The 72089-nt window shown below is 36.7% G+C and overlaps 4 protein-coding genes and 1 non-coding gene across 7 annotated transcripts; 3 read left to right on the forward strand and 2 right to left on the reverse strand.

The window, feature by feature from the left end:
* Positions 1-14378: 14378 nt before the first annotated feature.
* LOC144449939 (acidic leucine-rich nuclear phosphoprotein 32 family member A-like) lies at positions 14379-27633 on the reverse strand. 3 transcript variants are annotated; one of them, XM_078140492.1, is made up of 7 exons: positions 27329-27633; positions 21258-21404; positions 20398-20517; positions 19143-19320; positions 17299-17609; positions 16540-16612; positions 14379-15348 (listed from the first exon to the last, which is right to left on the reverse strand). In XM_078140492.1, the coding sequence occupies exons 2-7, from the start codon at positions 21315-21317 to the stop codon at positions 15266-15268; spliced, it is 825 nt and encodes a 274-aa protein (XP_077996618.1). In that variant the 5' UTR covers positions 21318-21404; positions 27329-27633; the 3' UTR covers positions 14379-15265. The 3 variants fall into 3 exon arrangements, with proteins under 3 accessions (XP_077996618.1, XP_077996617.1, XP_077996615.1); XM_078140491.1 differs by lacking the exon at positions 27329-27633 and adding an exon at positions 26460-26606 and having other exon boundaries at positions 17299-17552; XM_078140489.1 differs by lacking the exon at positions 27329-27633 and adding an exon at positions 26460-26606.
* Positions 27634-30253: 2620 nt separating this feature from the next.
* Positions 30254-40911, forward strand: LOC144450109 (dynein light chain Tctex-type 5-like). The gene is made up of 5 exons (XM_078140677.1): positions 30254-30495; positions 31258-31359; positions 36061-36160; positions 38957-39015; positions 40743-40911. The coding sequence occupies exons 1-5, from the start codon at positions 30329-30331 to the stop codon at positions 40909-40911; spliced, it is 597 nt and encodes a 198-aa protein (XP_077996803.1). The 5' UTR covers positions 30254-30328.
* Positions 35072-35144, forward strand: Trnak-cuu (transfer RNA lysine (anticodon CUU)). Its single transcript has one exon. It is a non-coding gene; the product is annotated as a tRNA-Lys (tRNA).
* Positions 40912-49496: 8585 nt separating the features above from the next.
* Positions 49497-55451, reverse strand: LOC144450260 (uncharacterized). Its single transcript, XM_078140857.1, has 2 exons — positions 54606-55451; positions 49497-50357 (listed from the first exon to the last, which is right to left on the reverse strand). Exons 1-2 carry the CDS (start codon positions 55229-55231, stop codon positions 50084-50086), a joined length of 900 nt encoding a protein of 299 aa, XP_077996983.1. The 5' UTR covers positions 55232-55451; the 3' UTR covers positions 49497-50083.
* Positions 55452-56728: 1277 nt separating this feature from the next.
* Positions 56729-64785, forward strand: LOC144450247 (cyclin-H-like). Its single transcript, XM_078140839.1, has 10 exons — positions 56729-56869; positions 57254-57376; positions 57896-57969; positions 58977-59178; positions 59772-59879; positions 60689-60744; positions 61871-61935; positions 62480-62591; positions 63024-63099; positions 63788-64785. The coding sequence occupies exons 1-10, from the start codon at positions 56753-56755 to the stop codon at positions 63827-63829; spliced, it is 975 nt and encodes a 324-aa protein (XP_077996965.1). The 5' UTR covers positions 56729-56752; the 3' UTR covers positions 63830-64785.
* The last annotated feature ends 7304 nt before the right edge of the window (positions 64786-72089 follow it).

Here is a 72089-nt window from a genome sequence, read left to right on the forward strand (position 1 = left end):
ATAGGGGAACACCAAATTTTGGTGTGTCACTAGACATTGCGTGCATCAGTGCCACGTAAAATTGGCTTAGAGGGCACACTCACCACATAGTAAGAGATAGGGGAACACCAAATTTTGGTGCGTCACTAGAAATTGCGTGCGTCAGTGCCACGTAAAATTGGCTTAGAGGACGCACTGATGTGTGTAGTCCATGGAAAGAACATTAGCAGATATAGAGATGAAGTACATATAGACATACTTCCATGGAATGTTTTTCCCATGGGTTTCACACTCGTACGAGAAGATTTGCAATTTGTGCATCATGCTGCCTACCATTTTTGTCACCCCTATTTTCCTATAGTGGTGCAGTCCATCAGTCAGAAAACAATAGGAATGTGCAAAAGTTTTCAGGGTTAAGGTAAAAATCCATAGAAATAACAAATTTAGATACTTCGGTTCAAAAATTGTGTTTAAAAAGATAAAAAATTGCAAAAAATACGATAAAATTTGTCAATTTTTGGTGAGGAAACAGGTTGTAGGTCAGGCATAGATGCCAGACGCAGAACAAAAATATTAAAGAAGGAAAGTAAAAATAATCTATAAAAAAAAATCTTCGTAGTTTTCATGTGTGCATTAAAATTTACGATGTTAGGATTGCAGAAGAATTCTAAACAGAGAAAAAAGATAATTTCTTTCTAGTTTTTGTATCATTCACAAAGATTTACAATTTGAGAGTTGCAGAAAAACTCACAAAAGAACAAATTTCATTCATAGTAGTTTAATACATGTTTAAATGTTCGACAGATTGATAGGAAATAAGGTTTAATTCAAGTGAGCTAGTGTTTAATATTAGCAAATAGTATCGACTAAAAGTACTGTAGTTTTGATCACAAAAAGGAAGTCTTGAATATGCAAATGATCGCATCGCCAACATTTCTGAGGATTCAACATAATATGATCGACGTTTTCAAGTAGCTTAGAAAGTGAACGTTGGTTTCAACTGAAAGTGCATCTGTATATTGTCGGCATACTCTTACTAGGAACATGAAATAAACAAAAGTCATGTTTATTCGGAAAAATTTTACCTGTCGTCTGCAAACTGATATTTGTTCAAAAACCGCCATGAGTATGTTTGATATTATAATCAACGCTGTTGTCATACGCTAGAAAGTAGATTTTATGATCAACACTGTTGTCGTATGCTAGAAAGTAGATTGTATGATCAACGCTGTTGTCGTATGCTAGAAAGTAGATTTTATGATCAACACTGTTGTCGTACGCTAGAAAGTAGATTTTATGATTAAACAGAGTAGAACATTGTGCGATAGTTTTAGTATTCATTGTGATAGCAATAAATGTGCTGCTATAATTCTCTTCGGTATCAAACATTTTTCCCTCCAAATTTACAGAACAAAAATTGTAAACTTTTGACTAATTTTCAATGAATTTTCTTTTCTTTTTGAACTGGTGTATTGAAGAATTTCTTTTAAAATGAAATGGTCTCAAAATAGAGATTAAATTTACATTGCTTTTCTTCAAGTATTTATTGCTAAAAAATTTATTTAAAAAAAAAAATTGAATTTAAACTCTTTTTTGGCTAACATACAGAAGACTGTGCTCACAAATATAATGACACTAAGAGGAAAGACTCCAAACTGTTAAAATGAAGAAAATATTATTTTATTTTATTTTCCCGCCAAAAATGACAAAGCAAAAATTGTATAGGTCATCAGCAAATTTTGAATAAATTTGACATTTGATACTTTAGAAATCATGAACTGTTGGACAATTGATGTCAAAATAACAACGATGAAGACAAAACTTTGTAAGTACATGTATTTTGCTAGCCAACAGTTGCGTTTTCCCACCTAAAGTAACCAACTACAATCTGCAGTACATTTTCCTGCCAAAAGTAACTGACTACAATTTGTAGTTTGTACCAACATTTTGGTAATTTGCATCACTATTTTGGATCAGACTTATAGCAAGTGGTCATACAAATTTCTTCGTATCAAAATTTAACCAAAATGAGAAGAAAATTCATAGATATTTGCATATAAACAATCTTCACATTCACAAAAAATTTACTGGACATATGAATATTTACAAAGAAATTGCATTGACGATCAGAAGAATGTTTGATACTGACGGATAAATACTAGTATAAAAAAATTTAGATGTATTAACACTACTATCAACAATCTAACAGAATTTACATTATTTTACAAAGAAGTGTATTATTTCGTTAAAAAAAGCAAACTTTAACATTTTTATTGATAATATAATAGTAGTAGTGCAAAACTTTTTTAGAGTTAGTTTTCTCTCATATTTAGCCTTTTGAGAGCAACTTCATGTGAAATAAAAATATTTGCCCGATTAAAAAGCAATGAGATAATTAATTAGTAAGTTTGAAGTTTTTATCGCAAAAATGTGAAATTTAAAAATTATTTTATTAGAAGTGAATTTGCAAACAAACAACTCTAAGGTTGACCTTAGGTCATAGTTCATAGTTCAAGTAGGTAAGCATGTAGTGTGTATAACTCTTTTCTTGTCATTTGACTTTCCAAATCTACTTTCTATTTAATTTTGATGAAACCTTTCAGATTCATGCAAAATTGATTTTTGTTGAAAAAAGGCAGAAAAAATGAAATGTTTCATTGTCACTTTGTTACAGTCTGTGTACATATATAACAGTCACTCTAAATTACTAGAATTAATTCAACTTCTAAACAGTAATAAATAGCTAATCCTTCATTGCAAACAGGGTTCATACACTCCTGGAATTTCAAGAAACTCAATTGAAGTCTTGGGAAAATTAGATCGATTTCTAGAAACGACTGGAGACATGATGGACTGAACAACTGACATAACAGTCATAAAGTGTCAATTATTTTAGAAATGTATTAAGAAGCAAGTATGCTGGCAAATGAAATGTATTTCACTGGTCAACCCTCTGGAAAATGACCAAATTTGATTCGAGTATTCCTAGAAAAGTGATGAAAAATTTTAAAGTGTATGAACCCAGTACAAAATATGAGAGATGTCATCAAAAAATTATTTGTCGGACAGGATGAAATATTTGGAAAAGTGTGGACAAAATGCTAAGTTGTATCAAATGTAATGTAAATATGTATCAAGTAGTAATTATTAGAAATGTATATTGGCGCCATCTTTACTTTATTTCCTTCCTAGATAACAAACATAGAATGTATTTGTGTTGTTTTATCAAAAAGCAGACGGTAAGGGTAAGACAGCTAAATAGCCAAGTCTATTCTAACACATTTTAATTTCTTGACCTCTGTATTGGAAGGATAATTTGATTAACATTGTAGAGAGAAATACAGTCAGAGCTTGAAATTAACTGTTTTTTTCTTTGGTAGTCCTAGTGGGCTACCAATTTCTGAAATTGGTAGTCCAAGGATGGTGACCTGTAGTCCTATATTCCTGAACTGAAAACAGAGTTCCTCTTTTGGAAAAAAAAGTCTGTAAATCTTCCATCCTTTAAATCATTGCATCAGTGGTAGCATGAGTGGGCAAATTATGGTAGCCCCATGACAAGAATTGGTAGTCTGTGGGTAGAGGACTACTGTTAATTTCAAGCCCTGGACAGTAAATCACGACAGTAAGCACACCCTTACTTTAGATCAAATTTATTCAGAATGAACTCTTTAGTGTAAACTGTTATATATATGCTTTTTTACTTGCCATGTGTATTTTTTCTACTTTATAGTCACCTTTCATTCAATGTGGAGACTGTCAGATATGTCATGTCCTTTTGCCCTCACCAGTGGCTGCCACATGAGGGCGCCCCAACACAATGTCTTGCAGATTATTCAAGTATAGGCCGAGTTACGTCATGTCATTTGACTCTCATTGGCGAGAGGGTTTGGTCGATGTGTGGGGGCGCCCCAACACTATGTATTCTACAGACTGTTCACAATATAGACTAACCTATGTCACACCATCTTTATCGGTGAGAGGGGTTTGCTGTTGCATGAAGGTACGCCGACATGACATATCTGAACATACATTTTACAGCGTAGATGGTAAGATACGTGTTGTTTCGCTCTCATTGGTGATGCATGAGGGCGCCCTAACATGACATGTCAACAGACTATTCAAAAATGTATGTAAAAAGTCAATTTATGTTGGAATGCCTGAAAATGTTGGAATCACAAATTTGATGATACTTTGCCAAGAACAATTTTACAATCTCCCTCTTTTGTAAGGAAGGGGAAATATTAAGGTCACTGAACAATTTTTTTAGTCCTAACTAAAACTTTTCAAAAACTATGTACACTAAGGTACTTTTTAGAATTTTAGAATTAGATGAACACATTATGGCATTGACCCTCGTCTGTGATTATTTGTGTTACATGAATGTTAATGAGCCTCACTTTGGTGTAACATGAATATTAATGAGCCTCACTTTGGTGTAACATGAATATTAATGAGCTTCAGTATGGTAATATTCACTGATCAGATGAGGCTGAATTTGAACATTTATTAAAAATTCACTTTGTTTTAATCATCAAAATTAAGGGAAAAAAGTTTGTTAAGAAGAAAAACTAGATATAGACTAAAAAATAATCCTAAATTGTGATGCATGAAGATAGTTAAGATAATCATGAACCTCAGTTTCATTAACCAATCAAATTTGTTCAGTTATAAACTATGAATATTCATGAACTTACACAACCAATCAAATTCACTCTGCTATGAATATTAATGAGCCTCTTTTTCATGCAGCTAATCAAATTGCAAGTTACCACACTATCCATATTTTTGAGTTTGGTTGTTTCACAGAAATTGTTGAACCATTAGAGGCAAGTGTTCGTTTAATAAATGAATTTCTTTTATGTTGTACACATTTTTATAGCTAATACTCATACTTTTACAAAAATGCAACCACTTTTAGCCAACCTCTGACATATAAAATGAATTTTTGACTTTCTTGTATATCATTTTAGGAGTTTAGAATTAGATAGATGAAAGTAGATATTTTTCAAAGAAATGATGTGACCAGTTTTTATTCTGAAGAATTTTTGGCAAGTCTTTCATGTGTACATACAAAAAGTGCTATGATTGCGTAGATTTTGTTTTAGGATACTATGACATCATACGAATATTGATAAGCCTGCTGTCATAACAGTCCAAATATTTCTCGGAAGCAAATCCCATATTCATGTTATACGTGTTATACGTCTGCTATATGTCTGCTATTATGTTACATGAATACTAATGAGCCTCACTTTGGTGTTAAATGAATATTAATGAGCCTCACTTTGGTGTCACATGAATATTAATGAGCCTCACTGTGGTGTTATGTATATTAATGAGCTTCAGTATGGTAAGTTACATGAATATTAATGAGCAAACATGAATATTAAGTGTCTAGTACAGGATAATAGATTGTCATCACATGCATATTAATGAGCCTCACTTTGGTGTTATGAATACTAATGAGCCCCACTTTGGTGTTCTGTGAATATTTTTTAGCCTGTGTTAATGTCGTGAATATTAACGACATTGTGTGATGTCATGATATGCAAATGAGCCTCCATCTCAATCATCCAATCAGTTGCTTGTAACATTTAAACTATGATTTGCATAGACAATGATACATCATATTGTATGTAGAGTGTGTCTGAAGAACTTTTTAATCTTTCAATTTTGTTTTTATATTTCAAGGTCATACCCCCTTTTTATATGCTATGGAATAGTCCACCTATAGGAAATCATGGGGACTCTTCCAAAGGGTTAAGATAGCAGGTAGTCCAGCCATGTAAGGAAGTGTTCACGTAATTTAGTTGTATTTTATATTTTATGTAAGTTGTATGCCCATTCAGGTAGCCACCCTACCAACCCCCATGTATTAGTGGAATAAACTTAGCTGTCATCTTAAAGTGGCCATATGGATGAGGATTGAGTATTTATTTTGGATTTTTAATTTATAAAATAATTTTATCATGGCTTCCTATTTGAAAAATCAACATGAAACAACATACGCCAAGTCCTTGTTTGTAACTCAATAAATTGCAAAAAGCTGAAGAATGTGTAAAATGGTTTTTATTGTACGTACGATAATAAACATTTTACACATTTATTAATCTTCTGCAATTTATTGAGTTACAAACAAGGACTTGGCATATGTTGTTTCAAGTTGATTTTTCAAGTAGGAATTCACGATAAAATTGTTCTATAAATTAAAAATCCAAAATAAATACCCAATCCTCATCCATATGACCACTTTAATTAAAACATCTAATAAAAAGTAAATAATTAGAATGTAAGAGGACATGAGAGTGAAAGATTTCAAGAACCAAAGTTTTAGAATTCTGTTTTGTATTTAAGACAAAATCGATAAAAAAAAAAACATTCAGAAAAGACATAACAAACTATCTCATTTTTGTCAGTAGTTTTTATTCAGGAATCTGTCTTCTTTAGTTTTTCGTTGTTTTTTTAGACATTATGTATTATTAATTAATTTATGCACTTGGAAGTGATAACATATTGGAATATACTGAACTAGAAACAAAACAATGGATAAGCAAAAAAATTGTAAGAATTAGCCTTTTCTCTGCCAGAATCAAGTTTTCAGTGTCTAACAACAAAATGTAAGGGTTTTTTTTATCACAATTATTTTCACTAAACAGAGTTTCTTTGTTACAAATGGTTTACTTTAGTCTGTAAGGTATGCCCTACTATCATAATAGGAGAGATGGGGACTGTGAGGGCAGTATGCCATGATAGGGCGCCCTCACACATCAGTCAACCCCTACTATCATAATAGGAGAGATGAGGACTGTGAGGGCAGTATGTCATGACATATCTTACAGCTTGTGTTCACTGTTACACAATTTTTTATAGCAATATTTGCTGTAGCAAAGTGTTATGAGATTGTTCAATAGGGAACTTGCAAACCTGCCATGTTGAATGGTGCATCATGGGAAATGTGATAATAAATAATAATGAATTGGTATTGTAAACAATTGTTACATTGTTTGCAACCACGAATGATCAATTCATAGTCACCCTGACCATTGTGGGAGGTTTATGTTATTAGTAGCTCCAGATTGGGTATTATACTAACCACAGATAATCCCATAGTCCTCTGCATCTGAGCATGCTCAGTCTGGATTGCAAGTTCCCTATTGCTGCAGTGTTTTGTTAAATGTAACAACTTAGATGTGACAACTTACCTATAATATTGTTCCTCGGTGCAGTAGATGTCAGTTTCCACATCCACTATTTCTTGCGAGACTTCACATATTTTCACGATTTTATTATCTTTTTCTTGAATATGTAAAAAATAAGTTTAGTATCGGCATAAACAATTTGTTTATACGGTACTTGCAAACCCACCATCCTGAATATCCTGAATGATGCATCATGGGAAATGTGATAATATGAAACAATCACTATTATAAACATTGTTACATTGTAACCACAAATTATGTAGTCATGGTTACCCTTGATCATTGTAGGTTTCTATTGATAACTCCAGATTAGGCACTGTGATGACTAGAAAATCCCATAGTCCTTTGCATCTGATGCAGACTGGATTGCAAGTTCCGAAACATTACCCTTTTTTGCCAAGTGAGAGGCACAATTAAATGTATATTAGGTAAATACTTCAGAGAGCACCAGAACAAAAGATATGGTAATTTCTACCTGTGAGGGCGCTAGAACAAAGCTATGCTAATTATTGGTAGCCTACCAATTTGTACCTGTGAGGGCGCTAGATCGAGGTCATTATTCTAAGCTCAACATAGTACAGGTGCTAGAACAAAATGTTATTGTAATTCCAGAACTTGTCTTTGGTACCCAATTTTCTTCATCTAATATTCTACTCCATGCACTTCAAATGAAATGTTTGTAGTAACATGCGATTCTGGATAATGAATTGAAGAGTTTATATTTTACTGTGTCTCTTTATACACCATGCTGTTTTTGTCAGTACTTTTGTTGTCATGGCAATATTTAGTCCAAAGATGTTGTAGATTATATGGTTAAGCTAACAATAATGTTTAAGTATAAATTTTATAAAGAAATATGTTACCATGGAAACACATTAATTCAAAGAAATTGTATTATTTTAGTACTACTTACCTACAGAGGGTGCCATGTGTGTTTATGTGTTGTGAACAGTTTCAGATTTGCGATTAAAACATTTCATTTCACAGACATTGAATGGTGTGTTTGATTTTGATTGATAGTTGCAGTGAGATAGTGTCTTCCCTCAAACCAAAACAACTGTACAAGAGACTGGTAGCCTGGTCACGCCACCGCTATACGACCATTTTGCATTGAACAATTTCCCACCTTGATATCAAAAGTAATGTCCCTACCAAAAACCATGGCAATCAGCCTTGCAGTTCTTGACTCTAAATTAACACAGACAGACATTTGATCACACCTACAGCACAACTCAACATCAATTCGGTTGTGCTAAAAACAACGCATGAGATTTTCTAGAAATAGTTTTATTTTTTTTAAATAAAGGGTTTCAATAAACTCTGTACCATCAAAAAATGATTTTCAAAAATTGTAATCACACTTTGTAATTTTTTGTTGTACAACTACACTTCACTGAATTAAAAATGACACTTTGCATTCACCCTAGTTATTTTACTGTGGGGAGTGAGGGGGTACACGTGTCCAGTTCTGTAGGGGTGTGTGGCCAATACTGAAAACCCCAGACCCCACTTTAGACCTGTCTTGACAAGAAATGTAGAGGGGAGTAATAATCCCCCCCCCCCCATGGTGATGTTGCAGTTGCCATATGGTTTGGTAGAGGCCTGCTGCCATAAAATCCCCTTTAATACCCCCCATTTTATGATAAAAAACTATAAGCTATTACGTTGTTACCTTGGTAACGGGTGATTGGCGTCACAGGGCCAAGGGTCATGACCTATCGAGGAGTGTTTCGTCTTTTATCTTAAATTATCCCTAATCTCCTCAAAAGTCAGTGTTTTCTGTTATAAATCTTCTAAAATATCATTTGCCTCGACCATGGACACGTTTTTATTACTGCAAGCATAAGAAAGTTGATATTTTTAACGAGAAATCATCCACGCTAGTTCAGGTTGCCGTTGATCATGATAACGTGTATAAATCAGGTATTAAGAATATATACGCCATTTTTGCCTATTCCAGCACGGTTCGTCTCGTGGCGTGGTCGTCAAGTGAGATCTCTACGGAACTACGAGTCCCGGGTTCGAGTCCCGGCGCGGCGAGGTAGGGTTTCACGGAAAAGTAAGAGTAGGTAGATAGGTTAGGTTAGGTTAGGTTAGGTTAGATTAGGGTACGTAGATAGACAGGCAGGGACAAACATAGACAGGGAGAGAATAGACAGGCAGGGACACAGAAAGAGGGAGGAGTGAGTCAGGTAGGGAGACAGGGAAAGAGGAGGAGAGAGCAAGGCAGCAAATAAAAATAAAAATATATTTTCTCATTATTTTTTTACCCATTTAATTTGCGTAATTTTTTTTAATGAGGAGGGGGTTAAAAATAACCTATCCCCCCCCCCCAATCTCCTAGCACCCCCCAAAATTGATTTTGGGACATTTTAGGTCGCAAAAAAATTTTTTTTACCCCAAAATCTCCTAGCACCCCCCAAAATTGATTTTGGGACATTTTAGGGCGTACCAATTTTTATTTTACCCCAAAATCTACTAGAGCCCCCAAAATTGATTTTGGGACATTTTAGGGCGTACCAATTTTTATTTTACCCCAAAATCTACTAGAGCCCCCCAAAATTGATTTTGGGACATTTTAGGTCGTAAAAATTTTTATTTTACCCCAAAATCTCCTAGCACCCCCAAAATTGATTTTGGGACATTTTAGGGCGTACCAATTTTTTTTTTACCCCAAAATCTACTAGAGCCCCCCAAAATTGATTTTGGGACATTTTAGGTCGTACCAATTTTTTTTTACCCCAAAATCTACTAGAGCCCCGTTCCGGTTACCCGACCCCACCTAGTTTTTCACTACCGATCGTAGACTTTTCTTCTTCTTATTTTTTTATACACATTTTCGAGAAATAAATAATAAAATCGCGAAAATTGTGTAAATCTCGCAAGAGATAGAGGCTGTGTAAACTGAAATCAACTTAACAAGACAATAAGCTTATAAACTGTTCTTCCAATCTGTCATGGCTGATTTGAAGAAACCAATAACACAGAGACCAACATGGAAAACAACGGAAAACATAACTACCTGAACTAGACACTCACACACAAATATATCAAAAAATCTACCTACCCCACCTATTCTAGAATTGAGCGTAATCGGAACCACACAATTTTTTATCGTTCGTCGTATCGCTGCGCCGTGACGGCGTGAGTGCACTACCTACGAAAACTGCACAAACAGTGATACGACAAACGAAGAGGTGATATGATAGTACATGTTGTTATGAATTTGTAATTTTGTACGATCGTAAATAGTGTCATTTGGGTATGGATATTTTCGCGAAAATTTCCTTGTTTTGAAAATTTCTAAAGTTTTGCGATATCTAAATTCAGCGCCAACCATTTTGTTTATGTTCGGAATCGACGTGTTTTTCTGATGACGTTTAACGTGAATATCATGACGTTTAACGTCCAATATCAGAAGCGATATTTTGTGTTAAACGTCATCAAAAACGAATGATCTCGGCAATGGTATATGATAACGGTGAATAACAAACATCTATTTATATCTTAGACCACTAGAAAACTGTTTAATGGTCTGAGATTTAATATAAAGTAACTGACGATCTTTCACATCTTGAAAACAAAAATACAATTCTGACAAAATCACTATCCATGATATCAACAAGATATAAAACTGAACATTTATGAAATGACGATAGACCAGTATCAAAACAAAATCGATGAAATAGTCAATTCTGGTGAATAGCGCCATCTAGTGGTGTCTGTAAATGTTGCACTTGGGGCATAAAGACACAAACTGACTTTACTTTTTCAATTTGATGGTATGATTTATATAGTTTACTCACATGACCTAATATATGCAAATCCTAACATTACCATTCACACCACTAGATGGCGCTGTTCACACAAAAATATCTTGTGCACTTCATTGTATATAGGTTTCTATTGATACTCCAGATTAGGTTCTGTGATGACTACAGACAATCCCATAGTCCTTTTGCATCTGAGCATGCTCAGTCTGGATTACAAGTTCCATATTAAGATCCAACAGATAACGGGCAAGTAGTCCGTTATTTCAACTGTAGCAGATTGTTCAGTGTAGGATACATTGTCATTCCACTCTCATTGATTGATGTGTGAGGGCGTCATTTCATGGTGTACCTTTACACAGACTGTAACTGTGTAATTCAGGATGTGTGAGGGCGCCCTTTCATGGTGTACCTTACACTGACTGTAACTGTGTAATTCAGGATGTGTGAGGGCGCCCTTTCATGGTGTACCTTACTCCGACTGTAACTGTGTAACGCTGGATGTGTGAGGGCGCCCTTTCATAGTGTACCTTTACACAGACTGTAACTGTGTAATTCAGGATGTGTGAGGGCGCCCTTTCATGGTGTACCTTACACCGACTGTAACTGTGTAATTCAGGATGTGTGAGGGCGCCCTTTCATGGTGTACCTTACACCGACTGTAACTGTGTAATTCAGAATGTGTGAGGGCGCCCTTTCATGGTGTACCTTACTCCGACTGTAACTGTGTAACGCTGGATGTGTGAGGGCGCTCTTTCATGGTGTACCTTACACCGACTGTAACTGTAATTCAGGATGTGTGAGGGCGCCCTTTCATGGTGTACCTTACTCCGACTGTAACTGTGTAACGCTGGATGTGTGAGGGCGCCCTTTCATGGTGTACCTTACACCGACTGTAACTGTGTAAAGCTGGATGTGTGAGGGCGCCCTTTCATGGTGTACCTTACACCGACTGTAACTGTAATTCAGGATGTGTGAGGGCGCCCTTTCATGGTGTACCTTACACAGACTGTAACTGTGTAAAGCTGGATGTGTGAGGGCGCTCTTTCATGGTGTACCTTACAGACTGTGTAATGCAGGATGTGAGGGCGCTCTTCATGGTGTACCTTAGACTGACTGCAATGCAGGATGTGCAAGGGCACCCTTTCATGGCGTACCTTACATACTGATTGTAATGCAGGATGTGTGAGGGCGCCCTTTCATGACATGGTGTACCTTAGACTGATTGTAATGCAGGATGTGTGAGGGCGCCCTTTCATGGCATGGTGTACCTTAGACTGATTGTAATGCAGGATGTGTGAGGGCGCCCTTTCATGGCATGGTGTACCTTAGACTGATTGTAATGAAGGATATGTGAGGGCGCCCTTTCATGGCATGGTGTACCTTAGACTGATTGTAATGAAGGATGTGTGAGGGCACCCTTTCATGACATGCCTTACAGACTGCCTCTGGTGTAGCTATTCAACAACACTTTTATTTCTTCTTTTTTTTGGGGGGGGGGGGGAAGGAGCGGTAGTTTATCAGTAACTAAAATCGAGATACAGCACTTGTCATGTCAATTGTACAGTATTTCAGTTATTCCAATCTTGTTTATTTTATACACCAAAACTTTCCAGAGCATCATTTCCCTATTTTTGCCAAGTGACGGGCACATATATTTTATAAGCATAGGTAATAATTTGGGGAGGGCACCAGAACAAGAGTTATTTGATAGCCTTTGGCCATTTCTACCTGTGAGGGCTCCAGAACAAAGCTATGCTAATTGGTGGATTGCCAATTTCTACCTGTGAGGGCGCACTAGATCAAGGTCAGTTTTCTAAGTCCTACCTCATGAAGGCACAAGAACAAACGTTTGTTCCAATTCCATTTTACTGCATCTCTTACACAATGCTGTTTTTGTCACTACTTTTGTTGTCATGGCAATATTTAGTCCAAAGATGTCTTAGCCTATAGTCAAGCGAACAATAATGTTCAAGTATAATTTTTGTTAAGAAATGTTACCATGGAAACACATTAATTCCAAGAAACTCTTATTATTTTAGTACTATTTACCTACAGAGGGTGCCATGTGTGTGTATGTGTTGTGAGCAGTTACAGATTTGCATTCATTTCACAGACTTTGAATGATGTTTGATTTTGATTGATAGTTGCAGTGAGCCTTCCCTCAAACCAAAACATCCCTGCTTAAGAGACTGGTAGCCCAGTCAATTTCAGAAATTAGCCCAAGGATGGTGACCAAGATACCCATATTCCTGAACTAAAAACAGTACTCCTCTATTCGAAATACATGCATGTGTTATTGAAATAATTTCTGTAAATCTTCCATCCTTGAAACCATGCATAATCAGTGGTAGCCTGAGGGGGCTACCCGCAGTAAATTATGGTAACCCCATGACAAGAATTGGTAGTCTGTGGACATGGACTATGGTAACCCCATGACAAGAATTGGTAGTCTGTGGACTTGGGACTATGGTAGCCCCATGACAAGAATTGGTAGTCTATGGACATGGGACTATGGTAGCCCCATGACAAGAATTGGTAGTCTGTGGACATGGGACTATGGTAGCCCCATGACAAGAATTGGTAGTCTGTGGGTATGGGACTATGGTAGCCCCATGACAAGAATTGGTAGTCTGTGGGTATGGGACTATGGTAGCCCCATGACAAGAATTGGTAGTCTGTGGGCATGGGACTATGGTAGCCCCATGACAAGAATTGGTAGTCTGTGGGCATGGGACTATGGTAGCCCCATGACAAGAATTGGTAGTCTGTGGGCACGGGACTATGGTAGTCCAATGACAAGAATTGGTAGTCTTTGGACATGGGACTATGGTAGCCCCATGACAAGAATTGGTAGTCTGTGGGCACGGGACTATGGTAGTCCAATGACAAGAATTGGTAGTCTTTGGACACAGGACTATGGTAGCCCCATGACAAAAATTGGTAGTCTGTGGGCACGGGACTATGGTAGTCCAATGACAAGAATTGGTAGTCTGTGGAGATGGGACTATGGTAGTCCCATGACAAGAATTGGTAGTCTGTGGAGATGGGACTATGGTAGTCCAATGACAAGAATTGGTAGTCTGTGGGCATGGGACTATGGTAGCCCCATGACAAGAATTGGTAGTCTGTGGGTATGGGACTATGGTAGCCCCATGACAAGAATTGGTAGTCTGTGGACACGGGACTATGGTAGCCCCATGACAAGAATTGGTAGTCTTTGGACACAGGACTATTGTTAATTTCAAGCACTGAAAATGTTATGTGACCATTTTGCATTGAACAATTTCCCACCTAGGCACCAAAAGTAATGTCCCCACCATAAACCAAGGGAATCAGCACTGTAGTTTTTGATCTAAGTTGTTAATACAGACAGACATTTTATCACACCTAAAAAAAAAAACGCATGAGATTTTCTAGAAATAGGTTTATTTTTTTTTGACTAAAGGGTTCCAATAAACTCTGAACCATCAAAAAATGGTTTGAAAATCGGACATAATTCCATATGAACTTGCAAAACCCCAAGTAATTTCACTTAATACATATGTAACAACCTAACTTGGGTTTCAGTGAAGCAGACTGCCATATATGGTACTGTAACTTCCTTTTATGGCTAATAGAATTTATCAGGTAACAATATATGGAAACAATATTAGCATAATATCATATATGGACAACACATTAGCATAATTCCACATTTACCATATATGGATACAATATTAGCATAATTCCCATATATCTACTGTATATGGATACAACATTAGCATAATTTCCATATATGGATACAATATTAGCATAATTTCCATATATAGAGCAAAATCTTTTTTTGACAATTCAGAGAAATATGTACTGGCTGCACTCAAATTGAGGAATTTTCTAAAAACAGAAAAAAATTGAGAAAATGTTGATATCGTGACAAGCAGGCTCATTTTTTTTGTTTTCTTGAAAAAATTCAACAGTTATTCTCCTGTATGGGAAAAACTCAGAGCATCAAACTATACTATACTGTACTGTTCCAACTTACAAAAAGTCCTTTCCGTGTATCTTCGTATGATATAGAAGCATATTTGTATTGCGTCCAATAAAACAACTCATTGTCCCCCTCCCACAAATCGTAGCTACGAAAATACAGCTCAACAATTTTTTTTTTTTACATGATAGTGAACAAAATCCCTATTATCCTATATGTATTCATTCTAGTAGAGTAATAATCTCCAGGTAAAATCAGTCACTATTGTACAAATAGGAAAAAAATTTTCACATTTCGTCAAAAAAAAGTTCAAAAAAACAAAATCTGCAAAATTTGTACTGGTTATTCTAATCATCTTCATCACTACCCCCCTCGTCATCTGGATCTCGTTTCCTTTTCTGTCCTCTGGGTGTGTCCTCATCGTCTTCGTCTGTAATAATTTACAGTAAGACTCAGAATTAGAGAGATTACTTTTAGCAGTATTACATTCAATAGGGAACTTGCAATCCAGACTGAGCATGCTCAGACGCAAAGATGGGATTATCTGTGGTTATTGTATTACCTAATCTGGAGTTACCGATAAAATAAACCTCCCACAATGGTCAGGGTGACTATGAATTGATCATTTGTGGTTACAAACAATGTAACAATATTGTTCATAATACTAATGGATTAGTATTTATTATCACATTTCCCATGATGCAACATTCAACATGGCAGGTTTGCAAGTTCCCCATAAATATCAATCTTGCCTCTAACATATTTGTGAATTGAAACTCTCAGGGTAGCTTATAGGCTGATTCAAGTGTCTCTTCAGAGAGAAAGAGCCAGCTGAAATATATTCACCAGTGTTGCAGCCAGCTTTTTGAATGAGTTGGACAGTGTCCCAAGACTTTCCTTTTTCTGGGTCATCATAAACTTTTTTGGGACATTATCGAAAAAAGTGCCAATGGCGTTGCAGCACAACTGTACAGTCTTTAAAAATATTTACTCACATGCTGATCCATGCTAGATATTTGCTGTATGATTATGCAGTTGCCCATCCAACCCTGTTGTTATCTATGCAATATATACGATCTTTGGCTGTTGCTATAGGCGTGGTCATGTTGCTAAGCATATTTGCATACAATTTTAGTGTGGGTCATCTATGACCCGTCACTTCCAAAATTGTGGGTAAGATCCAAAAAATGTGTCAAATGACCCCAAAACCCCTCTGGCTGCAACACTGATTCACTGTCTTCAAACTTTATTGTCTAGCTGCGTGGATGGAATTAACTACAGTACAGTATTTACATTTACGCATACACATCCTACATACAGACTTGTGGTTTACCCATGTGTGCTCCAAATGACATTTCACATCATCACAACATTATTCCCACAGTTGTTACAAGTCTGTTCTTTTAGTTGTCCGAGCATATATTTAGTTTTTGGCATCAGGCCAAGTCTATTTACCATAGTAGTGTGGCAATCTATTTTTAGATATATTTAGTTCTTGGCATCAGGCCAAGTCTATTTACCATAGTAGTGTGGCAATCTATTTTTAGATATATTTAGTTTTTGGCATCAGGCCAAGTCTATTTACCATAGTAGTGTGGCAATTTAATTTTAGATATCTTACCTGAATCTTCTTCAACTTCTTCGTCTGAAACTTCACCATCTGGATTAAAGTCATCTTCTTCTTCCTGGTCCTCCTATAAATATACAAAGTACAAATAAAAGAAATCTAAATTAAAGTTTTCAAAGACCAACTTTTATACTCAATACATACATTTGTATAACTTTACACTAAATAGGTGACAAATTTACAAAACTAAAAGGCCATTCAAGACTGCAAACAGGAAATTGAGAATACAGTACAATCAACCTATTGCTACACAACCACCTGTACATTACAGTAACCCCCCCAAATCAAGAATTGGTAGTCTGTGGACATAAGACTACAGAGGGCGCCCTACTGTACCCATAAAACACACACAAAGGTTCACTCAGTCAACACTCTTGCTCACTGTATCCACAAAGCTGTGAAGTACTTCCATATATGGGTTATTTTTACCAGATTTATTATTCACTTTGGTGATGTTTTATTTTTAGTATAATTTTATTGCTGCTATATGACCAAATATGGTGTCCAAGGTACACACATGCCCAAATATGGTACCAAATGTTCTGTATAGGCCCAAATATGGTGACACAAGGTAATGTATATTCTCAAATATGGTAACATAAGGTAGCGTATATGCCCAAATATGGTAACACAAAATACAGTTTATGCCCAAATACGGTAACCCAAGGTCCCTTGAATGCCCAAATATGGTAACAAAGTTAGTGTATATTCCCATATATGGAAGTGCAGCACAATTATATCACTCTCACTAACCGGAAGTTCTTTTGTCAGGTATGCCAAACCCACATCAGAACCACTTTCATCATCGTCACTTCCTTCGTCATCATCATCGTCGTCGTCATCATCGTCACTCTCGTCATCGCTAACGCCCTCTTCATTCACTTCTACATCATCGTCATCATCGTCGTCATCTGAATCATCATCTGAATCTCCCTCGTCAACAACGACATCACTGCCGCCGTCTTCGTCATCATCTTCGTCATCGTTACCCGAGCCACTGTCTTCACCTGTAAAACATCCATAGACAGGTAAGCCATCCTGATACCTCAAGTCAGCCAACGAACCTTAAAATGATACAAAATAATGGCCATTTTCAGCCTGCGTCTACGGAAACAGACACAGCACACTACGAGATATTGTTAGCAAAGTCTCACACAAGCTTAGGTCAAAGAATAGCTCGCCATTACAGCCTGTGTCTCCGCAACAGACACAGCATACTACGAGATACTGTTAGCAAAGTTTCACACAAGTTAAGTTTTCAGCCTGTAGCTATGGAAACAGACACAGCACTCTATGAGATATTGTTAGCAAAGTCTCACACAAGCTTAGGTCAAAGAATAGCTCGCCATTGTCAGCCTGCGTCAACAGAAACAGACACAGCACACTACAAGATATTGTTAGCAAGGTCACACTCAGTTCAAAGTTCAAAGTGCAAACTGTAGCTGTAATGTTCATTAACCTATTAGTAAGGGCAGGTCATGCAACACACAAGCTAAACTTCAAAGATCGCAAAAATGAACTGATGGTGCACACAGCAATATACTACCATGTGTTCATTCCAAATCACACACAAGCCAAGTCCAACAATATGAATAGGGAACTTGCAAACCCACCATGTTGAATGTTGCATCATGGGAAATATAATAAATACTAATCAAATAGTATTGTAAACAATAATGTTATTGTCTGTAACCACAAATAATCAATTCATAGGCACCCTGACCATTGTGGGAGGTTTATTTTATCAGTAGCTTCAGATTAGGTATTATGGTAGGTAATCACAGAAAATCCCATAGTCCTTTGCGTCTGAGCATGCTCAGTCTGGATTGCAAGTTCCCTACTCAATGTACACTGCAGGGTTTACTACAGATATCATTAGAGGGTCAGTTCATAGCGCACAGAAAGCACGCGTTCATTGCAATAATAAGAGAAGGCATAGTGAAGTCATTATAGAAATGTGTCATCAGAAGGCAGTTCACAGCAAACACAAACTAAAGTTGGTTGACATCAACTGATACATTCAAGTCCAGCTTACTGTCTATGAATTACCAAATCAGTCCAGGATGTACATCACAAGTTTTTGTAAATGGACTGATGCAGTAAAGTCGCAGTCAAGATGCAGTAAAGTCAGTGAAGTCACAGTAAAGTTATAGTGATGATGTAGTAAAGATGCACAGTAAAGTCGCAGTAAAGTCAGTGAAGTCGCAGTAGTCAGTGAAGTCGCAGTAAAGTCAGTCAAGTCACAATGAGTCAGTGAAGATGCATTTAAGTCGCAGTGAAGACAAAGTAAAGTCAGTCAAGTCGCAGTAAAGTTGCAATGAAGTCACAGTGAAGACGCTGTAGTCACAATGAAGTCAGTGAAGACGCAGTAAAGTCGCAGTGAAATCAAAGTAAAGTCGTAGTAAAGTCAGTGTAGAGGCAGTAAATTCATTGCCTATACAATAGATCAATCAGATTAAAATCTGATGTGGTGAGTGGCTAGATGTCTTTATTGAACAAATACAAACAAATAACAAACAAACAAACAAAACAGAAAGGCACAAAGAAACAAGAAACCGAGAAGTCAGCGTCAAAACTTTAACACCCGCAATACCTACCCTCATCATCATCTTCGTCTCCACTGGATTCTGATTCAACTGCTTCTCTGTCATTTCTGTCGTACCCGTCCAAATATTTTAGATTTGGTACCAGATTAAACACAAAATCTCTGTAATTATCTGCATTGGTCACTTCACAATTGAATAGGTCAAGACTCTTCAAATTCGAGAATTTTGACTGAAAAGAAAAAATAAATACAATATGAATATATACTTGACTAGATAAAATATCTACATTTGGTTTAGAGAGAGTGTGTGTCATGTAATGTGTGTGAGAGAGAGAGAGAGAGAGAGAGAGAGAGAGAGAGAGAGAGAGAGAGAGAGAGAGAGAGAGAGAGAGAGAGAGAGAGAGAGAGAGGGAGAGAGAGAGAGAGAGAGAGGGGGAGAGAAAAAAAATCGAGAGGGGGGGGGAGAGAAGAGAAGAGAGACAGAGGGGGAGAGGAGAAGAGAAGAGAGAGGAAAATAGAGAAACAGAAATGTGAGAAACAGTTAAAGAGAGCAATAGAGAAAGATTGAGACATTGTAAGAGAAATGCAGACATATATATTTACAGAAAGATCTAGACCAAGCAAAAAGATAAACAAGTCAGAATACCAGACTGACAGAACAAGGGAAAGAAAGCATTATTACTAAAGGATGATTGCACAATGTTGCACAAGCTCAACAGATGAACATTTAGGGCAAAACCTCTCCTCTTGAATGAACGTTCACAAGTGTGACATCAACCGTTCATATATGATGTAAACTATGATGAAAACTATAGCAGTCACACGCCTAACAGGTAAAAACTTGATTGTAAATGCATGAAAGTACTACCAGAAACCCAGCACCCTTCATGTGTCTCACATTAGAAGTCAATTTTCATCAACATCTCAATTGTACATACAAAAGCTGAAGGGGTGAAAGTTTTCCATCGAAATTTGGGAAGAAGTATGAAAGAATTGCAATAAATGAGGAACGAAAAGTGACACGTCTAGGAATTGAACCCAAGTCTCCTAAACACTAGTCAGAGTGCTCTAACCAGCTGAGCTAACATGTCAACTGGTAGACAATGTGATTTATCCTAATGTGTACCTTCTTTCCTCAAGGCAGTACAGAAAGAAGGTACACATCAGGATAAACTCATGTTATCTACCAGTTGGCATGTTAGCTCAGTTGGTTAGCGCACTCTGACTAGTGTTTAGGGGATGTGGGTTCAATTCCTACACCGTACACGTGTCACTTTTCTTTCCTTCCAGTATGTTTGACGACTTACCAGTGGTTCAAGTGTGTCCAAATCTTTTATTTTGTTACCACTCAAATTAAGATGTGTAAGTTTTGGACTACCTAAAAGTGGACTTAGACCGGTTGATATTCTATTGTCACTCAACTCAAGCTGTAAGACAAAAAATAACAAAAAACATTACAATCTGTGCACAAATATGCCTAGTCTGGATGTCAATGTAGTCTTTAACTAAAACTTCGCATATGTAAGGGGAGGGGGATGGGGCTTCGAACATTGACAAAATTCAACCCGTAATCAAAACATGCTAAACAATCAGGCGCTATATACCATCCATATGTAAACACCAGACTAGTTCTGTGCTAACACTAGACTGGTACTAACACCTCACCAGTATGTGTTAGCAGCTGGAAGGGTTAATGTCTGTACCAGTCCTATGTTAACACCAGACTAGCTCAGTTCTGACACTAACAGGACAGTCTCAGCAGCAGGTTTTCTATGCGTTAGTGTTTATATGTGTTAGCAACTGGAAGAGTTAATGTCTACACCAGTCCTATGTTAACACCAGACTAGCTCAGTGCTAGCACTAGGCTGGCACTAACACCTCACCAGTATGTGTTAGCAACTGGAAGGGTTAATACCTGTACCAGTCCTATGTTAACACCAGACTAGTTCTGGGCTGACACTAGGCTGGCACTAACACCTCACCAGTATGTGTTAGCAACTGGAAGGGTTCACGCCTGCACCAGTTCTATGTTAACACCAGACTAGCACAGTGCTAACACTAACAGGACAGCGTTAGCATCATGTTTTCTATGTAGTGGGGAGAACACACTGACTATGAAAGGAAAAAGTTAATTTCAATCGCTGACTTGACAGTGAATAAAACTTACCTTCCTAAGACTTGGTAATTTTGGAAAACCTTTTAAACTTGTAAGACCAACATTTATCATACTCAGTGATTCTAAATTAATAAATTCATCGGTCAATCCTTCAATTGTGCCCGTACTCCTACAATTATCAAGATTTAGGTCCAGTACCTAGAATTATAAAAAAAAGAAATATGTTATGAAAAACCTGCTAATTCACTACACTGACAATTGTCATGATATAGGTCTGGTACCTGTAATGATCAAAAAAGATAAAATTATCATCGTTTTTATAAAGGGTGGTAAGTGGGTAAAATATACCTGAGTTCCACTGTCATTTTACCAGGGTTCCCTGTCAGTGTTTTTATGGGTGAAACACTGGCATTTTAAACCCTTTCTCCCTCTCTATTACAAACTTACCACCCTTAACAAAAACACTAGTTATGACAAACAATCTACTACAGATTCAAATCTACAAGGCCTGAAAGGTTCAATCATCAACTTGTCCAAGACTGGCGACACATTTTTTTTTGTCACTGTCCTCTCGTAAAACTCACTGATCCATGAAAAATATACATTATTATATTCCTTTCTGTAATTCTATAATTTATTGTCAGTATGTGTTTGACAAGTGGTTTGAGCAGTGACTGGGTTTTTATTTTTGTTTGCCCTTACTAAACTAGCCATCTCCAGGCTACCACATTTTCCAGGCAATGATTCTCTCCTGATTTATCAATTTGTATATTTAGTAACCATGGTTACCCCAGATTGCTTTCACAAGCAGACTCTTGCAATTGCAGTTCTGTGTTTTGCAGTTCAGGTTTCAGAACATTGAATTTGAGAAAACATGAAGGGACTTGGCATCCTTGTTCAGAGAGAGAAAATCACGCCAGAACAAACTTCGCTTACTGACCTTGTGCTATCATCCCTTTCATGTCACAACAATTGATAATGAAACCACAAAATCCATTACAATGTGATATTATCAACTCCATACATTTCAATCTAGTCACACAGAATTACTTAGTTGATACAAATTATTGATATTTCATCTCTTCTCAGATAAGTTTTGAAACACTATGGTAATAAATATACATACTTTTTTTCAATTTCCTGCTACTAGGCCATACTGCTAATATTTCAGTTTCCCCACAACATGACTTCACTCCCCAAATACACATCTGCCATATCAGGGATAAAAATTAACTCTTTCTTTGGCAAACCTAGTGGACTACAACTTTCAGAAAGTGGTAGTCCAAGGATGGTGACATGTAGTCCCATATTCCTGAACTGAAACAGATTTCCTCTATTGGAAATATGTGTATTATTAAAATACTTTCATGTCCATAAATTTTCCATCTTCATCGCATGATCAGTGGTAGCCAGAGTGGGCTACCAGCTGCAAATTATGGTAGCCACATGACAAGAATTGGTAGTCTGTAGACATGAGACTGTTAATTTTGAGCCCTGCATATAAACCAAGATGTACAACCTGCCTAACTGTGCTCATTCATTAATATTCATGATATGCTAATTACCCTATTTGCCTAACTCTACACTACACCCACTGAGAACGGAAACCATACATTCTACATGTAGCCTACAGCCAAATCAAAAACCACCTTATGTTCAGAGGCAGACAACAAAATGACAACACTTGAAATGTCTCCAGGTCTAAAATGACACGCCACAACTAGAGAAATATGTTCACTGTATGTGTCCGAGTCCATCACAATAAACTGAGCTGATAAAAGTGCACTTGTCAACAAAACTCAATCGACTCCACTTCTTACATAAAATCAGAAAAAAAGCAATAATTTTTCTAGCACTATAAATCTCAATTCTCTTTTCAGATCATATTAAAAATCTTATGTATTATTAAGTCAGTTATACAAATCAATGAGGTCTTAATGTTTATTTGACAAGTGAAAACAGAATGTTGTAAAAAAATAGTTATTTTTGAATTTTGAAAATTATATATATTTTTGATCAATCATGGTGACATACAAATTACTATCACTACACCATGACAACAAATTTTGAGTAACTGCATACAACTGAAATATTACTATTATATTAGATATTATTTGGCATTATAATAATAAACAAATAATTGTGAATTCAAATTGGACATTTGCTTTGAGCATTCTATTGCATCATTTCAAATATTTCATCCGACAATCACATTTCTACAATAACTATACGAGATTTACCAAGATCAGTGCCAAATCATTACATAGTATAAATAAGATACAAGCTAGGGAGTCTAATGCTACTCCCATCCCTATCTAAACTCTAACCGTGACTCCCTAGCTTGAGTACAAATATATATAATTGTGCCATCCAGTGTGCCCTCTAATGATAGCCAAATTTTGTTGCTGTGAGTCAAAATGATAAAAAATTGCATTTCTTGTGAGTCACCACATAGTAAGAGATAGAGGAACACCAATTTTTGGTGCGTCACTAGAAATTGTGTGTTCAAGGCACATCAAATTAACTCGGAGGTGCCGGCACATTGGTGCCATCAGTCCACTGCTCTAGAGTCCTCCAAACTATGCTTAAACGGGCATGTTTCCATCCCAGGTCTTTCTACCAGAGGGTATTTGTAAGGTAAAAAACTACAAATTGAGGAAAACAAGATCAAGTCTTTCTACCAGAGGGGATATTTGTAATGTTTAAAAGGGAAAACCTACAAATTGGGGAAACAGGATCAACTCTTTCTACGGGGGTGGGGTATTTGTAATGTTTGTAAACAATAAACTACAAGTTGGGGAAATACATGATAATTACACATACAAAAACACTTGACTTGATAACCTGTAGATACGAGGCTCCATTGATACAAATTAGTAAGGCCTAATAAAAATATGTGTGTGGTTCCGATTACACTCAATTTTAAAATAGGTGGGGTAGGTAGATTTTTAATTTAATTTAATTATATATTTTTTACATATGTGAGTGTCTAGTTCAGGTAGTTATGTTTTCCATTGTTTTCCATATGGTCTCTGTGTTATTGGTTTCTTCCCATCAGACGTACAGCAATTACAGATTAGAAGAACAGTTTTATATTGTCTTTTTAAGTTGATGTCAGTTTCAACATCCACTACATCTGGCGAGGCGTCACAATTTTGTTTGAATATGTAAAGAAAGTTTAGGGTCGGCAGTGAAAAAATAGGCGGGGGTTGGGTAACCGGAACCAAACAACTTTTTTTAAGCCAAAGCTGGCGACTTGGAAATGAACACTTAAAACTTTAATGACAATTTCAAAAGAAGTGTAGAACTAGCTAAAAAAAAACGTTCCTTTTTCCCAAATAAAATTTCAAAACAAACAACATCTTTCAAAACAATGAGAATGCATGAGATTTAGAACCGTTGCTGGTTATCCTGTACTGTTACCACGGCAACTGTACCTCCCAGAGTTCAAACAGTACTTTCATACACACATAATGACATTGTTTACAATATTGTTCACACTTCTGGGTCACTTTCTACACTTGGATAATCTATAAAGACATTTGTCAAGATGCAAATTCTGCATCTCTCTTCATCATTTGAGGTGATTGATTTGACCTTTGACACCACAAAAATATAGATTTTCATAAAGTATGTCATAAAAACACTTCCTCATTAATAACATAAATAATAAATAAATATGTGCATACATGCAAAAAATAGTGACGCCTTTGTTTATGTAAATAGTTGACTGAAGCCCCTAACCTTATTATTAACATTGCTCACTTGCCAGCTAACAGATTCTGACAATGAGAGTAACTTGTCAAACATGAAGGGCAGACAACATCAACAAATATTTACATATACCATATATGCAGTAAGTGAGGACTTCCAATAACATTTTTTCATCAACAAGAATAGATAGAAATGATATATAAACGTGGAAACACACCTTGCAGTAATTTTACTTCTTTATTTCATCACTTTTTCGTTCGTTCTTTCCCATCATTTTGAAAGGTCGGAATGTATAGAGCGCCCTCCCACGGTTTTAATTTGCAACGTGTTATTTGAAAAACATCAGAAAATTCGACTTCTACAAGCATTCAGGCGATTAGAAGACTAAATACGCCAGTTATGAATAACTAAGATACGATCTGGTTATTTCTTACACAGGCGCGGTATCCTGTTGTGCTCCGACGAGCCGATTTTCAGCCCCGATGCCGTAAACGTGGGGCCACATTGCCAGCTAAGCTATTGTATGGCATAAGAGAAACCAAGATGGCGGAAACCGCTTGCAAAGGCAGACGTCAAAGGCCTTCGAGAAAAATACAACTCCCTAAACAACATAAACAGTTCCATGACTGGGATTATTTTCTATCCACAAGATCTGGTGAGAAAATAATTTTGGCAAGGTATCGTTACGCTCAAAGTAGGGAGAAAAGAGATATACGTCATCCAGTCTACATATATACAGAATATACCCTGGGATAGCACAGAAGTTAACTATTACGTTAGCGATATACGCTCACTCACAGATTTTAGGCAAAACACATTAAATTCATGCAAAACATGCGAGAAAGGGCGTCAATACACCTGTCAGACGAAAAAATGAAATAATAAACTTCAGTTCGTGGCCAAATCGTTCCGGAAAGCCACGAACGGAGAATTCAAAAATTCAGCGGGACTCGTAATACAACTTCCATATTTTCGAACGGGAAACATGTGATCCATATCCCAACGCCGTACATCAATTTCACAATTCTAATACATTTTTGGAAAATATCGTGAAATAAATATGAGGTCAAGAATCACATACTATGTGTTTTTAAAAACGTTTTTCCAATTTTTGAATGACCACACACACTATTTGAAGGGCGTATGTGGTGCGAACTTTCAAAATACAACGTAACGTCACTCCGGCCGCCGAGCGCTCGACGGCTGCGACGCTTTGTGGAAATGAATACACACACATTAGACACCGTTAAATGAGACGGGCATACAATCAAAATATTATCATGGAGGCCTCAACATAACGATCTCAAAGACATAAAAACCATCAAAGCACGTGAAATATTAACGTGGAAGGTAATCGTGCAAAGAAAAATAAGTTATAGATAATTTGAGGGTCTCGAATATAACTTAGTGTTTTTGTACTGTTGCACCTTGAGCACATGGATGTTGTATGTACTCGTTCCTCCGTCTTAAAAAATACGACAAAATTCACAAGCAAGAGAAAAATAAACAATCAAAGCACACGTTGGCAATCTACCGCACCTGTTGGGGAGCCTTGCTCCGTTTCTCAAGTTCAACTCGTTTTTCCATTGCCTCTAAATCCTCCTCAGAATGGGAAGTGCGATGTGGAAGCTGCTCGTTGCAAAATTCCTTGCTGAGAACAGAGTCGAGGGGAAATAATACAAAGTTAGGCCGTCGACGCGCCAAGGCATTACTCCTTAGAGGGGTGGTCGTATTCACCAATTCTACACACCCCTTGTAACTTATGGTGACTGAAATCCACAACACCACGTGACCCGATGTAACAAACAGGTTATTACAGATTCAACCAATCACATAACAGACCAAATTACGGTTCAATAACACAGCCGAAGTAACACAAATTTGAGACATTTTAGCAAAGCTTATATCGATTTTTTTTTCAGAGACCCATTTCATCCAACGTCACAACTACTTTAGACAGCAAAGAATGCAAAATTATTTACATTACACAATATAATGCAATAATATTATATTTTAAAGTGTAAATACTCCAACCACCAGAAGTGTAACCTGCGTTAACACAGCAAATGAAAATGTTCCACGATTTTATAAAACAATGCAACCAACAAAATTTACAATCCCGAATTTTTATAGTACCGCGTTTAGCACTTTCAGTTATTATATACAAAAATATTTGTGAAGAATCTAACTGCCTTCATCTTAATGTACGAGCATCCGGGTACCTACATCTGTCGTTACTAGATCGTTGCAGGAGTGACAACTTAATTTGCATTAAGCCAACAATGAGATACCGATCACGTGACTTCCCGCCATTTTGGCTCTGACGAAATGAAATAAAATTCAAAGAAAATTCACAATTTTTGCCCGTGACACTAAAAATCGAGAATTAGAAAATTAAGAGTGTTTACCTCAGGTATTCTCTTTGCGTATCACATCATTTTCGTTTCGATTGGAGCCGCCGTCACGACGCCCGCCGAGTTCTTTTCTTTCCTGCTCACAACCGCACGGAATTTCCGATCGCAAATTTTCCTTGCGCGTTGCTTTTATTTTTAAATTTCTCATTTTGAGACCAAAATACCGTATTCCCGAAAGGTGCAGTTGAAATGGCGTCGGATCCGTTAAAAACAGTCCACTACTTGGGTGTGTCACTATCGACTCAACAACACCCCAACAATGAACAACATGGAAGCCGCGATATTCACACACTACATTGCTGCTCGAGTACATGTGCAATAATTTCAATTTGACCATACCCCCCTCTAACGAGAATTGAAGAGTTCGGAAAGTGTAGAGATTCATATGCAAAATGTACCGAAGAGCTGGTAGACCAAAAACTATCTAAATTTTGACTTCAAACTAACTTTCAAATACGCGAAAATAATTTGAAAATAATGTTTGCAATAAAGTAGATCGCAACATAGAAAGTTCGAGTAAATATTTGCAGAGAACAGCAAACGTACTTCGGTTATTTTACAGTCAAATTTGAGGGAAGTTGAACAAGTAAGACGAGATCTGCGATCAAGGTCTATTCATATAATTAACTGACATCTAGTGTGCCGCAAGGGGGCGTTATCTCCTCCGAGTAAAAGTCAGAAAGTATAATATTTATAACACACATGAAGTTGATTTTTTTCTCGCGATCCGACAACTTTGTACTTTCAACGTGTATAACTTGATAGTAATAATTTGCATAAATAATAACCGTGCAGAGCGTGAGCGAACAATATACACACTATTATTCAAATATACTCAATGACATTCTAAGTTGACGAATATGTTTATTATTTGTTTTCATTTGTTTGTCCATGTTTAGAATGCGCTTTTCTTGAAAATTCTCATAAATATTTCATTTTGAATTACAATTTTATTCAACTCCATTAGGCATTATATCCGGTTTCTTCTATATTTACTAGTGATTTTCTAGTATTTACACTTAAAATCCTTAATAGCAATGCGTGGTTTTATGGTTGTAAGTGAAGACAAAAACTTTAAGTCTGAGTTTCACAATGTTTTGCTTATCTGTTTATACATAGGCCTAATGAAAAAGTTGTGTGGTTCCGATTTCGCTCAATTTTAGAATAGGTGGGTTAGGGAGATTTTTTATTTTATTTTATAACATTTTTTCTGTGACTGCCTAGTTCAAATTTTCCATTGTTTTCCAAATGGTCTCTGTATTGTTTATTTCTTCCCATTAGATGTAATCCATAACACTTACAGATGGGAAGAACAGTTTTTTTTTTTTTTTTTTTTTTTTAAAGTTGATATCAGTTCCCGCATCCGCTATTTCTCGTGAGACTTCATAATTTTTGCGACTTTATTAATTTTTTTTCTCGAATACGTAAAAAAGGGCCAGGGTCGGCAGTGAAAAGCTGAGGTGGGGTCGGATAACCGGGACCTTAGCGTGATTAACTTTGTCTTTGTTTCTTACACAGTTGATGATGTGATTTGCATTTGTTATTTATTCGACGTTTGATAAACATGCAGATTTACTTATACTTTATATTCGTGTATTTGATGACAAAGTGACGACTGCTATTACAGACTGTCCTTTATTTTGATTATTTTGGTTTATTTTATTTTTATCTAATTTTATTTTATTTTATTTTGGGTATATGGCTGTCTGGCTGGATGTTTCATTGATTGATCGACAGATCAATATATAGATAGATATATTAGATGGATATATATATATATATATATATATATATATATATATATATATATAGATCAATAGATGGACAGATAGATAAATAGATAGATAGATAGATAGATAGATAGATTGATTGATTGATGAATAGATGTATATACTAGATAGATATACGGATAGATGGATAGATAGATAGATAGATAGATAGATAGATAGATAGATAGATTGCTTGATTGATGAATAGATGTATATACTAGATAGATATACGGATATATAGATAGATAGATAGATAGATTGCTTGATTGATGAATAGATGTATATACTAGATAGATAGATATACGGATAGATGGATAGATAGATAGATAGATAGATAGATAGATAGATAGATCAATAGATGTAGATACTAGATAGATAGATAGATAGATAGATAGATAGATAGATAGATAGATAGATAGATAGATAGATAGATAGATAGATAGATAGATAGATAGATAGATAGATAGATAGATAGATAGATAGATAGAGGCAGGCAGGCAGGCAGGCAGGCAGACAGACAGACAGACAGACAGACAGACAGACAGACAGACAGACAGACAGACAGACAGACAGACAGACAGACAGACAGACAGACAGACAAGGCTCATAATTAGAGAGTATAAAAAGTATACAATATTTCATCGATCTACTGTGTAAGCAATGACGGTCGGTTCCCTTACGAAGCAAAATTACATGTTTACCTAAAAATGACAATTTTTATGCCAATAACACGATTTGCCAAAATAGAAACCACAACTTGTGACAAATCAAAATTAGTTTGTCCAATTCATTTAAAACAAATCAAAATTGAATCAAGACAAACTTAAACAAGGTAAACAAACCGAACCAGGGCAAAAAAAAAGCACCTTTACTAGGTTTTCTACTTGAATAAAGAAAGTTGACAAATTATTTCCGTCCTACGTATATGTACAATACCAAATCGTTTGATACGCGCGTTTTTATTTTCCCCGAATTAATATTATTGAGTTACAAACACAGACTTTGTCGATGCTGTGTCACGGTCATAATACACGTGACTATATCTTAAGCAACAAAGTTTCAATAAGAACGCGGGAAGCGTGGTCCTCGCGCGAGCGTCGTCGGCAACCATGGTAACCATGGCTCGACCGATCGAACGCGCAGACGAATGTTGAGATTTGTGATCGGTCATTTCTCTTTTGGCTTTTTATCGTTGTAATTTCGATTTCTACTATTTCCAACAACAATGGACAGAGTTGCTAAGCTAGCTGTAGGGGGAGCAAGTAGGCAGGGAAGTTTTACAGATGGCGAGAGAAGAGGCAGCTTTTTTAGTCTTGCGAATCGTCGTCCCTCTGTCGATCCAGGACACATCGATTCTGTCGTCAAAATTGCTGCTTCCAAGATCACAAGCAGGTAGGATTTTTTCACTGAAAACTATTCAGAGTTCACATAATTGAAACATTTTCTGAGTGTTTCATTCCGTTGGACCGGGTGGAAGTGCACTTTGTTTTAGATTTGGCCGGACGGTACTCGCGAGGTGAAGCAACCTGACACCCCGGGCCGCCCGGCCCGGGTCCTGAGCTAGCTGACAGTGACAACAACGAACCGGTTACGGGTTGTTCGAAGTAAGACTGGCGCGGCTTGTGGGTGCTGGGTGTACACTGCAAAGACTCGAACCAAAAACCAAATTCAATGAAATTCACATTCTCAAACGTAGCAACGAAATACTTTGTTATCGGGTCATTTGAGTTGCCATGGCAATTGATACAAAATGGGGGAACGAGCATTGATATCACACACAATATCGGGGACTTCTGAATCTGACTTCTGCAACACACAAACTTGTACCCGGCCGTTACTTGACGATGATCATTACGTGAGATATCAAAATTAAGCAAAATGTATTTTTACAAAACACACACACACACACACACACACACACACACACACACACACAAACAAAAAACAAACAAACAAACAAACAAACAAACAAAAACATGGCAGTAAATTTAAGAACTATTCTCTTGTGTTTTTATTTGCTGTATATACTTGTCCGTGTCTGTTTAATAGCAGGTTATTCCTGGACAGTGAACACTTTTCGGGTGTTATTAATATGGCAAATTGATCATCACTGACATTCGTGGGATATCTTATTGTTTTTATTTTGTTGATTAGTTTTCTCCAAGGATCCGAGTCACTTGAAGACGATCTCTTGAAGCAGAAGAAAGTTTACTACGAGAACACATACAAAATGTTACCAGATATGAAATTCAACAGGTAGGTCAAAGGTCAGACATACATTATTTACAATGACTGAAGTCAACTAGGTCTAGCAAGTATAACCATTATGACGTACGTTTGTTTGTTTGTTTATTTATTTATTTTCAAAAACTTTGGAAGTTGATAATTTTCAATTTAGTTAACAGTACTAAATTTGTCGCCACTTGGTTAGAGTGACCTTCCTGTCGATGCAGGAATATTAATTTATTACGATTCTTTATTAGACTGGCAATATTTACATATTCATGTACACGGGAGAGTACCATTATTGAGACTCATATACGAAAGATTTTAGCTAAACCTTTGAGTAACAGTAAACTATGATCCATACCCCCCCCACACACACACACACACACACACGTACACACATTTCCCTAGGCCTGTCATTTCTGTCAAATAGCCATCCTGTATTTCCCCCCCCCCCCCTCTCTCTCTCTCTCTCTCTCTCTCTCTCTCTCTCTCTCTCTCTCTCTCTCTCTCTCTCTCTCTCTCTCTCTCTCTCTCAAATTCTTTCAATTGGAAGATTTTTTATTTCATTTGTATTATATATAATAATGAAATGTAACTTTTACTGAAAGAAGAGGTAGCCATTCTCTATATTATACAACTCTGACAGTGTAAAGAAAATGAGGTAAACTTGAAATGTTGGAAAACGTCTCAGAAAAGATTCACTTTTGTCAGCAAATACAAATGTCCACAAAGAACAAAATATTTTCTGTTGTTTCCTGGGGGGTTTCGATTTTAATTTTAAAAAAAGAACAGACTTAGTTGGATACTACATGTAGTACTTTTGGCGGGAAAGGTGATGGACGACATTTGGCCTTTCCTGAGACGGCACGCGTTCACATTTTTGTACCCGGATATTTTTTGTTGATAAAGTTCCACGAGTTTCGCTTATCTTTTACGGATAGTTGAAATGTGAAAAAGTCACTCAAAACCGTTTTCACTTGGGATTACTGAGAAAGCTTAAAGGCGGGCTTATTTTACCGTGTAGCGAGTCGTGACAGACGAAATACCCTCTAGCTGTCCATGTACATGACCGACCAGTGTTTCGTGAAAAGTACACTTTAATCTCTGATTTGCAATTGGATGACGTCACGTATTTTGACTTTTGCCTTCAAGTGACTTCGCCCACTTTTTGTTTCCACGAATTTGTCAAATTTTTCATGAACTACGTCGTTACACCATTCTTAATAGCTTGTTCTGCTGTTACTGTCATCTGATCTGATCTGATCTGATCAGATCTAATTTTTGTATTATTACGCGTATACTGAGTAAGTCGTCCTGCTTGCATGCGGAGTAAGTAGTTCCTTCTCTGTTGAGCGAAACGCGTGCACCGTCTGCAAGCAGGACTATGCGCATTCAAGTTTTACATCTTATTACTGGGTGTAAATGCAAAAATTAAACTGTACGATAATAGTTTTGTGACTTTTTTTATCAATGAAATGAAAATAAACACAATCTGTTGTTTTATCATAGTTTTCATTCTGTAATTAAAAATTAAAAATCCATAACTTCTACACCAATTTTCTCTATGTTTATGTTACTAAAATACCAGGTAACAGACGCGTGTCTATCTTTGGGTTTGGTCATTTAACATATCGTTAACTATGTTGATATCTAGATCGCAGAACTTAATTGAGGATTGAAACGCATTCACAAATAAAATACAACTCATTTTTCGATTTGGATACGCAAATTGATTTTAACACCGACATCAACAAATTAAAACCAAAAGTATATTAGTGAATGTTGAAGTCTAAATATGACTGCATGCAATAATTGTAACTTCGATTTTATTTCGTACTAAATGAGACTGTCACCAGTCCCTTGGGAGATATCACTTTTAGTCTTAAATGTTTTGCATTTGTCCTTCATTTTTAATCTATAAAGGAAAATGTCCAACTTAAAAAAAATAATACAAAAAGATTCCCAGGTACGAGTAGTTTCCCCGGTAAAGTATAAAAAAAAGTGCTAAACAGGACTATACACGCGAATTCTTCCCACTGTACTGTTTAGCACTCACTCAGGCTATCGTATCACACAAAAGAACTGGCAGCTGTCTTTTTTTCTTACGATGTAAAAATATATTTTTCAAATAAAGAATGGAAAAAAAACCCGGCAACTTGAGCAAGTCTAGCGATATTGAATTTGTATACATATTTAAAATAATTTTGACCTTTGACTTTTCTTTCGTTTTTTTATCTGTGGAAGATTGTGGAAAAATAAAAGTTTGTAAGTCTCGTGTGAATTGGAACGTAAATAACCACACCAGACACATTTATTACACGTTTCCGAAGTAGTATTTTCATTACAAACTTGAAGAATAGACTATATATTTTCGCATGCAAATTAGGATCTTGGTTGAAAGCGGCAAATTACTTTAGTTCTCTACTCGGTCTTTGGCTGGCGATGTCCTGAATGTCAATCGACCAGTGTTGTTGTCATCATTGATTGTCTGTTGCGGCTATGTTCTACAATTTATAGTACTAAATTCTAATAGAAACGTACGGTATAAACTTGTTAGCAAATTTACACGGTACCGAGTGAAAAAAAAAAAAAAAATTTAAGACTTACATATCTTGATGTATATTTCGATGACTACAGGGATATTTATACTACAATAAATATCAGAAATGTTTGGATGTTTTTTGGAGAAATTTTAATGAGATAGAAAATATGTAATTGAGTAACATATACCACTGCATAGGGGACGATGTTTTATAAATTTACGCGAAATATTTCGTACAAAGACACGCCATCATCCAATGTATTTTTTGACTTACAAGTGACTAGGTTGAACAACAGTTTTCCTTGTCGATGTCTGTGGTTGACCTAAAATACTCTGACATAGAATACGATTAAAATCTGATGTGGTGAAAGCGGCTAGATGTCTTTATTTACTTCTATATGTCCATTATTTTGTGTCGTTTGTTTTGTTCCGAGTGATCGCTGCCTTTCCACGATCACTCGGAACAAAAGAAACGTCACAAAACGATGGAAATAGAGGTAAATAAAGGCATCTATCCGCTTTCACTACATCAGATTTTAATCAGATTGAGAATACGTAAACGCGTACCCGCGCGATTACATAACCGAGGTTGACTTTTTTGCAGACGTTGTAACAACAATCAACACATCAAGCTTAGATCAGACGATCGCGATCGTGGCAGCTGTCCCTAGAAAAGAAGGTCGCTCTCTCGCTACAAGTCAATGTTCTTCTCCCGGCCCCTCCACTGTACGGTCTATATGATAGCACGTTACTGCAACACCCACTCCGTCCGTCCCATGTTCTCATTTGTTCATCGCTGTGCGATATGGTTAAAATGCCAGGCATAAGCGCCAAGCCCGACAAGAAACTTAAAATAGACCAGACGATGTCACAGTATATTACAGTATCTAAACATAATCCGTTCCCTCTGAATGCAAACAAAAGACGGTGTATTTTCTGTTGTTGACATTTAGCTTTCAATAAATTCTTCACAACACACGTAACAAGTACTTACTAATTGTTCTGGCATTTACGCGCGAAAAATGAACTTCGTACTATCGGGTCGAAGTTCAAGCATTGTTCGACGACAGTCAATATGATTTGCATACAAAAAGAGCCTTTACTAGCCAACCAAAACCTAAGAATTTGGCGGGAAACTTCAATTTTATTGTTCACAAGCTAGCTACAATTTTGGATTGGATTTCGAGACAAGAAGAAGCCCGGCTAGCTCAGTCGGTAGAGCATGAGACTCTTAATCTCAGGGTCGTGGGTTCGAGCCCCACGTTGGGCGCTTCCCTTTTCCAGTTTTACTCAACTAAACTCATGAATTTCGGCAAAATTTTGGAGAAGCTATAAATCTAAACTCACTATTCTACACGTGACGACCCTTTCAATGTTCCAACACATACGTTTCTAACATACACGTCTGCCAATTAGTTATAAATTTTAAAAAAAATCCCTAATTGGGTAGATAGTTTATAAAACATATTATTTTTTGTAAATATAAATATAAATGTGGCAATTGTTATTGAAAATGAAATCAGGTGATTTATCAAGGAATGGTTAATTTCTAGAAGTCTGCAAATTACTTGAGAGTAACACGCAAAATGATTTTATTGTAACTGTTGACATATTCAGAAATGTGTTATAATTACATAAAGGCCTAAAAAAAATTGTTTGGTTCTGGTTACCCAACTCCACCTGGTTTTTCACTGCTGACCCTAAACATTTGTTTTACGTATTCGGGAAAACAATAATAAAATCGCAAAAAGTGTGAAGTCCTATGAGTGAAACCTACATGAGATGGTTAGAAACAAGGTTTAGCAAAAAACTAAATGATTTAAATCATTTTTGTTCTCTCTCTTTTCTCTGTCTGTCTGTCTGTGTCCCCCTCCCTCCCTCCCTCCCCCCTCTCTTTCTGTCTCTCTCTCTTTCTCTCTCTCTCTCTCTCTCTCTCTCTCTCTCTCTCTCTCTCTCTCTCTCTCTCTCTCTCTCTCTCTCTCTCTCTCTCTCTCTCTCTCTCTCTCTCTCTCTCTCTCTCTCTCTCTCTCTCTCTCTCTCTCTCTCTCCCCCCCCCCCATCCTGGGAAAATTATAATTCTACTGAAATAAAATCTTCCCAATATTCAGTAAGTATGACATACTATTACATATATTTAAAAGGTATTACATGATACATGCATATAATAACTGCTATTTGTTTTCCAGGAAAAAAGTTGAGACGGTAGCTAACAGTGTGTTTGAAAAACACCATGCAATAAAGGGAAATCCAATAAATGAACCATACGAACCAGGCAAGGCTGCTAAGGTGCATATAAGTATGGAGTTCAGTGGGTTGTGAGCACACACACTGCTGGCATTGTAGAGGTGTAACCTCAAATACAGCTAAAATGATGTAGGCTTGGTGATTCACTCATGCTAACATGACATTTATTACACACATTCAGACAACTTCTGATGCAAAAGACATAATTATGTAGGTGCTGTCAAGTTGAAATATGTTGATTATTAGTTAGAAAATAAACATTTGCAGCTATTAAAATCACCAAGTCCATGTGTAATGGTTTCATTAGAAGCCTGTTTTTACTGCACTGTGAAAGAACAGCAATGCTTATCACTGTTCGATGTGATTGGGCAAAGGATTCTGCTGTGTTTATTGTGTCTCTGTTATTGTTAGTCTAGAGGTGAAATATGTCTAGCTCTGTGTCAAAAACGTGATGTCCTACAAGTGAAACACCAAGCTTACATCATTTTAGCTATAAATAACTATGACTGACAAACAGATAAAAGAATAAATAAATAAATAAATGACTGAAAATAACAACAAATAATATACTATAAAAATTACCATTTCAAATTATCTAAAAGGCATCAGTTGCCAAGGCAACACTTCAAAACAGTGTTCTGTTCTCAAATTCTACACTTTGAATGCTTCAAAGCACTATGCTGCTCTAAGGTCAGAAAATAGATTCCGTTATTTTTATTTATTTACTATTCATTCATTCATTCATTCATTCATTCATTCATTCATTCATTCTCAATTGTATTATTCATTTGAGGATGTGCCATTACAATACCACGCATTGCTGTCAATGTATCATTCATTCTGGTATATCAATTTTATGATGATAGAGTGACAGTCAAAACTAAACAACTTTTTCCATTATGATGAAGACGAATCTGTGCAGGTGAATAGTTATAAATAAATTCAAACGTTGTACTGCACTAAAAATACTTGGATAAATCCCAGCTTTCAACCTCAGTCCTCAGGTCTTCTTCAGGGATGTAAAGTCATGCGTTGTTTACACATGCTTGACTTCAGAATATTGTCCCAGACAGGTGGTAATATGTATCGGCCAGTGTCTCTCAGTGTTTAGTGATGGTTCTAAATATTCTGATATTTTTCCATACTTCATTATTTTGAGTAAACATGTTTATACATGTACTAAATACGACATACCAACAACCATCAGTATTTGGGTGGCCTTGGGGACGATCGCACAATGTCACACAAGTTATATCGATCTTGGGGTGGGGTGAGGGGGGGGGGGGGGGGGTCTGGAGTCAATGTTATTTCTGAACTTCATTTTCACACTTCTAACCAGATTTTGAAAACTTTCCCACCTTCAATGATAACAAGTTCTGTATTTACTACTGAGATGTTGATAAGTTGATTAAAATTTACTCCTAATGTAAGATACAGTGCTGGGTTTCCTGTAGTATTTTAAGTGTCTACCATCATAAATTTTACATTGCATCAATCATAGTAGTGTGACCACTACAACTTTTATCAAGGTTTACCCTGTATATCATATACTTGTGAACCTTCATTTAGGGGGGGAGGAGGGTTTGTACTAAACGAATGAAGTTCGTTTATTGCGCTTGTCCGAGATTGTGCGATTGTGCCTTACTTTGTTTCCGTAACCCAACTGACCCAATATGTCTTCAATCCATCAAAGTAATTATAAGAAATTGACACCCTCTATGGCAGGATTAGGAAATGTTTCATTTCACTGATCGTAACATGTACAATGTCTAATTATTGGTATTCTAACAATTTTCAGTGAATGTATTGTTGGGTGTCTGATCAAAATATTATACACTAGTTCAATGTGCAGTCGATTGATAGTCAAATTGTGTTGTTGTGAGTTCAAATGAGGGATTTTTTGTGAGTCGCAACATAAAAAGTGATAGGGGAACACCACATTTTTATGTTTTTGTGCGTTTTGGTGCGTCACTAGAAATTGTGTGCATCAGTGGCATGTCAAATCATAGACCCTCCACCAAATTGGTGGAGGGTCTATGGTCAAATTGGCTTAGAGGGCACACTCACCACATAGTAAAAGATAGGGGAACACCAAATTTTGGTGTGTCAACATAGTAAGAGATAGGAGAACACCAAATTTTGGTGCGTCACTAGAAATTGTGTGCGTCAGTGGCACATTAAATAACAAAATAACCTGAATTCTGACATTAACTCTGTCCTTTATTGCAAATAACAATAGTTTTAGATTGTCTATTTTAGTTAGTTGATAGTTTCCTTTCCACAGTAGTAAATCTCCTATTTTAGTTATGATAGTTTCCTTTCCACAGTAGTAAATCTCCTATTTTAGTTATGATAGTTTCCTTTCCACAGTAGTAAATCTCCTATTTTAGTTATGATAGTTTCCTTTCCACAGTAGTAAATCTCCTATTTTAGTTATGATAGTTTCCTTTCCACAGTAGTAAATCTCCTATTTTAGTTATGATAGTTTCCTTTCCACAGTAGTAAATCTCCTATTTTAGTTATGATAGTTTCCTTTCCACAGTAGTAAATCTCCTATTTTAGTTTGTGGATAGTTTCCTTTCCACAGTAGTAAATCTCTCTCATTTTAGTTATGATAGTTTGCTTTCCACAGTAGTAAATCTCCTATTTTAGTTATGATAGTTTCCTTTCCACAGTAGTAAATCTCCTATTTTAGTTATGATAGTTTCCTTTCCACAGTAGTAAATCTCCTATTTTAGTTTGTGGATAGTTTCCTTTCCACAGTAGTAAATCTCTCATTTTAGTTTGTTGATAGTTTGCTTTCCACAGTAGTAAATCAATGATCTATTTTTCCTACAGCTATGTATTGCAATAAGTAATGAAATCAAAGCCAAGGTAAAGGAACTTGAGTTTGACAGGTGAGTTAGGGGGTTTGTAAATTTCCCCAACACATATTTTTTTCATAACTTCATAATTACTTTTGGCATTACTCTGGAATAACACTATGGGAAATTATGTGTGCAAGCTTGTGTGTGTGTGTGTGTGTGTGTGTGTGTGAATGCATGCATGTGTATGTGTGAATGCGTGCGTGTGTCCTTTGTGTGTGAATGCATGTGTGTGTGTGTGTGTGTCCTTTGTGTGTGAATGCATGTGTGTGTGAATGCATGTGTGTGTGTGTGTGTTTGTGCTCTTTGTGTGTGAATGCATGCATGCATACATGTGTGTGTGTGTGTGTGTGCGCTTTGTGTGTGAATTCATGTGTATGTGAATGCATGTGTGTGTGTGTGTGTGAATGAATGAATGTGTGCAGGTGAATGTTTCATGTATGAATCTGTAATAATTTATCTTAAAAGTTATAATCATTCATAGACATCAAATTAAATATTCCATTTTTCTAATCAATCAACAAAATCAATCAATTGATGTCACTGATTATTGATAACAATGCCTCTGGATAGAGTGATGTCAATGATGAAGGCAAATGTATACAAACACATCAGTTCTGCAATACTGCCCTCTATGGTAATTTTTGGCAAGGCTGTCCTCAGTACAAGTGATGATCAAACAGATACCATTAGAGCACAGCTGATTTGACTAATCAATTCATAAGTTTTTCAAATTTCACAACAAATTAAATTTTAAATGATAAAATTTCAACAATTAACAGTCCTTTGCTTAACAACATATGAAAATATCACCAGAACCAAATACACACACTTTGCTGAACAGACAGTGGTAGACTGGTAAACAATCATTATCTTGGCCATGACTGTCATGTGACTGAGGATAACAGTCAAACTAGCCTAGAATCCCATTATGTGGCGATATTGGGTTTTGATGTTTATATAATTTCATTCAATTGTTATTTGGCATTATTTCATTGTTTTGTTACGGTGGTAAGTAGGCCAATCTGATTAAAATCCGAAGTAGATGTCGGCTAATCGTGTGTTGCTATCTTACCTTCATTATTTAGCTTGAATTGACCTTCGTAGTACATGTATATGTTTTAGCCTGATCAGGTCAATTCAAGCTAAATAACGAAGGTAAGATAACAACGCACGATTAGCCGACATCTACATCGGATTGTAATCAGATTGGTAAGTAGGCAAAATCTACCCGAGTTCCCCAGTCATTTTACCAGGGTTCTCTGCCAGTGTTTTTGTTAAGGGTGGTAAGTAGGTAAAATCTACCTGAGTTCCCCAGTCATTTTACCAGGGTTCCCCTTCTTTCCCTTAACTTTGTTACTGGATTTAGTTCCGTAACCATAGCAAACCCCCCCCCCCCAATTTTACATAATTTCTTTGTTGTTTTACATAATTTCTTTGTTGTTTTACATAACTTCTTTGTTATTTTACATAATTTCTTTCTTATTTTACATAATTTCTTTGTTATCTTACATAATTTCTTTGTTATTTTACATAATTTCTGTTATTTTACATAACTTCTTTGTTATTTTACATAACTTCTTTGTTATTTTACATAACTTCTTTGTTATTTTACATAATTTCTTTGTTATTTTACATAACTTAATTGTTATTTTACATAATTTATTTATTTTACATAATTTATTTCTTATTTACATAATTTATTTGTTAATTTACATAATTTCTTTGTTATTTTACATAATTTCTTTGATATTATTCAGGTACAAAATAGTAGTGGAGGTGACCTGTATACCATTTCAAGACCAAGCCTTACGTATGGCAAGTCGGTGTCTATGGGATGACAAATGGGACGATTTCATCAACATCACTTATGACAAGAATCCTACGTTTAGAATGATAGCACTCGTATTTGGCAGTTATTTTGAATAAAGTAGAATTTACACACAGTTAAAGGTTCTTGATCAAAGTTTATTAACAGAAGGTTAAGGTGTCTAGCCACTGGTTTAGTATTTTCATTGGTTGATTTGAACCATAAGTGGAGACAAGATCAACCAACAAATATACTTTGTTATTTTGGCACCTATTAAACCACATTATTTTGATTGTTGTCAGTTTTTAATTTTACTTGTTATCACTGAGCTAGTCTGGTGTTAACATAGGACTGGTGTAGACATTAACCTTTTCAGTTGCGAACACATTCCTGGTGAGGTGTTAGTGCCAGCCTGGTGTTAGCACTGAGCTAGTCTGGTATTAACATAGGACTGGTGTAGACATTAACCCTCCCAGTTGCTAACACATACTGGTGAGGTGTTAGTGCCAGCCTAGTGTTAACACTGAGCTAGTCTGGTGTTAACATAGGACTGGTGTCAACATTAACCCTTCCAGTTGCTAACACATACTGGTGAGGTGTTAGTGCCAGCCTAGTGTTAGCACTGAGCTAGTCTGGTGTTAACATAGGACTGGTGTCAACATTAACCCTTCCAGTTGCTAACACATACTGGTGAGGTGTTAGTGCCAGCCTAGTGTTAGCACTGAGCTAGTCTGGTGTTAACATAGGACTGGTGTCAACATTAACCCTTCCAGTTGCTAACACATACTGGTGAGGTGTTAGTGCCAGCCTAGTGTTAGCACTGAGCTAGTCTGGTGTTAACATAGGACTGGTGTCAACATTAACCCTTCCAGTTGCTAACACATACTGGTGAGGTGTTAGTGCCAGCCTAGTGTTAGCACTGAGCTAGTCTGGTGTTAACATAGGACTGGTGTCAACATTAACCCTTCCAGTTGCTAACACATACTGGTGAGGTGTTAGTGCCAGCCTAGTGTTAGCACTGAGCTAGTCTGGTGTTAACATAGGACTGGTGTCAACATTAACCCTTCCAGTTGCTAACACATACTGGTGAGGTGTCAGTGCCAGCCTAGTGTTAGCACTGAGCTAGTCTGGTGTTAACATAGGACTGGTGTCGACATTAACCCTTCCAGTTGCTAACACATACTGGTGAGGTGTTAGTGCCAGACTAGTATTAGCACTGAGCTAGTCAGGTGTTAACATAGGACTGGTGTAGACATTAACCCTTCCAGTTGCTAACACATACTGGTGAGGTATTAGTACCAGCCTAGTGCTAGCACTGAGCTAGTCTGGTGTTAACATGGCGTTGGTGTAGGCAGTAACCCTTCCAGTTGCGAACACATACTGTACTGGTGAGGTGTTACTACGAGCATATAGTGTTAGCACTGGTGCTTGTGCAGGCATTGACTGTTCCAGTTGCTAACACATACTGGTGAGGTGTTAGTGTCAGCCTAGTGTTAGCACTGAGCTAGTCTGGTGTTAACATAGGACTGGTGTCAACATTAACTCTTGCAGTTGCTAACACATACTGGTGAGATGTTAGTGCCAGCCTAGTGTTAGCACTGAGCTAGTCTGGTGTTAACATAGGACTGGTGTCAACATTAACTCTTGCAGTTGCTAACACATACTGGTGAGATGTTAGTGCCAGCCTAGTGTTAGCACTGAGCTAGTCTGGTGTTAACATAGGACTGGTGTCAACATTAACTCTTGCAGTTGCTAACACATACTGGTGAGATGTTAGTGCCAGCCTAGTGTTAGCACTGAGCTAGTCTGGTGTTAACATAGGACTGGTGTCAACATTAACTCTTGCAGTTGCTAACACATACTGGTGAGATGTTAGTGCCAGCCTAGTGTTAGCACTGAGCTAGTCTGGTGTTAACATAGGACTGGTGTCAACATTAACTCTTGCAGTTGCTAACACATACTGGTGAGATGTTAGTGCCAGCCTAGTGTTAGCACTGAGCTAGTCTGGTGTTAACATAGGGCTGGTGTAGACATTAACCCTACCAGTTGCTAACACATACTGGTGAGGTGTTAGTGCCAGCCTAGTGCTAGCACTGAGCTAGTCTGGTGTTAACATAGGACTGGTATAGACATTAACCCTACCAGTTGCTAACACATACTGGTGAGGTGTTAGTGTCAGCCTAGTGTTAGCACTGAGCTAGTCTGGTGTTAACATAGGACTGGTGTAGACATTAACCCTACCAGTTGCTAACACATACTGGTGAGGTGTTAGTGCCAGCCTAGTGCTAGCACTGAGCTAGTCTGGTGTTAACATAGGACTGGTATAGACATTAACCCTACCAGTTGCTAACACATACTGGTGAGGTGTTAGTGCCAGCCTAGTGTTAATATAGAGCTGGGGAAGGCATAAACCTTTACAGTTTCTAACACCAGCTTGTGAAGAGCAATTCAAACCCACATTTGGTGCATTTTCAGACTGCGAGATATGCCATGTTGTTCTGCCCTGACAGATGTGGGAGGAGTTGACCGAAGCATGAGGGTGCCCTGTCATGGTGTATCTTGCAGACTAATTCATTTTTGAACTACATGTATTTCAAAATCAATATTCATTTTTTCATCCTCACAACCACAGCCTCTTTTACAGCACCGTCATAGACACACCACCAAAGGTTATTTCGCAGTGTTGTAGAAGAAATAAGAGCTCTGGTTTGCTAGAATGTATTTCATACATGCCTTTAAGTAACAGACAAACATATTAACAGTTTAAAAAAGTTTTATTTCAATATTACGAAATATAAAGAAAAGTCAAGCTAGGCAAAATTTCTAGAGATAAATCGATTATTTCAAATGTAAGGTACAAAACACCAAAGAAAGTAAGTATTTGTTGAACAAAAACGTTTGATAAATTCTAAATAATATTTCATGCATCATCTTGTACATAAATTTAAAACAGTCAAACACAGCACAGTCCTGATCTGAGGTTTATTCAGCATTAAATTTGTTTTTCATCCACGGATTGTAATTTTTGTTCTATACCAGTACAATGATGCAAAATTTATTCAAATTGTTGAGAGCACAAGAGAACTAAACTGAGAAAGTGTTCATTTTGATGACAAGGGTAAATTTACACAAACAGTTATCTCCAATGCACTTGCATACACTTATTGCCTTGCCTTATTTGGGCACTAGTAGACATCTATCGCCTTGCCTTATTTGGGCACTAGTAGACATCTATTACCTTGCCTTATTTGGGCACTAGTAGACATCTATTGCCTTGCCTTATTTGGGCACTAGTAGACATCTATTACCCATAATGCTGTTATGTAGCAACCATTTTCCCGAGGCTGAGAGCTGTGGGGAATAGTTGCTACAGAACAGCATTATGGGTAATATGTCTACTAGTGCCCGAATATGACAAGGCAATAAGTTATATAACACATCACAATCTCTTGCAAATATTCTTACTGATATGTGAGGGCGCCCTGTCACGGCATACTTTACCGATGTGTGACAGAGCCCTGTCACGGCATACTTTACCAATGTGTGACAGAGCCCTGTCACGGCATACTTTACCGATGTGTGACAGCGCCCCATCATGGCATACTTTACAGACTAGCTATACCTCAGATCTCATAGTTACTAGCACAGGTTTCAGTAAGTGGCATAACATCATAATTTTGAGTAAGAAACAAAAATAATACTGCAGAATCACGTTCAGATCTGGACTGTGCATTTTTAATACTGGCAAACACCCGTTTTTTAACAGTAAGCTACAAAATATGGCAGTCAACATAAATGGCACAAAATCATACAAAAATCACTTCTTGACAAAGTTTACAAAGTTAAAGTGTTCTCCATAATGACATACACATGATGTGTAATTACCCAAATCTACATTATCCACTCAAGTTCATTGCTACATTGAAAACTATTTTAGGTTGAGAGGGGAGGAAAGTTTATAACAAAGTGAATCAGAATATGTTCTTTATAACAATAAACATATGATGGGTAATTAATTACCCCAATCTACATTATGAACTCAAGGTTGGTACTTCACTGTAAATTATTTGCGACTGAATATCGGTTCAGAGGAAAGTTTACAACAAAGTGAAAGTGTTCTTCATACCAGCTCAATGTGATCTGCAATTACCCAAATATACGTTATACGTTCATAAAACTTATTTTAGGTTCCGGGGAGGGGAGTTTACAACAAAGTAAGTGTTCATTCTATGATGTGTAATCACCCAAATCTACAGTATAAACTGAAGTTCATGGCTACAGTGAAAGCTATTTTAGGTTGAGGGGGAGGGGGGGGGGAGATTTACAACAAAGTGAAAGTGTTCTTCACAACAATCACCCAGATCTACATCATCAAGTCAAGATTACTTTAGTCTGAAAAGTCTACGTTTTAAAAGAAGAATAATTCTCATCAAAGAATCCATTCCGAATAATACACAACATACATCATTTTTTTACTCACCAAAATTTCAATCTTACCCAAAATATTAATAAATTTTAGTTTGATACAGCAATAGTTAAATTTTAAGTCTAGCGACTCATGGTGACAAGACCCCCTATGTCACTCATATTTCACTTAGCTGAATGAAGAAAATATTGGGATATAATATCTAAAAACTCTTGCCACATAACTACAAAGAATAATAATCAAAATCTGAATATTAGAAATATAAAATTTCTGAGTAATATTTGACAAAATATACAGACTTATATCTTAGGAAGTAATAGAGTATGAAAGAAGATTTTAGGTTCAAATTTTTTCAAAATTCAAAATAATAATAAATGTGACTTTCTTAAAGAAAAAAAGTAGTTCTTTATGCATTTTATGAATCCAAGCCTCTGGGTATATACAACAATTTATTAAGTTTAAGGTTAGGCCAAAAAAAAGAAGGAAAAAAAAGAACTGTTTGTGATCAGAACATTTTGTCTAAAGTGGAGTAATGACGTAATTTTTTTTTTTAATTCTCAACAAATCTGTCACTCAATCTACTATTTATAACAGTTACTGTTCTTTTTATTTAGTTCTTTACAGCAAGTGTGTATATCGGGCAGATGTCATTTGCTTGTTCATGATTGGCTTTGCAGGTGTCTTCACTGAAGTAGGGAGGGTTATTTTAGGATTTTCTCCTGGATCTGCAGACTGCATGGTAACAAATGAGGTGAACCTTCATACCCCTCCCCCCGCAAGCCTTTTTAAAACCCTTAACCCCTAACTTACAATTCTGTTTTGTTTTGTTTTTTGGTATTTGATGGTTTTTTTTATTGACACATCTGCATAAGTATCATATTACACTTGCTTTCAGGTGTAAACAATTTTACTCCTTAGTATTTCAGTACAAATGTGGCTAGATTCTTCTAGTTTTGCACCATGAATGGGCCTTTTTTGACAATTTTATTTTTTGTAGTGCGTGCCACGAGGTTAGTGTAAACAACACGACAGTAAAGGAATAACAATATTTTTGTTTATCTCTTATCAAGTTACAAATTTCAATTAATGATAATTTTATGTTATTTTTCAATTTTTCAAGTAAGGTATGCACTGTTCTCCTGATAGAGCTGAACACAACGTATCTTAATATAGTGGTTTAGATAGAGTTGAACAACAGAAAGTATCTTGACAGCTAAAAACTATCACTAACAACCCCTACAATAGAATAGAATGATCCTTATAAGTAGTCACTGACAACCCCTACAATAGAATAGAATGATCCTTCATAGCTAAAGTCACTGACAGCCCCTGCATATAGAATGGAATGATCTTTCATAGCTAGTCACTGCAACCCCTACAATAGAATGGAATGATCCTTCATAGCTAAACAGTAACTGACAACCCCAACAACAGAATAGAATGATCCTTTATAGATAACCACTGTCGACAACCACTATAATAGAATGGAATGATCCTTCATAGCTAAAGTCACTGACAACCCCTATAATAGAATGGAATGATCCTTCATAACTAACCACTCTGCTTTTAAATCCATGTAGATACATATCTGCTAATTTTTATTTCAAAATTCCCATTTTTCCTTACTCCATCATATACATGACTGTAGCAAGCTGTACTGGGATATCAAAGCAAGCAGTTTTTAGAAGCATACGACTAAATTAAATGAAATTACCTAACTAGCTGAACCTAACAATAACATTGTGGTTTTTTTCAACAATTGCAGCATAGCTAAGAATCAATCATAGGTGTAATCATGGATCCTCCCCTTGGTGGCTACACTTAACCATCACTTGTAAATTGACTGAACTCAAACCTGGTATCAAGATATAACTTATAAATTAACTGATGATGTCATTTATATAATTAGTATACCGCCCTCTAGTGTCTACTACTGTAGCACACTTTACCATCACATGAAATTGACTGAACTCAAACCTGGTATCAAGATATAACTCATAAATGATCTGATGATGTCATTTATATAATTAGTATACCGCCCTCTCGTGTCTACTTACTGATGTAAACTTAACCATCACTTGCAATTGATGACTGAACTCAAACCTGATATAAGGATATAACTTATAAATGATCTGATGATGTCATTTATATAATTAGTATACCGCCCTCTAGTGTCTACTACTGTAGCACACTTTACCATCACTTGCAATTAACTGAACTCAAACCTAGTATAACTTATAAATGATCTGATGATGTCATTTATCATACATATCAATAAATGTACATGAACTCCCTACCATGCATGCAATCAATCATTCTAACAATGCTGGAAAACACATTGTGATGTCATGCAATAAATCATTCTAACAATGCCGGAAAACACATTGTGATGTCATGCATCGACATTATACAAGAATAGTAAATCAATGGGTTTTTTTATCAGTTTTTCAAGGAAGCAAAAATCTTATAAACTCAGTTTGTGCCACTTTTAATTTTTTTCAGTGAGAGAAACTGTCATATTTTACTAGATTTTCCCTCTCTTTGGAAACCTTAGCAAAAATAGTGATTATTAGTTCTTGTATGACAACCAAGGGTTGTTATTAGCTATGAGTTATGTTTCACCTGTTGACAGACTTTGTGAAACTGTCTGTTTGCTGGTTTTACCACTAACACGTCATCACTTGTACACTACTGAGCAATAACCAGGTTGCATACACAAAATGCTACAAGAAAACAATATCCAGTCATTACAGGAATAGAGAAGAGAACTCCGCCTCACTCTCTTGTTCAAAGTTGCTGAGGGTCAAATACCGGCCATACAACCCGATACATATCTCACACCACAAAGACAAAAGCGTGCCATCAAACCAACGAAATTCGGAGATTATTTACATAACAACCCCGTGGAAAAATACGCTACAAACAACACTCGCTGCTACCAGATACCCCATTGCAAAACAGACATGTACAGGAACTCATTCTTTCCAAGAACTATCACTGACTGGAACAAACTAGATAACGACCTGGTAACATCAAGATCGGTGGATGCCTTTAAAGCATCCATCCAGCGGAAGTAAGGGACTGTTTGCCCTCCTCTTCCGTTGATCATATGCCAGAAATTGGTTCTTCAACGTAATTGAACTGATACTGATAAAGTCAGCAAATACTAATAAACAATTTGAAAAAAAAATAGCAAAATTAGTTCTTGTATCAAAACCAGGGACTGTCAAACTGTCTGTTGGCTTAACTGCTACAGTGCTAGTGCATGTTATCACCACTACACCACCTAATGGTAAAGCTAGCACACGTTGTCGCCACTACACCACCTAATGGTAAAGCTAGCACACGTTGTCGCCATGGTGCCACCGAGTGGTAAAGCTAGCGCATGTTATCGCCATGATGCCACTAAATGGTAAAGCTAGCGATCATTATCGCCACGATGCCACCGAGTGGTAAAGCTAGCACATGTTGTTGCCACGATGCCACCGAGTGGCAAAGCTAGTGTACATTATCACGACAATGCCACCGAGTGGCAAAGCTAGCGATCATTATCGCCACGATGCCACTGAGTGGTAAAGCTAGCGTACGTTAACGCCACGGTGTCACCGAGTGGTAAAGCTAGCTCACGTTATCGTCACGCTACCACCGAGTGGTAAAGCTAGCGTACATTATCGCCACAATGCCACCGAGTAGTGGCAAAGCCAGCACACGTTGTTGCCACGATGCCACCGAGTGGCAAAGCTAGTGTACATTATCATGACAATGCCACCGAGTGGCAAAGCTAGCGATCATTATCGCCATGCTGCCACCGAGTGGCAAAGCCAGCACACGGACAGTCTGACAAAGCATGTTGACCTGAACTGGCGAAACATTACTTGTACGAAATGAGAACCCTTGGTAGTGATACAAGAACTAATTATTGCCATATTTCACCGACCTGATAAATGTAGGAACTTAGAAAATATACCAAATGTACAGATCACAATGTAAACTTTACAAAAATCTCCCTTTTTGTCCTTTACAAAAACATGCCTTTACTGCATCAGTTCTGCAATACTGCCATCTATGGTTATTTTTGGTAAGGATGCCATCAGTGCTTCTACAGAGTTCATACACTTAAAGTCACAAAATTCCATGACTTTCCAGAGTTATTCATCAGTTTTCCATGAGTATTCACATCACTCTTGGTCACATTTTCCAGGTGTGTTCACAATGAAGTCTATTTCACACACCTATATATTAATATATTTTCAACCAATCAAATAAACACTTGACGACATTAATGCTGATCATTCAGATGATCGTTTTTTCAAAAGTTTCCAGTCATCACCTACACTTTTCAAAGACTCTCTCAGAGCTTCTAGGAATCCTTTCAAATTCAAGGACTTTTTCAGGCGTTCCAGAAACATACGACCTAAATCCATGTACTATTTTGTGTCTACTATTGTCAAATTTTATATGTAAGATATAATATATGACAAATATCAAGCCTGAATACTAACATATACCGTATTTCACTGTGTTAGCGCCCTCACTCACCCTGGTTTCAACCATTGCAATGGAGGGGTGTTTGAGCAAACACACACCCTTCACTTTGTGAAAAAGGTCACAACAGAAGCGCCCAGGACGCTAACACGGTTAAGTACAGTGTGTATCTGCTTTAATTCAGTTTCACGTACAAGTACACATGATTTTATCGTCAAAACAACCTCTGACACGAACTTACACATTTCTAAATTTATTATTACAATATTTCGTTAAATGAAATTATTTTCAAATTCTGTGCATTTTTTCTAATTTTACATTCTTCTCCATAAAATACGCATGATTTCCAAATTCCTGAATACTTCTACGTATTTCTGTCACTATCGTCGACGACTGCGGTATGGGGAGCGTGAACGAGACCGAGAACGTGAACGACTATAGGAGCGACTGTATCGTCTCCTGTCTCGCTTGGAATCGTAACGATCATAACGATCATACCGATCCCTGTCGCGATAACTGCTGCTACTTCCATAACGATTCCGACCGCCACCATAGTTACCACCACCTCCATAGTTACCACCGCCTCCATAGTTGTCCCTTCGGTTAAAGTCATCATTTCGTCGACCTCCGCCATAGAATGATCGGCCAGCGTCTCTGAAATGACAAATAAAGGAAGTTCTTAAAACCCGAAGTTCAAAGTTCAAAACAACGACTTCAAAATGACATCATAGTCATAAACACAGACTGTGATCATCTGCTGATGACTTAGTCTTCAATGGGGCCGCCAGTAACATGTTTCCCAATCTACTCTGTTTAACTCGCTATCTGTCGTTCTTGACTCACTACATGCTTGTAATGCCATCAACGACAACAACAAAATCTACCTCAGTTCCCCAGTTATTTTACCAGGGTTCTTTACCAGTGTTTTCATTAGGGTGGTAAGCTGGCAAAATCTACCTGAGTTCCCCAGTCATTTTACCATGGTTCCTTACCAGTGTTTTTGTTAAGGGTGGTAAGTTGGTAAAATCTAACTCAGTTGCCATGTCATTTCCCTCCTCTGTTACCATGGTTCCAAGACCTTAACAAAAACACTGTTGATGTCCATATACAGACTAGAGAAGTTACAGAACTTTTGGAAGACAGTGATAAGTTTGGAAGACAAATTGAATAAATATCTTATATAAAACATTTTACAACAGACAACTGTAAATATACAATTCTCTTTTCCAATGAAAACCACCTTCAAGTATACACAATTTAACCTTCCAAATTGCTATTTGAGAAAAAAGAAGCATAACCCAGAAACCTAGATATCATTGATTTTACATCTCCAAACATCCTGATTAGCTAAGGACATCTCGTCATATGGTTTGCTAGTTTGAACCCTTGAGAGGTCAAAATCTTTGCCACATCGCAGTAACATAGTCAAACCCCGAGATACAAAATCCCCCTCTAACCCCACCCTTGCATGGACACATGTTTGAATCAAGAATATATCCTCCCCACATGGATACTAGTATAATAAGTTTGACCCAATTCCCCAAACACACCTCTCATGGCTATAACTTTGACCCATCATCCCAAAACACCCTTCTTAGTTTGACCCACCAATACCAAAATATCCATCCCTTCCATGGACATTACTTTACTCAAAAGACCAAAAACTCATTGTCCTATGGCACAAGAATATCCAAAGTATACATATAGGTATCTGTCGCTTACAAATACTGGAGATACTAAGTAACCTCCCTTTCTCTCCCTTATCCCAAAAACACCAACAAATACTGTTCTCCAGACCAAAGAATTTTGACCCCCTCACACAGACCTGTTGTACGCCAAAATAGGAGATGTGTACTGATCCCCATCCCTTTCTCCCTGCCAAGAATCTTTGCTCCTCCTCAGGACATGTATATATATCTGTTGCCTCAAAAATGGGAAATACTTACTCCTCCCCCTTCCCTCCTCTACTCATCCCAGCAACCCAAAAATCGTTGCTCCTCACATGAACATGGAATATGGATCTGGTGCTTACAGAAATGGGAAATACAGCCCCCCCCCCATCTACTCATCCAAGCAACCCAAAGAATCGTTGCTCCTTACATGAACAAGGTATATGTACCTGTGGCTTACAAAAATGGGGAATACTTACTGCTCCCCTCCCCCATCCCAACAACCCCACAAATCTTTGCTCCTCAGAAGGACATGGTACACACATGGTATATGCATCTGTGGCTTGCAAAAATGTGAAATACTTACTGATCTGCGACTTGGTAAGATAACAGATACGGTACAATAGGATATCTTTATATAGCTTTTAAATATATTTCACTTTATAAATCACATGATAAAAACCATTCCGTGGGCTGGCTTCATGATGATATAGATAAATATGGTTTCTCAATATATATAATAAACGTCCTTGAGTCCACCCGCTTGTTAGATAAACTTGGTTGTGACAGCGACATATATATAATATAACTATAATTTGATATATTTTTGACGGCCGGCGATGCTCGATTTATATCACTGGGGAAAAGACTGGATAAACAGTTCAAAGTCAAGTCAAAGTCAAGTTCAACATCAAGTTCAACTTGGGTAACCAACATACATGTACAGTTATTGAAATATCAATATCAATCTCAACACATGAGGAATCAAATGTCATACAATATCAAGAGATAACATTTCGCTTAGGAAATCAAAAATACAATTGTCAAATATGTAAACATCACTTCAATCAGGGAACAAAACCCAGGGTTCTCCCCAGCTTGAAAGGAACACTGGACGGTCGTTAATATTTGCATTATTAATAATCATCAAGGGTGCGAATCCAAATTGTCACACTATTTCATATATCAAGAACAAAGATTTATCTAATGGCCTCCGACTTGTATTTCCTGGAGAGCTAAGCTGTAAACTAGACTGTAAGATACATTGTGCCACTCCGACTTACTCTCACACCGATGTGTGAGGGCGCCGTTTCACTTCATACCTTACAGACTACATGTAGATGTACTGGGAATAATAGGGAACTTGCAATCCAGACTGAGCATGATCAGATGCAAAGGACTATGGAATTATCTGTGGTTATTGTAATACCTAATCTTAGAGCTACCGATAAAATAAACCTCCCATAATGGTCAGAGTAACTATGAATTGATTATCTGTGGTTACAAACAATGTAACATTATTGTTTATAATGCTAATTGATCAGCATTTATTATCACATTTCCCACGATGCAACATTCAACATGACGGGTTTGCAAGTTCCCTATTGGGGGTTGTCAAATTTATTCAGTCTCATCGAATATATATATTTTTGAGTGACAGCTGATACCATGATACCGACCAGTGCTGCTCAGTATGGGGAGAACCCTGAAGGACTCAGGGATAAAATAACAAGTACATCATAACTTGGAAGACAAGGATTTCTTGGGAACACAAAAATTTATAAATATCAAAGGAATAAAAGAAAAATAATATAACAAACATACCAAGCCCCAACTTCAATGAAATTGCGAAATTTATTTTCATTGTACAAAATAACACTAAATTGAGTTTTAAAAATTTAGCTAATTATGCTGCACATATAATTCCAAAATATATTGTAGTATTTCCCATTTTGTTCAATTTTACTTTCATCTGGCAGAATTAGAATGATAGCAAACTGAATGCAGACATACACTCAATGACCATAGTAATGTATTATTTATAACTGTATTCCCAAAAGACCTAAGAAAACACATTGTTTGGTTCCGGTTATCTGACCCCACCTAGTTTTTCATGCCGACCCTAATTTATTTTACGTATTTGAGAAAAAAATAGCAAAATCATGAAAATTGTGAAGTCTCGCAAGAAATAGTGAAAGCGGAAACTGACATCAACTTAAAAAAACAATATGAAACAGTTCTTCTAATCTGTAATGGCTGTACATCTGATGAGAAGAAACTAATAACACAGAGACCATTTGGAAAACAGCAGAAAACATAACTACCTAAACTACATTGCAAACACTCACATATGAAAAAACTAAAATTTTCCGACCCAACCTATTCTAAAATTGAGTGTAATCGGAACCACACAATTTTTATGTTAGGCCTAAGTAATTTTAAAAAAATGAAATTCTATTCAGAGGTGTTCTTTTGTATATATTGTTCACATGACTAGAGCTACGAGAGTGAAAATATTAATCACCGTTAAAAAGTACTATATCAATTATAAATGTCATTAGTGTATATATGTTCACACAAATATGACCCCATTTCAGTTTTTATGAGAACAATTTTCTTTCGACATTTATCATTTTAATTTAATTTTGATGTTTATATCGGTTGTATGAATTTTTTTGTGTGAAAAATGTTCTTTTAACATTTTATCATTATCATTTTGATGATTATATTATACTGGACTATACTGTATACAGTGACACTGCTGGAGGATGGGGCATTGATGGAAGGGATATTTCTTACATTGCGTTTCCACTTGCCAGATATGTGATTCCACTATAGTTATTCTCTACCTAGAACAAGTCTAGTGGAGTCACAGATCTAGCTAGTAGAGACTACTACCGACACAGAAAATAAAATAACAAGAATAAATAGGCAAGTAAACAAATAAAGACATTTTTATTTAAAAAATTGTTCACATGCAGAGTTCACTTATAACATACCATGGAAATACAACCCATACTTAAAAAAATGAAAACATGCAAATTTAGCTACATTATCATGTTTCAAAGAAAATTAAGTTAATCACCATTTAATAATTGTTATTAATATTTTCCTCATGTCATGCATGGTTTATTACTTTAAAAATATTTTTAAAGAATATTTCTTAAAATTTGAATATACTTAGTTGAAGATACCAAAGAAGGAACTTTGTAAAAAATCAAAATGTACTCACCTCAGAGGTGCTCTGTTGAACGGCGTATAGAATAATCGTCGAGGTTTTTCGTAGTTGGCAATAAAAGGCGGCAGATCTGGTTCTCTGTTGACATAATCCATAAACTCGCCATCTTCTCTGGTAAACCTATCGACGAACATTTCCTCGTATATCTTCATATACTTGTCTCTCTCTGCTTTCATCGCTTCTGATAACTCATCTTCCGAATCGCTACTGCTAGAACTTGAAGCACGGCGTTTTCTATCAGAACTTCGGCGTCTGCGCTTATCTGGGGTCCTGCTTCGTGATCTGCTGCGGCTTCGCTCGCTATGTCGTCGCTTCTTGTCGTTGTCGGTACGTCTCTCAGGCGTCCTGCTCCGGGATTTGCTGCGTTTCTTGTCGATGTAAGTGTCGCGTCTCTTTTCTGGAGTCCCACTACGAGATCTGCTCCGACTTCGCTCGATGTGTCGACGTTTTTTATGATCGCTGCTACTACTACGACGCTTATCCGGTGTTCTACTTCGGCTACGGGACCTGCTCCGACTTCGCTCGCTGTGTCGTCGTTTTCTTTCGCTATCACGGCGTTTTTCGGGTGTCGGGCTGAGGCTTCGTGAACGAGCACGCCGTCTCTCTGGGGTGGCGGACATTTTGTTTGGGTGGGAAACGTGCTATATTCGTACGATCGAAACTATGAAATGTATGCAAAAGGCATCAATTCATAAAGAATGTACTCATGAAGATCCAACGAGTGTAATATTGCGCACCTTCAAGCACGATAGTGTCAAATATGCACGAAACTTGTGGTTAGATGGTGAAATTTTCACTTAGCATTCACTTCAGCATAAATACATCACGCGTAGTGTGCCACCATGTTTACCCACAATGCAACAGAGAGGTCGAACTCGCACATGCGTACATCAGTCAGCTGGTTGTCCCTCAGGTAAGTGTGACCACCTCCGATCAATCTGTCACGATTTTTGCTGTTCCATCTGTCATAATGACTATAGTTACCATGGAAACAGTGTCTCTGTTCTAGTATTACGACTGAAAAACACCTGTCCTTGAAAAAAGGCATTTTAACTGGTACAGTCTCAGTGCACATTGAACTCAAAAAATGATCATACACACACAGCCATTGTAAACCCATTTTTGCAAGCCGTCACCCAGCCGGCTGTCAGAGATAATAGTCATCGAATCATATGATTTTTTATCAATTTATGACGTATTAATTCCCGGCTTCCATCTTTCATCGTATATGAACGTAGTTGAATTTAATATAGTCTGTGGAAAGGAAATGCCGTTCTACAACATCCTGAATTAAATTAGTTTTGGATTGTTGACCACTTGAAGTTTTGACAAATTTTTGAAATTCCAAAGTTATTTAATATGTAAATAAATAATATTATAATTGTGTTTATCATATAAGGTATCAAATCTGTTACATATTGTAACATATGGGATACCGAATGGATTATATTTAACTCATTACATATGAAAATATAAGTTTGATATTATTTTTTATTATTTTAGTGTTTTATTTCATTATTATTTTCCTGTTAAATTATTTAATATAACATTCATATGTAAATTAAGGCAAGCTATAACAAATGTTTTTCATTTACATTGTACAAAGTCCAGAATAGCCAGGTTCCAAATTATCTCAATGTTTTTACAAAACGTAGAATTTAGATTATACGTAAAATAACAAAGATTTTACACACTTATCAGTCTTTCACAATTTATTGAGTTACAAACAAGGACTTGGCATATGTTGTTTCACATAGATTTTTCAATTAGGAAGCCAGAATAAATTGTTTTATGAATTAAAAATCCAAAATAAATACTCAATCCTCATCCATATGGTCACTTTAACATTAGTTTTTTTACTTCATTATCATTTTCTTGTTAGACTAAAACAAAGTTTATATGTGAAATTTTAAAAATGTAAATTACAGCAAAATATAAGCAATGTTTTTTCATACTTACCAACAGGTGATTCAATACTTCAGGGTGTGCGAGATTATGAGTTGTCAGTACATCAGACAAAATATTGATCAAATACATTCCAGTTGCAGCTAGTACAACTTTAAGGTTGAAAATTTGATGATAATAAAATCATTTCTTTATTATATTTATCTAGATATCAACTAGATTAACTTCTGATCAGAATGTTCCATAGTAGCAGTCAGAAGAATTACTGGACATTTCACGGTGAAGAAGAACTGAACCGCCTTAAACATGAAAATATACACAGATATATCGGGAAACACGGACGGCTAATAAAGGTAACAATATTAAAGGTGAACTTCACTCCAGGAAATTAACTCATTTTCATAAACTATGGATTCTGGAGAGTCATTTCATGATGTTACTTCACCAACAATTACTTGTGATTTCAGAGAAACATCGTTGATGTTGTGCATTTATAGGGTATCTTTGCAGTGGGATAGTGCATCATGGGAATCAGCAGAAATAATGTATTCATGGTTGCATATTCAGTATTGATGAGAGATGTTTTACACTCAAGGGAATAAGCACTTAGGAGTCATGAATATCCATGAATATTCAATAGTCAGTCAATATGATAACTTAAAGACTTGAGGTCATGTGCTGGTCAATATTGTTGACCTCAGAATGTAATAACATTTCTTATTGACCTCTCACTACAGGAAGAAGATATTCCAAAGGTATTCCTAACATTTGAAGAAGAGAAACTTATATGCAGACATTACGAACATTTATTGCGTAATTTCTGTAGGAAATTTGAACCCCCAATGCCACCCACAACATTAGTAAGTATCTAATTCAAACCCCCTATGCCACCCACATTAGTATCTAATTTGAACCCCCTATGCCATCCACAACATTAGTAAGTATCTAATTTAAACCCCCTATGCCACCCACAACATTAGTACTTAATTTGAACCCCCTATGCCACCCACAACATTAGTACTTAATTTGAACCCCCTATGCCACCCACAACATTAGTAAGTACTTAATTTGAACCCCCTATGCCATCCACATTAGTAAGTACTTAATTGTAAATTTCATCTATACTGAATCATACTTACACATTTAGTGCCAATTCTGTAGTAAATTTGAATCCCTGTACCTTCTGCAACATTCTTAGTATGCAATACATACCATGGGTCCGTGATAAGTCACGACTCTTGGGGTGTAGCAACACAACCCTGTCGCATATCAAATAGTCTGGATGCCAACATGGTTTCTAATTAAACCACATCTAGTATAGGAACAAGATTACTTATCAAGGGACACAATTGAAAACTTGTCTTTTTGTTTACTTTCAGGCGACATCATGTACATACTTGAAAAGATTTTACATTCATAACACAGTGATGGACTACCATCCAAAATGGATTATGTAAGTCACCCTCACATTTCACCCTTCCACCCCTTTGAAGGGGAATGCCACTCCAGGAACTAAAAGCACTTTCATAAACTATGGATTCTGGAGAGTCATTTCATGATTTTACATCACCTACAATTACTTTATATTTCAGAGAAACATCAAGTTGATCTTGTGTGCTTTGTTATGGGCTATTGCATCATGGGAAATAATGTATTCAAGTTGCATACTCTGGGCTATAATATGCACTGGTGCTTCCAGTGTTATGTGCTGCACTTTTACTCACTGCACATGTGAACATGACTCAGAAAACATTGCCAGTGATCTTGCAAAGACTCGCATTTCTTGGTGTTCTGTCATTATTTTTTTTTTCTATTTCCATAACAAACCCCATGCCATGTGAGTTCCAGTGTGGGTACTCAGGGATATTTACACCTGTGCTTGCAATGTTTTCTGCTGCACTATCACCAGTGTGCCTTCTAATGATAGCCAAATTTTGTTGTTGTGAGTCAAAATGAGAAAAACTGCGATTTCTTGTGAGTCACCACATAGTAAGAGATAGGGGGAACACCAAATTTTGGTGTGTCACTAGAAATTGTGTGCATCAGTGGCACGTCAAATTGGCTTAGAGGGCACACTCACCACATAGTAAGAGATAGGGGGAACACCAAATTTTGGTGTGTCACTAGAAATTGTGTGCGTCAGTGGCACGTCAAATTGGCTTAGAGGGTACACTCACCACATAATAAGAGATAGGGGAACACCAAATTTTGGTGTGTCACTAGAAATTGTGTGCGTCAGTGGCACGTCAAATTGGCTTAGAGGGCACACTGACTGTTATTCACTGCTTTTGTGAAAGTATGGCCACAGAGTACACTGTATTACAGTGCTCAATGCAAATACCCCAGCCAAGTACGCCACAACTACACTCACATGTCATGGGGTTCTGTCATCGTATTTTTTTTCTACTTTCCATATTTCAGATTCTGGCATAATTTTTTTTCCTATTTTCCATATTTCAGGTTGACCTGTGTATATCTTGCCTGTAAAGTAGAAGAATTCAATGTATCAATTATGCAATTTGTTGGTAATCTCCATGACAACAGAGAAAAGGCTACAGAATTTATTCTCAATCATGAGCTGTTAGTGATGCAACATTTGAACTTTCACCTCACTGTACATAACCCATTCCGACCTCTAGAGGGCTTCCTCATTGATATCAAGGTAAAACAATACTCTTAATGAAATAGTGGTTCAGAATTAGCAGTTGGAAGGTCATTGTGATTGAATCCAACTGGAGAGAATTTTCTGTGACTGACCCAGACCCAGGGCGAGTGTTCTACAGACTTGATGGGTAGGCTGTATCACTCTCAAACCCAGGGTGAGTGTTCTACAGACTACAAAATGTAGATGGGTAGACTGTATCACTCAGCCATGTATCACTCACAAACCTAGGGTGAGTGTTCTACAGACTTGATGGGTAGACTGTATCACTCAGCAATGTCATACTCACAAACCTAGGGTGAGTGTTCTACAGACTTGATGGGTAGGTAAGCTGTATCACTCAGCAATGTCTTACTCACAAACCCAGGGTGAATGTTCTATAGACTTGATAGGTAGGATGTAGCACTCAGCCATGTCTTACTCACAAACCCAGGGTGAATGTTCTATAGACTTGATAGGTAGGATGTAGCACTCAGCCATGTCTTACTCACAAACCAAGAGTGAGTGTTCTACAGACTTGATGGGTAGACTGTATTACAGAAACACGTTCACACAATGATTCTTAATGTTTTATATTGATACTTCTATATCAGACTAGAGTGCCATCTATACCAGATGTAGAGGTGCTGAGAAGACCAGCTGAAGAATTCTTACACAGATCACTGGCCTCCAATACCTGTCTACTATATTCACCATCACAGGTAAGAATTCTTACACAGGATAGTTGACTATAAACAGTCTTACAATATGCACCAGAGATTACTTGCACTGGTGTGTGTGTGTGTGTGCATACTATAAATGGTATTTTCACTTCAGTGCAATACTGACATTATTACATACCAGGTACATACCAGAGATTATTTACACCAGTGTGCGCACGTACTAGTGCCCTAGTAGTGGTATTTCACTGCAGTGCAATACCGAAAACATTATTGCATACTTGCATGCAAATGAGGGCATGATCATTCCTTGCACATGTAATTTTCTGATCACACAGTGTAATTTTTATGCAGTTTTTGATAAACATATGTAATAATAACAGAACACCATTCTGCGTGACTTTCAGTGTTGGTACGGGGGGGGGGGGGGGGGGGGATTTGTGTTTGTGTGTTTGTGCTACTTTACTGCTGCACCGTATTTTCATCAATGAATGAAATTTCTTGACATGGCAGCCATTTTGTCATCTGGTCGATCATGTCTAATGTGTACACATTGTTGTTAGCTGGGATCATACTAGTATGACTGCAGAGAACAATGTAAGCACTCGTACAGATACCTCGAGTACGCCACACATGCTGTCACATGTTATGGGGTTCTGTCATATCATTCCTATACATGCAATGCTTGAACATGCACGTCGTGTTTACACTATAGAGTTAGTATTAAGGATATTTTGCCTATCGCAAAATTTTTTGTTTGATTTAAATTTACACATAATGATGGACACAAGAAATGTCTTATAAGTAACAAGAAAGTAACCACAATAAATTTCATTCTGATCTTTTCACAGATTGCCCTAACTTCCGTTTTACACAGTGCTGCAAAACAAGCTATTAACCTGGAAAAGTAAGTTACACTATTTTGTGAATATGTGAAAACATTACAATCTCTCACTAATTCTCTCTAAGAATGATATCACCTTTTAATAGTAATATATATAGAGAGTTTATTACCCATGTAGAAAGAAAAAAATACAGTGTTATGATAACATAACACCAATCCTTAAATAAACAGCTCCACTGGCTACTTGTGCAGGATAGAATTAAATATAAGCTGTTATTGATCACCTACAAATCTCTGAATGGACTATCGACAACCTACATATCTGACCTAATTCACTTGAAGCCAAATCCCAGGACACTCTGATCAACTGCCAAATGTTTATCGCACAAACCCAAGTACAAACTGTTTTCATATGGTGCGGGTGTGCATGCTCATATGCTGCACCCTGTCTATGGAATGCACTGCCACTGGAAATACGACAAAAGCCAACAACTAATGCCTTCAAAAAGAATCTGAAGACATATCTGTTCTTCAGAGCATTCTAACTGTACAGTGCCTCTGAACTCTACATCGTTAGTGAAAACTGGCGTTTTATAAATTCACTGATTGATTGATTGATTGATTGGTATTCATACTATAAAGTAAACAGGTTGATTAGTTTCATTTTAATAGGTATGGGCATCACAAAAATAGCATACTTCTAGTCGAGTCTGACCCCCATAATAATGTTAGTTTGATATAACAATTTGCCACACTACTCAAAGAGTTTTACAAGGGTTACAACTTGCATGTAGTTCAAAGTTTTAGCATTGAGCTTTCAGTCTGTCTTGGTTGACGATCCTCATCAGAATGACAAATTTCATAGTTACAGCTGACCACTAAGTAGCAGTATTCTCATCTAAATGACAAAGTCCATAGTTATAGCTGACCACTGGGTACTTTACAATTAGTCCCCTTGCACAGACTTATGGAGGCACAGTTGCCTTACATAACTCTGGAAGCATACAGCTGATTGCAACATCTATAAGTGTATATACAAATGTTGGATTAACATACTGTGTTCACATTGCAGCGTCTGTCCTACCAGGTCCCCAATTATTCAGCTGGGTTGATTCAGATTCATTGATTGGTCAATCTCTTTTTTCCAGATATGTAACAGATTCATTGATTGGTCAATCTTTTTTTCCAGATATGTAACGGATTCATTGATTGGTAATAGAGACTTATTTAAACAAACAATGGACAGTATGAAAAGTAAGTTTGAATTAAAATTAATTTAAAATTCACTGGTATCAAAGTAAAGATTTGTTCCAAGCATGAAGTAGAAAATTAATTTCTGAAATTAGCGGTAATAATTGTATCATCTACAAACCTAAACTATGAGATTACCACTGATTATGCAATGATTTAAAGGATGGAAGATTTACGGACAATAAAGTATTTTAATATCACACACATATCCAACAGAGGAAATCTGTTTTCAGTTCTGGAATCGGACTACTCATGGTCTCCATCCTTCGGCTACCAATTTCTGAAATTGGTCGCGCACTTGGTCTACCATAGAAAAAAAGTTTATTTCAAGTCCTGCACTCGTGTGTCATGGGGGTTTGTCATATTATTAGTTCGAGAGCACTCCTAGGGGCCACTCTGGAAGTATAGAATTCTCTCAAATTCTTGGTTTCTGACCATCGTGGCTACATTCTATAGAGCGCCCCCCACACGGGTAAAGCTTTGTTACCCAGAATGAACTGTGGCATGACGTCACACTTGTTGATTTTTGTAATTTTGTTATTTGTAGAAGTCCGTTACATGGTAAAACACATAGAGCCAATAGACAGTAGTAAAGTACAACAAATTGAAGACAAGCTAGAAAGATGTCGAAATCAAGAACTGAATCCAGAAAGTGAAATGTAAGTAAACCATTTTTCAGTAAGGATATAGACTCGTATATCTAAATCTCTTGATTTCATTTTATTATCAATGACTTGTTACTTTGAAGTGATAGTTTTATCAGCTTAATCTTATCCAATCAGTAATTTCAATGTATGTCACATGATGTCCTCCAGCCAATGTAATTGAGTCATTGTTTATCCAATCAGGTATCTTATGCATGTCACGTGACATAGTCTAACCATTGCAGTGAAAACTATTTTATCCAATCAGAAACCAATCACATGTCAGGTGACCCATACATGTCACTGTAATAAAACTATGTTATCCAATCAGAAACCAATCATGTCAGGTGACCCATATCATCCAATCTGTAACTACAATTTGATCTAGTTCTTGTGGAAAGATTTAAGGGCATTTCATCAAAAGGAAATTATTTTCTTCGTTTGTAGTTACAAGAAGAAATTAGAAGACAAATTACAAGCAGAGGAAGATGAAACTTTCATCAAAAGACAAAAAATATCAGAGGTAAAAAACGACAATTAGGTCTAAAATAAAAATAGTTGTTGATTTGAAAATTGTTTCCATTTCCCAGTTTTACAAGTTTTATTTCATTTGTCAACTGAAATTGTGAAAAATTACTAATATGACTAACCTAGGTGGTAACAATTATTTCGACTCACCTAGGTGGTAACAATTATTTTGACTCACCTAGGTGGTAAGTCATTATTTTGATTCACTTGGTGGTAAGTTATTATTTTGACTCGCCTAGGTGGTAAGTTATTATTTTGACTCACCAAGGTGGTAATAATTTCTATCAGTGTGACTCACCAAGGTTGTCATTTTGATTATAATGAATCACCTTAGTGGTAATAATTTGTTTATTATTAAATGCCTAGGTGGCAACAATTTGATTATTAAGACTTGCCTAGGTGCTATCATTTAGATTATTATGAATCACCTAGATGGTAACATTTTGATCTCCAAAACTTGCCTAGGTGGTATAACATTGATTAGTGTATAACTTGCACAGTGTGACTTTTTGATCTTAAAAAATCCACTATTATTAGTATTATTACAAATATGCTAAAATCAGACTAGTCATTGTATTCATTTATTTATTTATTTATTTATTTATGTATTTATCATTTCTACTATAACTCCTAAGTCATAAGTAAACAATTTATATTTCTAAATTTTGTTTCCACTTTTGCAGGAAAGTAAACGAGCTGATGAACAGTTTCTTATGAGTGTGTAGCCCCCTGTGTAGCCAGCCAAGAACCAGATGATCTGCCAATAGAGTGTGTAGCCCCCTGTGTAGCCAGCCAAGAACCAGATGATCTGCCAATAGAGTGTGTGGCCCCCTGTGTAGGTAGCCAAGGACCAGATGACCTACCAATAGAGTATACCCTACACACTTGTATCAACCACTAAGAAAGACTTTTACATCAACCAATCAAAAGTTTTGTTTCATCAACCAATCAAAATGTATGTTCCATTGTTGACCAATCAAAAGAATATGGGGGAAGGGGGTCTTAGCACACCATTAGTTTATTCTATGGTAAAAAAATTAAACCCATTTAGGAGTGCTTTTGGTAAGGTTTTAGAACCCTGATAACAGAGAAGGGGAATCTAATATGGTAAAATTGACAGTTTTCTTATACATTATTTCTAAAAGAGCCAAATAGTTGAACAGTTGCCGACATGAATTTTACCTACTTTCCAGACTCATCAGAAACACTAATTACCCATTACAGTGAGTTAAGAACACTGAACAGATTGTAAAGTTGTTAGAGAGTTAGGGAGTTAGGGTTAGACACGGAACACCTGTACATCTACCTAATTTTTATCAGAAACTACAAGCAGCTACCGTACCATTGTAATTTGTGTTTTCCACACATTAACAAAATGTTATAAATTTTAGTTTACATATCAACTCAGTAAAATTCTTTACAGTACACTAGATAATTATTTAATAAAAAAATTTAACATGTACTTTTTCTGTCATCGCTTACAAATAATATCACACGAGGGGGTACTTTATTTGGCTATACTTTTGAGGAAGCACGTTACTGCTAATAACCATAGAGGGCGCTGTTTATGAGATTTGCCTGGCACTTTGATTATACATACATGTATACACATACATTCTGAGGTTGTCAAATAATGTATTTTTTTGCTGATTTAGAAATGCCAGATTTTGTAAAGTTGGATCGATTACTGAAATAAAGCGTTATTTATTTCAAATAAATGTAAAAACTTTTGATGTGTGTATTTTCACTTTAAAAAAAATTATGTCTGTCATACCAAATAAATACATAGTGCAGTTGTATGGAAAAAGTGGAATCATGAAATCATGGAAATTGGAGAAGTTTGGGATTATGATTTCCATTAAAGATTTATAACTGGCTCTGCTGGTTACTTTGTATCCATGGTAACAAGTTTTTGGGATACTAGGGTCACAGGTTACTGTGTATTTGTTATTGGTCACGCTGTATGCTGAGGGGTCAAAGGTTATCTAATGTAAATATCAAGTTGATCTATTTGATGAAATTGTGATAGTCAACAGTTGTAAACATGAATAACTCAGTATTTTGGCCGTGAACAAACAAAGAAAGGCACACAAAATATTTCGTTTTCAAAGAAATTCTAGTATTGTAGAATTGTTTGCGTTTGTTACATAGTCATATTTACGATTTGTGTCTGTGTGTGTGTTCTCTATCTCTCTCTCTCTCTCTCTCTCTCTCTCTCTCAATCTCTCTCTCTCTCTCTCTCTCTCTCTCTCTCTCTCTACTGGACAGTACATAGTATGTTGAAGCATGGATGTATATGGGGAGATACATCCATGGATCAAATTTAGCACAAGTTCATACACCTAACGGTTTAACAGTGTACTGAGGTGAATACAACTCCAATAATCTTTTCTTGTTGTTAGTTAGTTAATACTGCAATCTCGTTTGCAGTATGTGCCCCTCCCCACCCCACCCACCCACTCACTCACCTTCCACCAGAGTTCCAGGTAACCGTGGATGGCTTCGGTGAGTGTTACACTTTCGGTAGACCCTATAGAATTAATAAAATAATATTATATAATGTGGATCAATATAGCGTTTTATCAATATCAAAATTAATTACCTAAGGTGAAGTGAAATTTATGTAATGTAATATTTTATTATAGCAAATGTTTCAGGAAAATTCTTTCTTATTAGCATTATTGCTTTTTTTGTTTACAAGTTGTTTAGTTTGTGTGTAGTATTTATCACATTAGCATATGTACATGATACGGTATAAGGTCAGATGAGGACGCGATATCGAGTGGTAGTCGATAACATCTAGAATAGTTGTCGAAATCGTATCCAGTAAAGTTGACGATATTCACGAAATTCAGGCGATATATTGGCTACAATCACAGCTAGAACAGTGGAACAAACTACCCGTCTTATACATTTTACTGCACTGACCGTCATCACAGACTGGAGTAGCTAAGACTGCAGGAATAGTTTCGGCTGGGAGTTTCGGAATTCGATCGCGAGACTTGGTTTAACATGAGCGAATCGGAAGAACCAATTGCAAGGCCATGTGGAAGCTGTAGGCGAATTGACATTGTGGCGACCAGTCACTGCCTGGAATGCAACCTCGATGTTTGTAGTAACTGTTTTGCAAATCATGAACAATTGTTTACAACAAATTCACATCGTGTTATGTCCGTACACGATTACTACAGTACGAAGTCCAGCGTTTTGCTTCAACGACGCACATACTGCCATATACACCCGGACAATATCATCAAATTTTACTGTGAAAATTGCAAGGTTATCGTATGTCCCGAATGTGCGGCGCTCGATCATCCACTGTCCGTCCATCATCAGCTTGAATATCTTGATGCCATTGCGGAACGGTTTGTTGTTTTAGTGGACAGAATGAAGACGAAACAAAGTCAGGTTCAACGAAAGCATGGCATTGTGCGAAATGTATTTGATTCCTTATGCAAAAACTGTCAAACTCTAGAGAGTCAAATTCAACAAGTCATTCGGATCAATCAAGAAGATGGACACAGATTGTTAACGGTACTGCACTCTGAGTTTACCAGCAGGAAAGAAACACTGGACCAATTATTTGAAAATCTCTCTTCCCAGGAAAAACATCTGTCCGATATACTTACAGCCATGGAGAACGCTGTACATGAAAGAACACCTGAATCAATGATGTCGATGATAAGGGAGAGCGAAATAACAGAGAAAAAACTTAATGACATAGAGAGTCAAATGCCTTCGTACAAGGACGACACGCTTTATTTCAAAGTCAACGACTATGAAGCAGTTGGAGAATTGGTTTTGGTTGATGGTACATCAATTGCTCTGCAGGTGAGGAAATAGATTTTACCTTGTTACATAGTAGTATATCTGACGTTTAATTTATTTCCGAGCTTTTAATCGTTCCGTGATGTGGACTGATAAAATGTGCGAAGTCTAGTACCACCTCGTACCTCGGTGTCTAGTCCTGCTTGCATACGGAGGAATTCGGGACTCGATTCTGACAATTGTCCCTCCCCCTCCGTCCTGCGAAGAGCCAGCCGTGAAATACGGACTTACAAAAAATGCCGGTAACTAAGGAATAAAATCGCCCAGTGGTCAAATATTAGCAATAAATCTATTATTTAGTCGGTTTACCTCATTTTGACTGCAAAAGTCCTATAGCAGATGACCAAAACTATCAAAATCGGAACTTTTCAAATTCTATCGTAAATTTAATCACTTCTCCTTACGTACGTCGGCGCAAGTGTCTCTGGGTAATTATTCATTCACTCGACGATATCAAATGTGGCGGTGTTACGAGGGTTACTTGAATGTTGCAGTTCGCACTTGAAAAGGTCCGATTTCGACGCTTTTTGTGATCTGAGCAGGGAATACTATCGTCAGAGGAATCGAAATGGCGTAGATATTCGATCGGTTGCAAATATTTGATCGGTCGGTAGGTAATTCTTTTGCAATTGGCGCGGGTACATTTTGCTGGCGGTGTAGTAATAGGCAAACTCTATTGCTCTTTGCATGACGGTGTTTAGAGTCAAGTCAGTAATACAGACTCGTGCACCGTCATGGAAGCAGGACTACTCGGTGTCAGTATAGTATTAGCCAGTTGCAACGTTGCAGCCCTCACTGGAGAGACGAGACTTAGCTCCTCACCTACAACTAGTGCCACCACCATGCGCGATATTTCTCGTCGCTGAACATTTCCCAAGAAATAATTCATACAGAACTTCTCAAACGCTTCCATTCTACCTTAAAACACAAAATGGAAACTTGTATTTCATTTCTCATGTTGTACACAACCACTCAAAAAAGACCCCATAGCGGCGGTGTCACAAGTGCCAGCGTTATTGTGAGTACGTACGTACGTACGTACGTACATTCGACTCGTAGTATACATCCTAAGGCCTTGCGTCCGAAAATACGTGATCGCGTCACATCAAATCAAACGCACCTCTTGTTCAGAAGACAGAAATGTAATAAAGTTTGCTCTTCAATATATTGCAACTTTTAAAACTAAATCGTGTATAAATACAGGCAAAGGGTGATATCATGACTTAGGAGTTACATGAGAACGTGTTGTTCGGTACTGTACTGTACGTACGTACATGTCCAGCAGAATGGCTGCCTCTACTAAAAACTTTTTGAGTGGTTATGCGCTGCACGACAGAAATTTGGCGTTTTACGGTAGAATGGAAGCGTTTGAGTTCTGTGTGATTTTTTTTTTCAGAGATGTTCAGCGACGAGAAGTATCGCGGGGTGCCGCTAGCCGTTCCATGACATCCAGCGCTGGTACTAGACAGACACTCCGATGATAAATTCTCAGAAACAAATATATAAACAAACAAACAAACAAACAAAACAGCTAAATTGTTGCAAATTGTTACTATATTATTGTATTCAAGAACCGAATCGAAGTTCGTTCATTCATAGACAGTCGCTTGTTTTATATATGCAGTTGTCAAAAAAAGGATGAACTTTTCGTCTCGCGGAAATATGAATTTAACCGCAGACCACCATTGTTGTCTGAGGGTCGGAGATTTAGACATGTCGTTTACCCTAGCTATACCTGTAAACTAGCCTACCTGTAAACTTGAAGGACTCGCTCCTACACTATTCCGCTATCCTATCTGACATTTTCATCTTTTGAATTTTCGCTCCGTGCCCAAGTATAAGTTTTTGACGACAATGTCACAGCTTGTCTCAAATGACATTCCTATCTACAGCGTGATTGGTCGAATACATAATTAGACATATTTAAATTAGGTCACATGATGAATACATAATTAGATGTCATTGACCGTACATCGATTTAATTAAAATGTATGCTAATGTGTTGCACATGTGTATAATTAATTATATTTTATTCGAACACATAATAATTCCTGAAGGAATTGCTAAAGGTTACAAAAAACATTTGAAATAAATAAAATAAAAGATTTAAATACAGTAAAAATTAATAAAGAGTTAAAATTAATGAAATAGTAGTGAAAAAAATAACAATAACAATAATCTATTATCCAGTCATTATATGCAAATAACCAAGGCATTCTGACTGCAGCCTGCAGTATCTTTTTGTCATTATCGAATCAACATGCATCAGAAAATTGTCTTGGTCTAACAGGTTCTTGCGATGGTAACACCAAGACAAGTTTGCTTCAAAGATAGCTTCTGAACATCAGATCATGCATCTGTAGCTCTGGAAATATACTTCTAACATGTCAGAGTTCTCAAAGCGCAGATTTCCAGAACTCAAGTATCACTTGTTCGACAAGATATATTTCCTTTATATGTCAGTAGTAATCCATTATAAATTGACAGGCACTTGTAATAGGTTTACTTACTTCAGACAATTGCTCATTAATATTTAATTACTACAGCTGTACATACTAAACTAAAATCACATGGAGACATGATAACTGCATCAGGTTTATATGAACGCTGTTGGGAGTAGCACAGATTTTTGTGCTAGGGTAACCACTTTGACTATATAATGTGTGAAAATAACACGTATGTTTTCATAATTTAAAAAATCTTTTAAATTTCATGTTCCAAATGGTTTGCGTTCACTTCACAGGGTTTCGGGAATGAGTATCGTCCGACTCCAGGTGGCTGGGAGTGCGAGACGTGTCCTGTTCGTCATCCAGTTGAGGTTATACAGTGTCAGTGGTGTGGTGAGATCAAACCTGGGTGCAAACTATCCTCTTCAGCTGGAAGTTCAAGTACACAGACATCGGCAAAGGTATGAAGTCCTGACACATACACACAGATACACACACACACACACACACACACACACACACACACACAGAGGCAGATACACATTTCGCCATGCCTATAGCACTACTTTACCTCAGTTCAGTTGCACTAAAAATACTTTTGCAAAAAAATAAACAAACAATATATCATTCATTCATTCTTTTTTTTACAATTCACAGCCATCAGATCAAGAAACCCTCACTTGGGAATGCCATGAATGCCGCACTGGTAACCTAGGCAACACAATAATATGTTCTGCATGTCATGCTCTCAAACCAGGTTCAAATCAAGACAGTCACCTGACCTTGTCAGCTGCAACTGAAGATGTTTCTGACATAACACAGGTAAACATAAAATTACCATGTAAGGCCAAAAAATTGTTTCTGGTCAGCATGTGCATCATTAATAATACTCTACATCGTCGCACCAAAAACTGTCCTAACCAGAAACAATTCTTTTATGCCTAATTAACATATATTCATATTATGAGAAGAATTGATTACCACTTGTAAGTTATGTAAGATTTTCATCTTGTTTACTTTTATTGTTTTCACCTAGCTGTAATGGAAAAATCCAGTCGGACTTTAGTACATTTGTATTGATTACTGCTATCAACTTAAAGTAAAAGTCCAGTCAGACTTATTTCTACCTTTAGTACATTTGTATTGATTACTGCTATCAACTTAAAGGAAAAGTCCAGTCAGACTTATTTCTACCTTTAGTACAATTGTATTGATTACTGCTATCAACTTTAAAGGAAAAGTCCAGTCAGACTTATTTCTACCTTTAGTACATTTGTATTGATTACTGCTATCAACTTAAAGGAAAAGTCCAGTCAGACTTATTTCTACCTTTAGTACACTTGTATTGATTACTGCTATCAACTTAAAGGAAAAGTCCAGTCAGACTTATTTCTACCTTTAGTACACTTGTATTGATTACTGCTATCAACTTAAAGTAAAAGTCCAGTCAGACTTATTTCTACCTTTAGTACACTTGTATTGATTACTGCTATCAACTTAAAGGAAAAGTCCAGTCAGACTTATTTCTACCTTTAGTACACTTGTATTGATTACTGCTATCAACTTAAAGGAAAAGTCCAGTCAGACTTATTTCTACCTTTAGTACACTTGTATTGATTACTGCTATCAACTTAAAGGAAAAGTCCAGTCAGACTTATTTCTACCTTTAGTACACTTGTATTGATTACTGCTATCAACTTAAAGGAAAAGTCCAGTCAGACTTATTTCTACCTTTAGTACACTTGTATTGATTACTGCTATCAACTTAAAGGAAAAGTCCAGTCAGACTTATTTCTACCTTTAGTACACTTGTATTGATTACTGCTATCAACTTAAAGGAAAAGTCCAGTCAGACTTATTTCTACCTTTAGTACACTTGTATTGATTACTGCTATCAACTTAAAGGAAAAGTCCAGTCAGACTTATTTCTACCTTTAGTACACTTGTATTGATTACTGCTATCAACTTAAAGGAAAAGTCCGGCCAGACTTATTTCTACCTTTAGTACACTTGTATTGATTACTGTTATCAACTTAGTTACCAAGGTGTATTTCTTCACTCCAAATTATGTGTAAGTAAATAAGTACTAAATTAGTAATTAGTTTCTTTGTTTTTTCAGTCACTTCAGGGCATGTTAACAACTCCGATACCCCAAGTATCTCAAGTATCAGAAATGCCAAGTGTTCAATCATTACCTGACCAAGGAGACACCCAAGTCCAAGACCCCATGCAGGTGATGTAATATTATGAATATTGACTGGCCAAACTAGGAATCATACATTTACCAAATCACATATGATGCATACATTCTTGCTCAAACATTTCTCTTACAGACACAGACCATACGGTTTACCAAAACATACAAAAAGTTTAATTTGAATCAGTTGCTATTGCAGTTTTTGAAATGTATTCACTCACAAAAAATATACAATTAATTCACACACACACACACACACACACACACACACACACACACACACACACACACACATGCACATACGTACATACGTATGAACACATGCATTCACGCATGCATGCAAACACACACACAAGCACACACACACTCGTGCATCTCAGGACTTCTAGAATAATGACTTTGACTATACTGTGAGTGGAGGTGTGGATGGTAATGATACTGTATAGGAACACAGTTATACAGACTATCAATACATGTTCATGACTTGTATGTCTTTTGTTTTCATTTCTAGGG

The sequence above is a fragment of the Glandiceps talaboti genome, chromosome 19 (assembly GCF_964340395.1).
Source record: "Glandiceps talaboti chromosome 19, keGlaTala1.1, whole genome shotgun sequence".
NCBI lineage: Eukaryota > Metazoa > Hemichordata > Enteropneusta > Spengelidae > Glandiceps > Glandiceps talaboti.

Bases quoted from the DNA above. Each gene is read 5' to 3' on its own strand.
- LOC144449939 (XM_078140489.1), bottom strand. From the start codon at position 26,507: ATGGAAAAACGAGTTGAACTTGAGAAACGGAGCAAGGCTCCCCAACAG. The intron at 21,405-26,459 runs GTGCGGTAGATT...TTATAATTCTAG, and splicing joins GGAGCAAGGCTCCCCAACAG to GTACTGGACCTAAATCTTGA. The intron at 15,349-16,539 runs GTAAGATATCTA...AAATTATTACAG, and splicing joins AGAAGTTGAAGAAGATTCAG to ACGAAGACGATGAGGACACA.
- LOC144450109 (XM_078140677.1), top strand. From the start codon at position 30,329: ATGGACAGAGTTGCTAAGCTAGCTGTAGGGGGAGCAAGTAGGCAGGGA. The intron at 30,496-31,257 runs GTAGGATTTTTT...TTTGTTGATTAG, and splicing joins GCTTCCAAGATCACAAGCAG to TTTTCTCCAAGGATCCGAGT. The intron at 36,161-38,956 runs GTGCATATAAGT...TTTTTCCTACAG, and splicing joins AACCAGGCAAGGCTGCTAAG to CTATGTATTGCAATAAGTAA.
- LOC144450260 (XM_078140857.1), bottom strand. From the start codon at position 55,231: ATGTCCGCCACCCCAGAGAGACGGCGTGCTCGTTCACGAAGCCTCAGC. The intron at 50,358-54,605 runs GTGAGTACATTT...TTGTCATTTCAG, and splicing joins TTCAACAGAGCACCTCTGAG to AGACGCTGGCCGATCATTCT.
- LOC144450247 (XM_078140839.1), top strand. From the start codon at position 56,753: ATGTTCCATAGTAGCAGTCAGAAGAATTACTGGACATTTCACGGTGAA. The intron at 59,179-59,771 runs GTAAAACAATAC...CTTCTATATCAG, and splicing joins GCTTCCTCATTGATATCAAG to ACTAGAGTGCCATCTATACC. The intron at 63,100-63,787 runs GTAAAAAACGAC...CCACTTTTGCAG, and splicing joins AAAGACAAAAAATATCAGAG to GAAAGTAAACGAGCTGATGA.